Source organism: Ruditapes philippinarum, unplaced genomic scaffold (assembly GCF_026571515.1).
Source record: "Ruditapes philippinarum isolate M1 unplaced genomic scaffold, ASM2657151v2 ctg4222_1_1_1_1, whole genome shotgun sequence".
NCBI lineage: Eukaryota > Metazoa > Mollusca > Bivalvia > Venerida > Veneridae > Ruditapes > Ruditapes philippinarum.
The window spans coordinates 234,695-299,037 of record NW_026866079.1 but is presented as its reverse complement, the minus strand read 5'-3'; the positions used below and the strand labels follow the sequence as shown (position 1 = coordinate 299,037).

General features: G+C 32.8%; 4 protein-coding genes and 1 long non-coding RNA gene across 5 annotated transcripts; 2 read left to right on the top strand and 3 right to left on the bottom strand.

Moving 5' to 3' along the window:
• Window positions 1-571: 571 nt before the first annotated feature.
• On the bottom strand, window positions 572-2,644 carry LOC132731232 (uncharacterized). Its single transcript, XM_060717370.1, has 3 exons — window positions 2,426-2,644; window positions 1,022-1,199; window positions 572-718 (listed from the first exon to the last, which is right to left on the bottom strand). The coding sequence occupies exons 1-3, from the start codon at window positions 2,466-2,468 to the stop codon at window positions 607-609; spliced, it is 333 nt and encodes a 110-aa protein (XP_060573353.1). The 5' UTR covers window positions 2,469-2,644; the 3' UTR covers window positions 572-606.
• Window positions 2,645-6,610: 3,966 nt separating this feature from the next.
• Window positions 6,611-11,539, bottom strand: LOC132731227 (uncharacterized). Its single transcript, XM_060717365.1, has 8 exons — window positions 11,345-11,539; window positions 10,330-10,519; window positions 9,665-9,786; window positions 8,622-8,747; window positions 8,117-8,299; window positions 7,464-7,576; window positions 6,950-7,096; window positions 6,611-6,640 (listed from the first exon to the last, which is right to left on the bottom strand). Exons 1-8 carry the CDS (start codon window positions 11,400-11,402, stop codon window positions 6,611-6,613), a joined length of 969 nt encoding a protein of 322 aa, XP_060573348.1. The 5' UTR covers window positions 11,403-11,539.
• Window positions 11,540-12,450: 911 nt separating this feature from the next.
• LOC132731226 (sushi, von Willebrand factor type A, EGF and pentraxin domain-containing protein 1-like) lies at window positions 12,451-47,009 on the top strand. Its single transcript, XM_060717364.1, has 25 exons — window positions 12,451-12,578; window positions 13,440-13,623; window positions 14,197-14,303; window positions 15,799-15,930; window positions 16,538-16,723; window positions 17,635-17,747; window positions 18,197-18,344; window positions 21,854-22,009; window positions 22,607-22,768; window positions 23,171-23,338; window positions 27,433-27,600; window positions 28,487-28,648; window positions 29,230-29,397; window positions 29,824-29,991; window positions 31,734-31,889; window positions 32,608-32,778; window positions 33,939-34,112; window positions 35,189-35,356; window positions 36,043-36,204; window positions 36,648-36,821; window positions 40,100-40,282; window positions 40,531-40,692; window positions 41,509-41,685; window positions 45,937-46,098; window positions 46,828-47,009. Exons 1-25 carry the CDS (start codon window positions 12,527-12,529, stop codon window positions 47,007-47,009), a joined length of 3,945 nt encoding a protein of 1,314 aa, XP_060573347.1. The 5' UTR covers window positions 12,451-12,526.
• A 2,146-nt stretch (window positions 47,010-49,155) lies between these two features.
• On the bottom strand, window positions 49,156-55,693 carry LOC132731229 (uncharacterized). Its single transcript, XR_009625852.1, has 2 exons — window positions 55,325-55,693; window positions 49,156-50,741 (listed from the first exon to the last, which is right to left on the bottom strand). It is a non-coding gene; the product is annotated as an uncharacterized LOC132731229 (long non-coding RNA).
• A 230-nt stretch (window positions 55,694-55,923) lies between these two features.
• Window positions 55,924-63,870, top strand: LOC132731225 (P-selectin-like). Its single transcript, XM_060717363.1, has 10 exons — window positions 55,924-55,996; window positions 56,548-56,715; window positions 57,006-57,167; window positions 58,043-58,210; window positions 59,031-59,198; window positions 59,807-59,968; window positions 60,486-60,653; window positions 61,177-61,344; window positions 62,043-62,210; window positions 63,701-63,870. Exons 1-10 carry the CDS (start codon window positions 55,924-55,926, stop codon window positions 63,868-63,870), a joined length of 1,575 nt encoding a protein of 524 aa, XP_060573346.1.
• The last annotated feature ends 473 nt before the right edge of the window (window positions 63,871-64,343 follow it).

The following is a 64,343-nucleotide window of genomic DNA, read 5'->3' as shown; positions in this document are numbered from 1 at the left end:
TAGAAATGTTTAAATAATGGATTGAGAGCATGTTAGATTTTAACGGCTGAAGAAAATAGTGCTGAATGTGCAGTAATGTGTCGTTAAGGTAAAAAAATGTAAACAAAGAGAAGTATTTTGATTTCCAGGGAAAAAGGAAAAATTCAGCATAATTAAAAATTTGGGCAAAAAAAGAAAAAAAGAAAAGAAAAAGTTTATTTAAAATCTAGGAGGGTCAAAAAAGTTTTTGGAAGCAAACTTTTTAATTTTTTTGTAAATATAAAAAGTTTTTATAAGTATTTTTTGGGGCCCATAATAAACCTTTGAAAAAAAAAAAACTTTTTAAATTTAAATTAATAAAAAAATAACACAAACTGATTATGTTAGTGCATTGCATGCAGCAAAGGAGTGAATAAAAAGGTTATATAAAAAAATGGTAATCTATAGAACAAGACACAAAAGAAAACTCATGTGAAGAAAGAATTTAAATACAATATAAGACAGGGATGAAAACATATAAAAAAAGCATAGAAATATGTATTAAAATAATGACTACATACATTTCATTTTTTCATCTTCCAGTTTATAAGTGCAACAGTTTATTGTATTCTATCTAATTAAGTTCCACTACATACCTTGTTGTAACTTATAACTGTAAGAGTTTGTAGTTATTTGTGTAAGCTTCATACACATGAAGATGAAGATCGGCGAGTTGGAATACAATATTGAAGTTGTAGATCTAAAACAAGAAAAACAATTTTTCCAATAGAGCAATTAAAAGATCATTACATTAAATGTCTAGATGAAACATAACTTATATATATTCCGTCTATAATTTCATAAATATATAACTATAGAACCTACCTTAATTTTTTTAAAAGTTTTTAGTGGTCACCACATTATTGAAGCTATGTAATCATTCGAGTTTTTGTGATACACCATTTAAGGGAACAAGTAAATATTGAAGACCATTCTTCAATACAAAACAAATATGTCCACTTTATTGGCTTAAGAACTCTAGTTATCATAAATCTTCTCTTACTTCAGAACTAGTGTGCTAGAATCTGAACTGTCAACACATTCCCACGAGCTTCGCTGCTGATTAAAAACTGTGACGCCCCAACCATTCATTGTCGTCGTGTCGAATGTGATTGTACCACGTGTACTGTCGAGCCATGTTGAACTTGCAAATGGCGAAGGTATGTTACACTGACCATTGGCTATATGAAAGCAAACAGAAAGAATAAGTTCTAAACGAATCTTAACTATCTTTGCGTTTTTTTTAATTTTGTTATAAAAATGTTAGATCTGTCGAAGTGACGGCAGGCATAGTGCTCACATACATTTAATTTTGATATGCTTCATATAACTTTGTTAACTAGTTTAAGGGGGTTCCGTGGCGTGGGTAATGTCGTTGACTCCAAACCACTTGCCCCTCACAGCTGTGTGTTCGAATATCGCCAGGGACTTTTGAAACTTCATGTGAGGCAGCTTCAAAATAAAATAATCATTCAATGGTGAAACACGACCCTCTTTTTATGTGACCACCCAAACTATACAGTTTGCCCGTTTACAAGAAACACACAACATTAAGCATCATGACTCAAATAATCTTTTTTATTTATTTCATCCAACACATCCATATCTGCATGATCATTTTGTGTTGTTTTCATTGAAAAGCCTCCTGTAACAAGTTCAAATTGCTATGAAACTATAAAAAAGGCTTCAATACTGTTCAAACTTGGCACAAACGTTGACTGAACCATAAACTTTGTATTGGCATACTCAATCCTAAATTTCCAGTTACCATGGCAACGAGGAGACATCTCAAAATTGCCAAAAATCACTATTTTGCATTAATTTTTTTCCATTAAAGCTGCAACTACTCAATGGATTGAGATAGTGTCATAGGCTTTTAGCGTTGGTAAATACACGGTGCCTTAAGGTCGACCTTATGCCATTTATAGCCTCTCACAAGTCAAAAATTTTCTTAAGAAAACCCTGATCAGAAGGGGGCACATCCTCCCTCTGGCACCCCCTATATATCTATTTGATACGGTATGGCGTCGAAAAAATGATCACCTTTTTAACAACATTCTCAAGCGAAAGTGTTTGGTGTCTAGATAGGGCCCTTCTGTTAAAAGGCATGAAAAGACGTCTATATGAATCAATGGGTTAAGTCAATTTCATGGTGTAGTTCATATTGGTATTGTCATATTGACTATTTCTGATAATGCTAATAGAATATTTTCATTTATTCGGGAAAAAATCACAAATGGAATAATATTAACATATTTTAGCACTATTGCCAGTCATTTATTTTTGAATTCAAATGCTTATTAACAAACAATCATGACATGAAAATTTTTACTCTTTACAGTATTTCATCAGAGTAACAATTTATATAAAACATATTCATACAAAAAAGTGAAATAAAGATATTTACCTTTTAAAATGAACAGAACACTAACAACAAATAAGTCTCTCATTTTCTTGTCTTTTTTGTATCATAAATGACAATATCTAATTTTAATCATAATAAATAAAGGCGGCCATATTGTTTTCACAAAAGTATTCCGTCGACATGGTAGTTTTAAAACAATATGACGTTTTCAGTTTATTGATTTAAAAAGAAAGTTACTAATTTTATGTTATTTAGAGATAAGTTTTAACGTTTTCAATTGTCGTTTAAACAAAGGGGACTTTTAGAAGATACACTTCAGTAAGTTTGAAATTAGATATTCGGGCTCGTATTTTTTGTTTACAAGGCTTGCTCGATTAAATGAAAAAATGATCAGTTGAATGTTAAATGGTTTATATTACTTGTCATTTAAAATCTATTGCGTAATATGAATACGTAAATATAATGAATATATATAACGGCATATTCTAGCGTTTTTTATTATTCAATAAGGTTGTAAATCTTTATGAAATGTAGTGCTCAAAAATTTGGACATGATGTTGGTCTTGAGTTTTTGCAAATGTTAAACAGGTGATAGGCTATCATCTACTGTGTAACAGTAAAAATTTGAATCAGCGGTCACCGATATTAAGCAGACTCATGGCTTAAACCACAAAACAAAAATGTCTCAAAGCGTACACGTTGTTCTCAGTAACACATGTTTTAAGCAACCACCTTTCTTAAGCAGAAAATATACAGTTGTGCTTCTCTTATCTAAGGGCTTAGTAATTTGTATCATCTTATACCATAGTAAACAAGTATATAACCAGGATAATCTCCACACCTATGTATCCAAAAAGTACGATACATGATAAAAACTCAACTGCAGATGGCTCATACTACCGATCTCTTGAACAAATTTGCACGCCTCTCCGGGTTCGAGCGAATTAAGTTTGACTATATATTTTTTAAATTAGCAGAGTTTCATCCACTAAGATCACAAAGGGGAAATACCCATCAAACATCGACAGAAAATTTTTCGTTTTCAGTTTAAAAAATAGCAACGTACATGGCATTTCTTTCGTGCATATGGATAAGTATTTAAAGCAAATCATGCTCACTCAGTACGAAGTAGAATGAGTCTAGGGATATGACATCCAATTTTTTTAACTTGACCATGATAACTCTTCCGCACTATCACGGATTTATATTACATTATTATTGTAATATAAATCCGTGGCACTATGGAGAGTCCTGTAAGACGAAAAATGGCCTATGAATTAGTTTTTGACACATAATACAATATGTAAGGCAAGCTTTATCAATAAAATTTAAGTTAGCACCTAAAACTCGTGTTTTAATGATAAAAAATATCATTTTGACGAGTGTTTATTTTATATATAAATTGTTTTCCCACCAACTCCGTTACAGTTATCACAATAACTCCTGACAAGTTATCATAAGAACTCCATCCTTCGTAATACATTCCTCCCCTGTGTCAGCTATGTTATCAACAGAGCTTTTTTATATTGATGTGTTTAAACTAAAATTATATATCTAAAGTGAGTCAAACTAAGAACAGGTAGGATCGGACACCTACTAGCTGTGATTAAAATATTCGATTTTTTGTTATTTTTAGGACAACTTTTATGTACAATGCATTTTGGCTTGTTTTTGGTAAAAGTTTGAATCACTTTTTTGACTGGTTTACTATCAAACGAGTTCTGGCCAGTACTGTTGCAACACGAGGAAACGTGGTCGCGACACAAGAACGAATAGAACCAACGACTCACAGTTTGGGTTGTAGACGTTATGGTTACCAGGCAACAGCTGTCCAATGACAGTACATGTATACATTTGTTTGTTAGGTTTTACGGCGCACCAACAGAATTTAAGTCATATGACGCCGAAACGGAAAAGATAATCTTGACTAGCCTCGGGTGTTACAAACTTAAAGCAACGCCAGTGGTCAAAGCTACCTCACCTGCTGTAGCTGAGAGATTCATAGACTCAAATATTTCAATCAAATTAAGTCGTATCTTAAGATCACGCAGGGGTAACGGTGGCAGCAATTCTGTTGTCTCAACACCCCTAAGTAACAACGGGAGATGGTATAAATAGGAGCATGATATGTACATGGGGTATTACTACGTCATAAAAACGTCATTATTTTAACGTCATATGTTTAGTATTATGAATTACATATGTGGGCTACATCTACATCTTTACATATACATTTTTAGAGAGGGGGTGTCCTCCTTGGTTGAGTGGTTACGGTCGTTGACTTCAAACCCATTGTTCCTAACCGGTTTTGGTTGGAATCCCGACTTTGACTTTGGATTCTTTCATGTGAGGAAGCTAACCAGCTAGCTTAGGGAACGACGGTGGTTCTACTTATGTGCCCCTTCGTGTCGGAAATAATGCAGGGAAGGACACCTGGGGTCTTCAAATCACTAGTAAAGCTGGATAGTCAACATATTAAATATGACCTGCACCGTGTCTGTGAGACGTAAAACTTTATCCAACATATGCAATTTTTACTGCTTTACAGTTATCAGACAGATTGTCTGGCGATAGATATTTAAAAAAAATGATAATATGTTAGGTGTAATTTTATAAATATAAATTTATAAATCAAAACAATTATTTGTTACTATTCATCCCGCGGGTTTTTAACTTAGCAATATGACTATCGAAAAGAAGGTGTCGTTTTACAGATCTAGCCTGGGTTCCAGTCTGTCGGAGTTTTTTTTATGTACTTCTATTCGGCAAATTGATATTCGAGTATGAAATAGCGAGTATATTACGAATCAGCTAAAATATCATCGCCTGAATCCCAAGCTATATGTCACCTGGTATTAAATTTGTCCATATATCAATTCTGTAACTTTAACGATTAAAAAATACTCATCACGGTTATCAATAAACAACTATAGTAAACATTAATTAAGTCTATAAATAGATGAACGTTCGTTTAATTCATGAATAGCATATAAATCACAGTATTCAGTCATATCATATAAATGTATAACTTAATTAAAACAATACACATTTTCACTTAAAGTAGTGTTCATTTCCACTTAATACATATTCAACATCTGGCTCCCAGCCTATGTATGGTAAAAATAAAATGTCCACTGTTCCCTTCTCAATGAGATCGTAAACATCATGTCCGATCAGTGTAACATAACTTAACATTACATTTGTAAATATGAATATATTTGAAACCAAACTAATCCAGCTTTGGGCGTCCAGAATTTATCAATTGGGACGTATCCTTTTCGTCTCTTTTATGATGCTGTCCGTGAACTCCCGACCTTTCATTCTCTGTACCAATCTTCCCATTCGCGTGTCCATTAAGTACAATTTTTGACGGACTTATTGTATAACCTGCTTCTAATGCAGCAAATTTTTCTGTATCAATATCGGACAGGTCAAGTTTTAAAGGTGTGGAAGGTTGTTGTCGTGGTATATGATCGCCATAACTTGTAAATTCTGCAACAAACACAACGGCCAACTCCAAAAGTCGCTTAGCAACCAGAAAAAATATTATCCAAAATATTATGCTGAGTGTCCACATGTAAATTATAAATAGAACAGATATCACTATGGCAACAATTTCCCCAACTGATAAGCCACCAGAAGATGGTCCTGTAAAATGTCAATCAGATTTTTTTTTTGTTATTTCATAAACAATTTATAAACAAATGTTTCCGGAAAGGGAAATATCTAGAGTTGTACTTAATAAACAGTTTTTTATGGTTATGTTTAAAATCGAAATAAATAAGCTCTAGTTTTTTAATAAAATATTAAGCAATGCTTTTTGTCTTAAAAAGTCATAGAACAAATTAAATGTTTTTCTAACATACATGCATAGATTTGAAATATATATGAGCCGTGTCACGACAAAACCAACATAATGGGTTTGCGACCAGCATGGATCCAGACCAGCTTCCGCATCCGCGCAGTCTGATCAGGATCCATGCTGTTCGCTATCAGTTTCTCTACTTGTTATAGGTTTTGTAAGCGAACAGCATAGATCCTGATCAGAATGCGCGGATGGGCAGGCTGGTCTGGATTTATGCTGGTCGCAAACCCATAATGTTGGTTTTGTCGTGACGCGGCTCATATGATTGTAAACGATTTACTTACCACAGTCCTCTGTAAAATATAAACGAAAGAAAATAATTAATGAATAAATTTCGGGTATGTTTTACAACACTACAGGGTCTACCTTGGTTTGATGTTTTTACTTTGGCACTGAAAGGATTGTTAACCTGAATATTTTTTTGTTGTTTTAACTTAATTATATAACAATTTATCATGTTATCCGTTATTCTAGCTTTCATAATCTTGTAGAACAAAAACATGCAAAAACGTTAGTAAGGAAAAATAAAATGATTGATTGCTTAGTTTATTCATTCATTTCTTTTTTAAATTTTTATTTCCCTTGTTATTTCTTTCATAGAAAATGCCTATACGTGTATATTTGGTTGTATTAGTTTCAGCAATGAAAAAAAAGCAGAGTTCGACTAAAATATGTTCCGTTTCGTACTCTTTATATGTTACAAAAAATGCGTTATTACCGTATTTATCCGTGATTACAATTCTGTGACCAGTTTTGGTGGCCTGGTCGGCTTCTAGCGGGTAGCTAAATGGTGTTTGGTATGCAGTACAGTTTCCAGGGGCAACAGATATATCATCTCCGCATATACTCTGCGTAAAAAAATAAATTAAGAAGAACGAAATTCTAAAATAGGGAAGATTGCCGGAAAGTAATGAACACAAACACAATTAGGTATGAATTGAAGATGTATTCAGATGAGACTTTAGCAAATGCATCAGTTACTTTTATATACATGTAGTTAGTTACTTGACCTATGACAAATGATTAAAGAAATTTTGTGGAGAAAAGTATACATTGTATTGTGCTTTGAAATTTCTATCGTCAATGATCGTAAAAGTAATTTATGTCCAAATTATAACAATGCCGTAAAGGTTGTATTAAACACATCTTTTTACCCCACAAGAATCAAGTACAGGTAATAATTGAAGTAATAAAGCATTTGAAACATGTTCTTACCAAACAAGCAAACCTGTTAGTTGTGGAGGAGATAGTCGAGTCTCTGTTATAAACAGTTGTATAGTCGTAGCCGTTGCTGATTATGTTTGCTACACAGTAAAAGTTGCCGTCCGCTGAAAAAGCAAAAAATAATTGACAGTCGAACGAAAGACGGGCGGGGACCTTTCAACTTCATGAATATCCGATTTCATCTTTTTGAATTCATGTTTTCAGCATACAGAAAATAACGAATTCACAATTTCAGCTTCACGAATTCACGATTTCAATTTCACGATTTCAGCATCATGAAATCGTGTATTCATAAAGCTGAAATCATGGAGTCGAAATTGTGAAATCATGAAGATGAAATCGTTGAAAAGTCCCTACTGGTCTTTCGTACAGTCGGGTGAAAGAACTGGTTAAAAACTACCAACAAACAAGCTTATAACAGCATAAATGGGCAAAGTTTACACCAATATTATTAATAATACTTTAGATTCAAACTATTTACGTACTAAGTATAAAACTGAGGCCTACTAGATGTTTGATTATTTATATGCAAGGTCGGTTTTTGATTTGACTTACCAAATTCTAAAATTTGCAATTGAAAACATAGCAAGTTAGTTTATATTGTGTTTCATAAAACATATGTGACATGAAATAAGAAAATGTACCTGAAAATGCTATTTCTTGAGTACACGTGTTCGTGGTGATAGCCATTTCTGATTTACTAGCACAAACGTCCCACCGGTCTCCGGAGGACGAGCAAGCAGACGTACCGTCGCTGGCATAGTAAGTGAAGTCAGCAGCAAAAAGTAATGAGTCTGGACATTGAATAGCAGCACTGGCTTCAGAGCCTAGAGAATAACGAAATACATATATGTACTATTATGAAACATATTGCTAAAGCAAGATGAAACAAACGTGATTCCTGTTTAATTTGATGAGCTGGAAAATGACAACGGTGTCAATGTATATAATGCTCCGTTCTAGTGTAACCTTTAAAATGAGTTAGTTACAATACAAGGGATGAACTTTATACCCTTCTGACATAAGATAGTTACGCATATTTGTTTATTTCAGTTCTAGTATAAATCAACATGCATTTTCCGCTATTTCTAACAAATGCGAAACCGAGGCGGTTCGCTCTCCTATGGTAAAGTATAGAGCAAGAAGTACCTGACTTGACAAGAACGTGGTACTCTGTGGTTGGCACGGTTATGGTTGTATCACATACATCATCCTGTAACAGTGTAGACGAGGCACTAATCTTTAGCCTCTCGCCGCCTAGGTTGATTTCTTGAACTAAAACAGAAACACAGTAAATTTAATCAAATATTTATAAACGCCATTCAAAGTTGGTTTGCTATTTACACATTATTAAGTTCCAGAACATTGCCAAGATTTTTTAATTTATTATGTTCCTAGCGTATATGCCAGAGCTGTCCGAGTGACATTTCCTTTTCTGAGTTTGTGTAATGTACCTTTCCTGCTTCGAGTTTGGATCAATAATACATTACTGAAAACAACACATGTAATGTACGTTTCTGAAAACAACACATGAAATTTACTTAAAACAAATTATACAGGAAACAACACGTCTTAAGTCAAGTACAACACAATTTGTTTAATGAAAAACTATATGTAGAGAAATGGAAACAAAATATGTATAGTTCTGAGAACAACACATGTACTGTAAAACCAAATTATACACGGAACAGTACTTGTTAAGTCAAGAACAACACATGTTGTGCATGTACGCTGAAAATACCACAGTACTAAAAACAACACATGTATAGTTTTGAGTACAACACATGTAGTGCACTAAAAACATCATATATACAGTACTCAAAATAACGCATTAAAAGTATTGAAAACGCATATGCAGAGTACTAGAAGAGCACGAGAGTACAGAAACAAACCTTATAAAACAAGACATATAGTGAAACAAAACTTATAGAAAATTGTAAACAACTGACATGAGTATTTAAGTATTGAAAACGATTTTTAAAAATACAATAGATATGCAATACTAAGTATTGCTACAAAATCATTGATTCTCAATTATTTAAGAATCGTTTCAATGCTGTTTAAGTATATTTTATAAAAATATCATATTATACAACTCAAAAATTTAAAACAGTTACTTTAAAAATGAATGAAACCTCGGTGATTTTTTGTTTTGACCTGACTTAAAAAATAAAAAAAGTAATGACGTTTACCTTGTCGCTGGTAATATATGAACGAGTTTGACGTCACTGACGTCAGTTGTAAACATGCGTAAGCATATACGTTAGTACTCGTTGTTGAACTTAAAGGTTGGAAGGCAAACGTACTGGTGGTCCTGAAAATAAAAATGTGGAATAAAAATTACGCCCTGTCTTTCCCAGTCTATGACATTACATTTGATTGAGTATACAGATGCATTTAACACCTATTTTTTTTTTTTAATTAACTTTTTAAGACTTTATTTACATCTCAGATAAAATAGAGCACTTTTTGAAATTTGACAACCTTGAAAAAAATATTAACATTAAAGTTGTAATATCCAGATTTAGTGTACATGTATTCTGAAATTCTTCGATTTAAAAAAAATATTTTTTTTTTTAGTAAAATGATATTTTCTCCTTTCTTTCGAGTCCTATTTGGGCGTACTTAAACCAAAACTTTTTACGAATGAATGACATTTAAAAAAAATAAAATAAAGAGGAACCTTTAAATAGAAAATGGCACTGCAGGAAGCGACATAAAGCAACTATAAATCTTGTCTATATACGCTTTTAAATAATGAAGCAAAAAAAAAAAGAAACTCAAAATTTCAAATTGTACGCCGAGTAACTAGTATATGTATTGCAGACGATTTACCTATGAATTAAGTAAACTATACCTTAAAATGAGATACGTATCGTCTGTGTGGTTAACACACTGCCACGATGAAATAGTTGATGTCCCAACAGTTCTTATAGACTTAAATGACAACCCTGTCATACCTGTAGAGGTAAATGTAAGTGTTCCTTTTGTATTATCATGCCATGATGTACTGGCAAACGTCGTTCCAAATGTACATTGACAACGAACTGAAGATAAAATACATAAAAAGTAATTCAATTTAATGAAAATGACTAAGGAATTAAAGGGTTCATCTGATGGGATACTAATCGACGGTCTCCGGTCTTCGACGGTCCCCGGTCTTCGGCCGTCCCCAGTATTCAAAGACCGTCAAAGACCGTCGATTTGAGGACACCGTCGATTGGTATCCCCTACATCTGACGTAACTGTATGTTTTAAGACATGTAAAACTTCCGATTAACGTTAACTATAAGATATCCTGCAGCAACTTAATTTTTTGGGGGGAAGACAGCAGGTGCCCTCTGTGCATTTTTTCAGGAACGAAAAGGTTGAACCGGTCTGAGTCAAACAACCGGCCTCCGACGAGCTAACAGGATAGATTCCTTTTATAAAAGAATTAAAGTCAAACCCACTGTGATGTTTGAAGGATTTAAAGTCAGTGAAAACACAGTGACTGCTTTTCTTTATGATACAATAGTAATAAAATAATATATTGTTACCTGTTTTCTTTCAATAAAAGGAACACATGTTTTTGTAAAGATTAAGTCTCAACACAAAATATTCCAAGATAGTTGTAATAATTCTAACACTTTATAGTAGATATTTCACACGAAAAAGCTACATATCCCCTATCGTGTTACAAATGTAAAGAGAAACAAAAACTTCATTACATTTGAATTGGATAAAAAAATACCTATCTAAAATAGAAAGAATTTAATTTTTAACTGTGATATAAAATCATCTAAATTAGGATAATTCATTAAAATTAATGGTCGTAATCTGTCACAAAGAAATGCTCAACAACTAAACAATGGACTAAAAATATTACTGACCTTCAAAAATCAGGCAAAAGACGTACAAAATCGCCAAAATTCGTGACAAAGCAAACATCTTAACATTATCATCATCTAAACAGTTTCCTCATGTTGGTTTTTTGCTTCTTTTCCTTACATTTTTGTCACTTAACAACCAATTATTATTTCACATTCAAAACCAGTTTGGTTTAAAAATACAAAAACAAAAAAGGACAATGGTCTGTAAAAGTGATCGATTATGAAGGTAATCGGATATCATCTTTTCATATGGTCTGAAATCAGGTATTCTTAAAGCGACAGTTTATAGCGAACAGTCTTAATCATTGCAATACAAAATTTTAATAAACTTATATTACGTATATCTATCATTTGAATTCCTCATTACTTTAGTTATAGATCTAATAAAAATCTATAAAATATATTTCCTTCTGCAACCACAGCTATATTTGTGCAATGAATTTGTCCATGAATTTGGAACAGTCGGTTGAAAGTTTCAATGTACTAAAAAATTGGGGTTGGGTGGGGAGGGGTCACACACAGGGTCTCTCCTAACTGTTTGTTCGATCTCTATGATCAACGTTAATAAATGTTTTTTTCTTATTGTTTTGTTTATGTTGTGGGTTTTTTTTGTTATTTGTTGTTTTTCTTAATTTTTTATTTTTCTATTTATTTTGTTTTGTTTTATTTGTTTCGTTTTCCATTTGACCCTTTCAACTCTTGATTAGCTTTATCTTTAATGTGACTAATGGTAGAAATTGTAGCAATATAATGATCCATTGTTGTAACATGCGTACTGTCATAGAGATACCATTTAAAATACTCCAAACTATTCTAAAATAAAGGCGTTCTGATATAACAAAGAAAAGTACGATGCATATTATAAAAAAGGTCATGCCTACAAGGTTCAATGGGCATTATTGTACCTAGTCACAAACGTGGCTTTTACCGATATATGTATTTAAAAATAAAACGGTGATCTTTTGATTTTACACGTAAATTGTTTAAAATAATTATGTATTGTTTTAAAACTATTTTAGTGATAGTTAATACCATGTGGCTTTAAATAGGAACGTCTCTCTTTTGTATGAAATTATCCATTCATTTAAACATTAGACAATTAAACTTAAAAAGTATGAATGAATAGAAGGGGTCTTATATGAAATAAAAATATATATTTCATTTTTATCGGATAATAAAAAGATGCGATTATCATTCCTCCTTATAATTTTAAATGTTTGGTTACTTAAGACAGGTAAGTTTATTTTGTTATTTAAACTTAGATTTTCATAATGTATTATTTCACATGTTGAATAACAAAAAAAATATTATGGCAATAATTCGGCTATTAGACTATTTTCTAGAGATGTATACTTTTCATGTATACAAAGACTAACCCATAAGTACTTTAAAGGGACTCGACTGAGGTTTACTCCCCATGACAAGACTGGAGATAATTTTTCGTGATAAATTTTCCATTTGATGTAGATCTACACCAATAATGTTTTGCACTATTTCAGATCATTTACTCAGTCTGTTTTTTTTTTCATAATAAATTTTCTAATTGTGAAAATTGACCAAAAATTGAAAAGCGCTGCTCTCTAATAGTGCTTAACACAAAATACGATTTTTAATTATTTAAGAGTATATTTCTACCTTTTGCATAAACTTCGGTTTTATGTGCCTCATATATATGTATATATGTGATATATGTGAGAAATTAAAAATTCATGGTTTATGCTTTCGGGCCTTAGTGGAGTTCCTTTAAGAAATGATTTACATGTATTACTGAGACTTGGAAAGTATTCTAATGTGCCACTACGTGCACTATTTTAGACACAGATAGGTACCTGACATTTATATACTATAAACGTCTTTACTCGGACTTCATCAGCGTGTGAACAGTGATTTAGTGTAAACGGCAGTAACCACTGCGGTCAATAAGTCCGTCCAATCCCCCGACCACTATCATCCCTTAAGGTGAAAGGTTATCTACATGTATCATATTGTTTATTGTAAAATTCATATATAATAAATCATATATAATAAAATAATAGTTTTATTTTATAGTAATTTGTAAATAATATATCTGTGCATTTTATTTACTAATTCGTAGATGGGCAATGCACATGGCCAAGTCAGTTTGCATCGAGCACGTGGACCGACAACGCTCGTGGGAGCCTGGTATTTACGCAGACGACAATGCAGGGCTGGTCATTCACGAAAGATACGCAGGTTATTAACGAATGGCAATGTACAAATATAGACCAGTTCGAATCGGATGGTTATTTGGTTATGAGGTTAGTAAATACTCTCAGATCATTTTTGGTTAAATATGCATATAAAACCTTCATACATACAGAAAAAGCGTTCGGCACATATATTATATTATATATATATATATATATATATATATATATATATATATATATATATATATATATATATATATATATATATATATATATATATATATATAATATATATATATAGGAAACGGGTGCAGGATAGTTATTTTGTCTCTTGTTTATCAATATTGATATGATAATTTGACCATTATTGACAAGAGAGATGTGCCGAAGGCATGTGCCATACAGTTAACGACGGCTTCTTTAATCATGAATGTCTTTGAAATACTAGTAACTCTAAAATCAACGTTCCCCAATAGAAACGGAATGATCTAAACTATTTACATCTTTAACTTTTCCATAGCTTTAGTTATTAATTTGATGGAATTTTGTGCAACAGTGTCCATTTTTATAAATAACATTAAACATTTTACTAAACTTGAAGTCAAACCGACACAATCAAATCTTTTTGGTGTGTAGTTTTATATTTTATTTGTGTAACACATACATCTTATTATTTTACAGATCTGTGGAATCATTCATCCAGTTTGTTTCCTCGAGCTACTATGCATATCTCTGCATAAAATTGACGCCAGTAACTGATGTCTCATATAGATATTACGTCATGGAACGTAAGCGTTTTTATTTCCATGTAATACGTACTAAAGCGTTAAAACATGCACTTTAAGACCAGAAATTGGGCTTATCAATACGAATGCCTCTCCTTAACACTCAATATCATTTATATTTCTTGCCACTTTTGGTTTAGTGCCTAAATCTTACTTTACCATCCTCTTGGCATTCGTGACTGAGTGAATAAGGTCGTTGACTTTGACAACTTGTCCCTTAATGCTGCGAGTTCAAATCCCGCCAAGGACTTTGGGCACATTCATGTCAGGAAGCTACTCAGCTTGCTTACGGGAGGTTGGTGGTCTTACTTGCTTCTGAGGTCTTCCTCTACAGTTAAACCTGAAAATTTAGAATTTGTATACTACGTTTTACTTTCCAAAGTACATGTTTGTCCCTGTTTTAAGCATTAGTTACTTTGCATTAGTTCCAAAGATTTACATAACCCTTTACAAAAGAACCAAACCATGATATATCATTTTTTTTAATTCATACATTTGCCTTACTTTTGAAAATTAGTGCATGAATTTTGTTTCCCTTTTTTCTTAACATTGCATAAATCTTTATTTGCCTCCTTTTTAATATGGGCCAAAAGCCTTGCCCTGTTCTCCATTCTAGTATTTTCTTGTCCTTCTGTCTAACTTTGGTAAATAAACATTGCCTTGCCTTCTTTTCAATACTGGTGCATAGACCTTGCCTTGTCCTACTTTTTAACATGGATGCATAAAACCTTTCTTTGCCACCTTTTAGATATTGGTCTATCAACATTTCCCGGTACAGTCAATTTTAGCATTTTCTTGTCCTTTTTACCATTGGTAAATAACCATTGCCTTGCTTCATTTTTACATTGATTCATAAACCCTGTCTTGTTCTCCTTTTTTATATTGGTGCAAAAATATTTCCTTCTTATACACCTGTTTGCTATCGCTGCATCAATCTTGACTTTCCTCTTTTTGACAAAGCAGCATACAAATTTGCTTGTCCTCCTTTTCAACATAAAGCATACACATTGCCTTGTTATCCTTTTAAACATACGTGTTTTAACCTCGCCATACGTCTCATCTTTTAACAGTTACGCATAAACATTTAATTGTCCTCCTTGGCAAAATTTGTGCGCAACAATTGCTTATGCTCATTTTTAACATTGGTTGTCTTGCGTTGTCTGTAAACATTGTATTGCCTTTCTTAAAGGTTAGTGCATTTACATTGAATTTTGTCTTTATTGCATTAATCTTGCCATGTCCTAAATGTTTTACATAGGTGCATAAACATTGTTGTTTCGTCTCCTTTTTCGCATAGACACATAAACCTTGCAATGCCTCCTTTTTAACATTTGTACATGAAACTTGCTTTAACTCCTTTAAGATATAAGGACTTAAATTTCGCCTTGTCCTTCCTTTCGTGCATGTACAATATCCCAGTTAGACTGTCAATCAAATGTATTATTACTATCAATCAATCAATACTAGTATACATGTATTTTTGTTGGTCACTTTACAGCTGAACAGCCGGAGATAGAATGGGACAGATACCTTATTGCTCCTGCATCACTATCACTCTCTACAGTAGCAACAATATGTTATGACGCATTCGGTGCTTCCGGTGCAGAATATAACGTTATGATCAAAGCTGGTAAATCACTGAGATAAATTAATTTCAGTTTTAATCGTCATCTTCTTTTCATCTTTGAATTGAGAAAGCTGCTTGAAAGAAGGAAATTAGAATTTGAGTGTTTAGTATGATTAAAAATAAAAACAACAACAAAAACATATGCTGGATACAATTGAATCAACCTGTAAAAAGAATTCTAGAACTTCAGAAATTTGTTATAAGAAGCAGTGGCCTTATGTTTACCTGTCAAGCCAGAATCCGAAGTTACAAAGAAATTTTCTAAGTTCAGAATCACATCTCATGTATCTGGTTGGTCGGAAACAGGGACGGAATATACCCTGACCAAATTAAAATCCTGAGATTCCAGGCAGAGCTCAGAAAAAAGGTTTTATAACTTCCAGGCCAGAAGTCGTGGATACGAACCGTACTCGGGTATGTTTTGTCATACTGACACCATAACTTCTTAGTTCCAGGAAGGGAAACGTTGAAAGTGGTTAAAACAAGGGGTTAAAACTTGTTTGAATAAATTTGTTTCATCTACACAAAATTTAGAAGGTTGTTATATTACTACTTCAGTAGCATAGTTGATTTTTCTTTTCTTTGCAACTATGAATAATATAAATTTCAGGCCAGGAAGGTTCTGCAACAGTTTCCTGTCCCTGGATTTTTCTCGGAACATTTGACTATACACATACTGACGCCAACACAGGGTCATCCTCGTGTACAGCCGGTGGAAACACGTGGGACATGTGCACGGATATCACCAGCATGATGTTCGATCTATCTACGTGCTCAGTTGATGTACCATTTTCAGGTAATCTGTTTTTGAATAGCCTATATTTCAATAGTTCTATCTGCCGCGATCTTTTTCTGTTAGATTGGAGGGGCATCTATAATACTTAGAATTACAGATTCTTTTTTGTTTGTTTTGCGCACCAACTCAATTTATGTCATATGGCGCCGAAACCGGAAAAATCATTTTGGCTTACCTCAGGTGTTCCAAACTTAAAGCAACACCAGGGGTCAAAACTACTTCACTTGCTGCTAAGAGATGCATAGACATAGTTCGAACCCATTTAGTCGCCGCTTACGATTACACAAATAGAAAAAGTGGCTGCAATTCTGATGTCTCAAACGTTAAATCCAACCCTTCCAACACAAGGGGCGAATTTCAGAAATAATGAATCTGTTAATTTATGAAACTCAATATCAGTAGCAATTTTTACGCCTAACTTATTACTTGCAATAAAGTTGTTTTATATATGCCATTTTATTTTAATTACTACATGAGTTTAAGATAAATATAAGAGAAAAAGCCTGTTACATTTAATGTAACTGTTTGGAAACAAATAAATCAACGAAAACAGTCCTATAGGTTCAAACCCGTCAGGTGTAAGCCGATGTTTCCTTGAGTAAGAAACTTCACGCTCTTTGCTCAGTACTAGTTGGTTCCTGGAGCGGATTTAAATTTGACAGTGCTTCAAAAAGCTTATATCTCCTACACCATCGAACCAAAATTAATTATATAAACGAAAACAGTAAAATTTTTGGTGTGTTTTTCTTTTATTTACAAATAAATGGGTAAAAACGATTATTCATTAGAACAGGGTCTATCAAATAGAAGTTTAGAACAGTTAATAATACTGAAGTAGAACACTTAAAATTGTTATCATATGTCCAAGATATATCTTTTTTTATCAAAGTCTTATTTTATTGTTTCTTTAGGCACTAGTTCTGTGAAATGTGTTGATACAGTTCCCGTTGGATCTGATAATTTTGTTACGGTTTACAACAGTGGTAGTTTTGATGGTACAAACACTTTCCAATTTGCATGTTTTGTAAGTACATGTACATTGTTTATTTATAACGACTAGGGAGGTCACGTGGTTTAATGACATTTTCAATAAATAAGTCGTCTATACCTACAGTAATAGTAAATTATACAATTTTGACAGTATTGCACTTTGATGTAACCTTTTCTTTTAAGAAAACACTTCGATAAATAAATTGACTTCATAGTATGATTTCTTTTAAACGATTTTCGTTTTCAAAATTGAATCTACTACTTTTAAAAAAAAATTCTCTGTGACAGTAATATTGACAATAATTCAAGACATGTGCGTCGTGTATTTCCTCCATGTATTTGTATACTTCTGTCTTTGCTTTATTGCCTTCACCTTACTCGTTCATACCTTTTTACATCAGTGTTTTAACTTTTCCATACCCCCACCGCCCCCGTGGAGAGTGATTCAATGGTTTGCATTTTCTCCTGCATTTTATAATTCAGGCGGTAAGCAATGATAAGACGACGGCGTCGGTAGCGCCGGGATATTGCAGAAATAGCCAGACATCGTCTAACTACCCAGTGGACCCCTCCGTGTCTGCTCCTACAGGTTCGACGATTGGATCACTGATTACCATTACACAGACATATAGTAAGACTAATGGTTTTGTTATGTTTGTGGAAGTGCTGCAAATAGCGTGACAATTTGCATCGAAATATGTTTTTAAAACGTGACGATTTGCATCAAAATATAGTTTTAAAGCGTGACAATTTGCATCAAAATATGTTTTTAAAGCGTGACGATTTGCACCAAAATTTGTTTTTAAATCGTGACGATTTACAACAAAATATGTTTTTAAAGCGTGTCAATTTACTTCAAAATATATTTTTAAAGCGTGACAATTTGCATCAAAAATATTTTAAAGCGCAACGATTTGCATCAAAATATGTTTCTAAAGCGTGACGATTTACAACAAAATATGTTTTTAAAGCGTGACAATTTGCATCAAAATATGTTTTTAAAATGTAACAATTTGCATCAAAATATGTTTTTAAAGCCTGACAATTTGCATCAAAAATGTTTTAAAGCGCAACGATTTGCATAAAAATATGTTTTTCAATCGTGACGATTTACAACAAAATATGTTTTTAAAGCGTGACAATTTGCATCAAAATATGTTTTTAAAGCGTGACGATATGTACCAAAATATGTTTTTCAATCGTGACGATTTACTTCAAAATATATTTTTAAAGCGTGACAATTTGCATCAAAAATGTTTTAAAGCCAACGATTTGCATAAAAATATGTTTCTAAAGCGTGACGATTTACATCAAAATGTGTTTTTAATCGTGGCAATTTGCATCAAAATATGTTTTTAAAATGTAATAATTTGCATCAAAATATGTTTTTAAAGCCTGACAATTTGCATCAAAATATGTTTTTAAAGCGTAAAAATTTGCATCAAAATATCTTCTTTAAGCCTGACAATTTGCATCAAAATATGTTTTTAAAATGTAACAATTTGCATCAAAATATGTTTTTAAAGCCTGACAATTTGCATCAAAATATGTTTCTAAAGCGTGACGATTTACAACAAAATATGTTTTTGAAGCGCAACGATTTGCATCAAATTATGTTTTTAAAGTGTAACAATTTGCATCAAAATATGTTTTTAAAGCCTGACAATTTGCATCAAATTATGTTTTTAAAGCCTGACAATTGGCATCGAAATATGTTTTTAAAGCCAATGATTTGCATCAAATTATGTTTTTAAAGTCTGACAATTTGCATCAAAATAATAGTATGTTTTTAAAGCGTGACAATTTGCATCAAACTATGTTTTTAAAGCCTGACAATTGGCATCGAAATATGTTTTAAAGCGTAACAATTTGCATCAAATTATATTTTTAAAGCCTGACAATTTGCATCAAAATATGTTTTTAAAACCTGACAATTTGCATCAAAATATGTTTTTAAAGCGTGACAATTTGCATCAAAATATGTTTTTAAAGCGTGACAATTTGCATCAAAATATGTTTTTAAAGCCTGACAATTTGCATCAAAATATGTTTTAAAACCGATTCGTAACTCAAAAGCAGAGAATAATAATACTAATAATAATAATACTAATAATAAAAATAATAATAATAATAATAATAATAATAATGATGATAATGATAATGATAATACTAATAATACTAATAATAATAATAATAAAAATAATAATAATAATGATGATAATAATAATAATAATAATAATAATAATAATAATGATAATAATAAAAATGATAATGATGATGATAATAATAATAATAATAATAATAATACATGTAATAATAATAAATTTATTTTTTGATATTTTTGCGACGGACGCGCCCTCAGGCGCGTTCAGAGCTAAGTCATCTACACATGGGATTTCGTTGGCTACACTCGCGCAATGTGTCCTAAACCAATTAACAGCCCAAGAAATAGTACATGAATTTGATCCTTCAAAACTCCCATACTTTGTCTGGATATCTTAATGTCTTCCATATTTAGCCTTTTCAATTTCAAATTAAGTTATCCAAGTTAAAATATGAACGTATATTATTGATAAAAACGTTGTAGTCCCGTAGTATTATTGCGCAATATGCAAATTACTGCTGAAACGATTTACCGCTGTCGAAAAAGTAGGACAGCAAATTATACTTCAATAAAGGTGTAACCTCTGAGTTCCAAGACATTATAAGTAGGAAATAAATATTTCTACATTATACAAAACATTATTATTAACAAATCAAAAGTTTTTCGTGACTAGGATAAATCGCGCATTAATAAAAGAAGAACTATTTTCGTGACTCATACCGCAGGTTTAGCTGAATATTCAGCAGTTATTAATATATTAGATACAGTACAATGGCTAGTATAAATATCTATTTTTGAAAATGCATGTAAGACACTTTACCGCCATGTAGTCTTTCATGGTAAGGAAGTTATAATATCAGTTCTACATCCGATTCTTGTGGTTTGTTTACATATTTTACTAGGTCATGATATGAGTTAACCTTCGCTATTCTAAAAATAGATTCTGCTTCACTTGTTCTGATTTTTGGACAGGCGATTAGGAAGTACACATTAAACATGTAATTAATAAACCAGCGGATTGTAATGCAATACTTTTAGAAATGCTATACAATTGTAAGAAGCAAACAAGTTGAAAATGGAATTTAGTGTGAAGTTGAAAAGGACAACTAAACACTGTAGTGCTTAAGTGACATTTAAATTAAAATAAAAACGATGTGCTCTGGCCTCTACATCTTTACCTTGTAAATAAAAAAAATCTAAGAAATACACTATTAATTGCTGATGACTTTAACCAATTTTTTTTTTTAATGAGACATATCCAAGAGAAATAAAAATACAAATGACTTATATTTTATTGTCTGTATGCCCACTATGATATAACACGAAGCAATTCTAAATAGCATTCTCAAATGTATAATGTATTATGTTTGAAGTTTATTTGCCTGGATTTATTCTAGAAATATTTCGTTGATAGTTTTTTTTTCTATTTACATATCATTTCTTAGAATAAATCGATAAGGACACTGATTTACAAGTTTGACCAGAGTTTTTAGGCATAAATTTCATTCTGTATTTAAGTGCTTGAAAGTAGAAAATCTGAATTATATCAATTTGGGACACAAAATATATTGCTGTACAAATCTCGAACTTGTATGGAACAAATTTTCTCTGTTATATATTTTGTGTTTTGATTTGTTTTGTTTTGTTTCTTTCAAAAAGAAGCCTTAATTAATGTCTCTCCGGTTGCATGTCCGTCGCATTCAGTGCTGCAGCACTTTGATTTACCATTATCATTAATACTGGTATGATTTCTCTTTGATTAACTCGGACAATTGGTATTTCTGATTTACTTTTTTTCTATTTCAGAGACATGTTGTAAGTATTGATCGCATCATATACTTTATGTTAAAATCAATACATTTAAATTAATTAAACGACCAAACTGTATATGACTGATAATAATTTATAGTAGGATAGTTTTATGAAAATAGTGCTGTTTTTTTTTTAATTTTCAAATCAATTTGATTTACACTGCTAAAAAGAAAATTTAGTTTCTAAACATCTATATAATCCCGGTACATAAGATACCTGTCCAGTGCTCGATTCCCCGGATGGTGGATCTGTAAACGTTACAACAAATGGAGCGGCAACAACAGCTATTTACACGTGCGAAGCGGGATATGCGTTGTATGGCGTCTCAGAAAGAAGTTGCCTAGGCAACGGCACATGGAGTGATGAGCCACCTACTTGTAGTAAGTATAAATTGTTGGTCTATGTTTATTTTCGAAAAATTTGTGATGCAAAATTTTTAAGTTAAGATAACGTTAGCAACTATATACAACTAGTTACTCTTATTTTACTGTATCATCTCAGAGCTTCTGGCTTAAGTATCTGAGCTGCCATTGAGCGAGTTACAAGTGTCTAAATGACCCCATAGGATACGTTCTTTTTTCTGGTTTAGAAAAGCAAATGATTGGCAAATAATACATGATTTTGTAAAGTGTTAAGCGCCTACTGATCCCGATAATGTATATATGTGATAGAATTATGCGCATTCTAATCCCGATAATGTAATTTGTAATAGGGCTATGTGCCGTCTGATCCCGATAATGTAATAGGTAATATATAGATTTATGCGCATTCTGATCCCGATAATGTAATAATTATGTAATATATAATTATGCGCCTTCTGATCCCGATAATGTAACAGGTAATAGATTTATGCTCATTCTAATCCCGATAATGTAATTTGTAATTGAATTATGCGCCTTCTGATCCCGATAATGTAATATGTAATTGAATTATGCGCCTTCTGATCCTGATAATGTAATAGAATTGATATTTTGTAGAATGTGAAGCTCCTTCTGATCCCGATCATGGATTTGCGAACGTTTATGCGGACGGCAGTTATGTAACATACTCGTGCGAAGTTGGATATGTCTTAAAGGGAGACCAGTATAGGTGGTGTCAGACAAATGGCAATGCTTGGAACGGAACGGAGCCTATATGTGGTAATTAGAATTCTAACATAGTCTTACAGTAAGACTGTGGTGTGTACCCTGTATTGCGCGCCTGTGTACCATGTTTTGAGATTACTAGATTACAAGCAGTGTACCTTGTTCATATAAACTGTGGGTCTGTAGTAAACAACATAATATTTTTGGTCCCAGGTTGGTGCTTTGGTCCTAGGTTGGTGCGACCAAAACAAAAAAATACCCCGCTTGACAATATGAGTATATAATGTTCATATGTTCATTAATGTTAACACAATATTTTTGTATATGAAAACACTCTAGAAATGTTATTTCCTTTAATAAAAGACTAGCTGCTACATACAGTGTACAAGTAAATCTAGATTTATATAAATGATTATCATGTGACTATGATTGATATTCATTTTCGTCTATGTTAAGAAACATGTTCTGTGCTTGGAGACCTTACAAATGGCAATGTTACGTTGGAACAAGCTAGTTACACCACAGCCGCTATGTTTTCATGTGATGTAGGATTCAGTCTCCTGGGTGCAAATAATGTCACCTGTCAAACAGACGGCACTTGGAGTGACACCATGCCATCATGCGGTAAGTTAACTAAGCAAATATAAGAAATATATAAAGATAATTATCTGGCTTGTAAACTAACATTGATTCCAAAAGAATTCTTAAAGTGAATATAGATCCATATTTGTCTTCAACGTCGAAGTTATAACAAAAATGTGTCTATTAAAAGTTAAGTTTGAAGTGATTTTTTTCTCAATTTGCGCCTGCAAAATGCTCCAAATCAGACTTTTGTGTAGATCTGTACTATAAACAACACGTTGACTCGAATTTTATCCAAAGAAATCTTTAAAGATTGAATATCAAAAAAGTAGCGCACCAAAAATTGGCAATAATACAGTACTTAATTGATACAATCTTTTTATGTTTTACTGCCAAGTTTAGTCCAGAAAACGGGATAAAGTACAGCTCAAGCCGGTGCTAGGGGCGTGAGGGTTGTTGCATAAATTTCTTTATCTCTCATGTACAGGCTCATTCAAACCGAATCTGCAATTTTCATTAAATAATGTATTTAATAAACAGTCCGATTGATTGGGAGACTTTTGCAGGTGCGCGCTGACGTAATATGCTATTTTTAGTAAAAATGCAGCACTCTCGTGAGCGTCTGCAATAAAGTGTGTAGTCTGGGTGTACCGAATATCTAATGGACATTCTGTGAGTAGACAATAATTATATAGATCTATTATGTATCTGTAGATTGTAATGTTATGTCAGTAAAACAAAACGCCGCTCTGATAGACAAAAAATCTTTTAAAGCAAATATAATATGTTTTCGCGAGCAGCTGTATGTCAACATGCTTTTGAAAACGCCCAGGTGTATTTTTTTTTAAACAACTGATTAATTCCGTTTAAACGCGCACATGTTGTTAATTAATTTACTCGAGGAAAGGGGCTTACAAACGACAGATACGGAGGATCATGTATACTCGCCATCGTTTTTTATGGTTATGTTCGATATAGGGCCTGTTCAAAGTTATTATTTATAAAGAGAGGTAGAAACATTGTAGCTTCTTAATTTCCAGCAAAGAGTGACTACACAGTTTTATATTTGTCTGAGATTGTAATTCTTTTGAACAAAGTGCATATATTTCATTGTTAATAAAGCAAGCAAAGCCAAGGGTTAGACCAGTGTGCCTGGAGGTGGAAATCACAGGGGGAAGACGCTGTGATCTGACATTATCCCGGGCCCCCTCCCCCCGAAGGCCCTGCTACAACCCATAAAAAATATCAATGCAAGTTGATTTGCACAATAAAAATTCATAAAAACAATATTCTGACACGTTTCGACGATTTTCATTATACCCCTATACTATATATTATAACAAGGGTAACCGTCTTCTGTGCGGCTTCCAGCGCTTTGATACTGCCCAAGTTCATATCTATCGTCGAAAAAAAAGCCAAAAAACTCAAAAAACTATATAATTTTAAAAAACATGGTCTCGATCAACGAAGCATTGATAAATGTATGTAATAACAACAGTCAATTTTGGAAATGTTGGCAACTTATTTTGATACAACTCCCGAAATTGCCGGTGACTTGAATCTGACAAGATCTGATTCACGTAAACATTGAAATGTTCACAGACTGAATTGCATCAGAAACGCTAAGATGTGTAGAAAATTTAATTGCATCTGTTAAAACAAAATATTCAATAAACATTACCACAAAAATACACTCCGAATATATTTCCTATCGTGGCGTAACGATCAAATATAATCCGATATTCCCGTCTTTTCTCATGCCTCCATTTACACAAACTTGACCCGGAAACGGTGATGCACAACTCTGTATGGTTCTCGTCCTCCGGCTTATACGACGGGTACGATCGGTACCAGTAACTTTGTAAACATAAACACGTGTAAATATAGCGCCAATTTCGAAAGTTTGTCTAGAACTGTTTTCCCGCACATTTTCTGTCGATATAGTACAGAAATCACAAAATGTCAATAGTTTAACCTGGTAAACATATAATAAAACACTGAGTATTTGTACACTGAGCTGCCAATATTTATACACGTGTTTATGTTTACAAAGTACTGGTACCGAATCGTACGCCGTCGTATAAGCGAGACGAGAACCATACAGAGTTTGCATCACCGTTTCCGGGTCAAGTTTGTGTAATGGAGGCATGAGAAAAGACGGGAATATCGGATTATACTTTGATCGTTACGCCACGATAGGAAATATATTCGGAGTGTATTTTTGTGGTAATGTTTATTGAATATTTTGTTTTAACAGATGCAATTAAATTTTCTACGCATCTTAGCGTTTCTGATGCAATTCAGTCGTGAACATTTCAATGTTTACGTGAATCAGATCTTGTCAGATTTCAAGTCACCGGCAATTTCGGGAGTTGTATCAAAATAAGTTGCCAACATTTCCAAAATTGACTGTTGTTATTACATACATTTATCAATGCTTCGTTGATCGAGACCATGTTTTTAAAAATTATATTGAGTTTTGGCTGAGTTTCGACGATAGATATGAACTTGGGCAGTATCAAAGCGCTGGAAGCGCACAGAAGACGGTACCCTTGTTATAATATATAGTATAGGGGTATAATGAAAATCGTCGAAACGTGTCAGAATATTGTTTTTATGAATTTTTATTGTGCAAATCAACTTGCATTGATATTTTTTATGGGTTGTAGCAGGGCCTTCGTGGGGAGGGGGCCCGGGATAATGTCAGATCACAGCGTCTTCCCCCTGTGGTGGAAATGACATCTCAAATTAGTTTTGGACCACTTCAAAACTTAGAAAACACTCTTTGTTTTATATGATAAAACCAGAAATCACAACCTTGAATTCGAAATCGACAATTTAAGTAAGATATTTATGACAACTTTGAAGTAATCTCCTCGATAAACGACCCCTAACATGCCTAAGGTAGCTTAAGGTCTTCAGCGTACCCGTTTATATAATATGACATGACGTGAACGCTGAAGATAACCCCGTAGGGAAAGTCCACCAATAATCGTGCCAGGAATCTGACACGCTCGTATTTATTCATCGAACATGCCATGAAGTAAAGTGAAGCACACCTTGATAAAACTATATATAATCTGTTGATAAGCCAAGGATGGACAAATAAAAATCTTATTACGAATATAAACTACTTAATAGTTTCCGACAGGTAAAATTTTCGGCACTTGGCCGACATATTTGCAAAATGTTTGACCACGTGATTACAAGATTGACCTTTATGAACCCATGCATGTGCTTCCAATATTTTTATAAATTACTTTTTTTAAAGATATTGAAAAAGGTGATTTACTGACTTTTATATTCAATAAAATCGTATTTAAGTACTAAAAAATTAATGAAAATAAATAAAAACATTATCTTGAATAAAAATATCGAAATCATGTCAACAAAATGTTCTATATATAGTACACGACTCTATTCAAATCTGTTCCTGCGAATGACGTCATACGAGGTCTTGCGTGGCACCTGAATGTCATGGCCGACTGTAGTCGGCGTAAATTGATATTTTGCAGTTAAATAGGCAATTAATTATATGACGATATTAATATTTTGATACTTTAATTGGTATAGAACGATATTAAAATAATTGTTTTATCGTAAAATGCACAAGAATTGATTGGGTCAAGTGTATTTGCAAGTGAAAAACAAGAATAAATCATCTTATGTTATTCTGGTTAGGTTTCGTAACGGGTCTAATCCAAAACTTTAATGCCGCATCAGATGAAAAACAAAAATGTTAAATAGCGGCATATAAAGTTTTGGAAGCCAGAACTATGCCTAAGCCTATGTATATTTCAGAAGTAAAACTAATATAATAATACACAAATGAAAAGGTAATGAACCTTATACCTATATACTACAGGTTTTAACCCTAGAGTCTATTCCAGGATACGGCCCAATTAGTATGAGGCCTATATGTGTTACCTCTGAGTGGATGGAGTTCCTTGAAAGTAAAAACAAGAAAGAAAAAAATGATAAAGTTTTTAGTGTCATTGTAAAACATTTTTAATTAATTACTGATCCCTAAAATGTTGTGCCAAAGAAGCTAAGTATTATAATCCTTATCTCACCTGTTTATTGTACTATAAATAGTTTGAAATCTAGTTTTCTTTAGGTTTTCATTTTCATTTTAGTTGCTTGTCAATCATTAACAACTCCAAACCTTGGAAATATAACATTTACAACTGATGGTTCAAGGACATATGCTGCATTTACCTGTACAGATGGTTATAGGGTGTTGGGTGACAGTCTTTTATCCTGCTTTTCAAATAGTTCCTGGGATTTACCTGTTCCAACCTGCAGTAAGTCATTTTTATATGGTTGTCTATCTTTATCAACATAAAGTTAAACATAATTTGTTGTACATGGTACAAACACAGTGACTCAGCACAGTGTTGGGATAGTGAAAAAAGTTACCAATATTCTTGAAATAAATATATACTTCTTTATATAAATATATAGATAAGCGTCCCTGTCACTGAGGTTACAAACATGCTGTTTTAAAAGTACCCTAATTGTCAAATGTTATGATTTTTAAAAATATTTTGCACCTTCAAACTCTGATTTTACTTATTAACAGTTATCAACATTTTAAGCTTTTAGCTAGATAGATAACTTTTAGGAATAGGTACCTGTGCCAATCTATTTAGAATTTTTATTATAGTTTTGAACTATTATTATGTAAGTTGAGAAAAAAGATGTGTCGGACAAAAGCCAAACTGTGTTTTATCAACATTTTGAGAAAAACGGCTGTCACTAATGTTTAACTACCAGTTAAGTGCTACAAAAAGTATGAAAACTAAATTTGTTCAAAATAAAATGATTGGTGTTATTGAATTCAGTGTCAAATCTGAAGTCTAAAAAATCTTGTGCTGTTAAAGTATAACCAATATGTTCTTCTTCTTTGCCTTCCAATATAGTACAGACACCTTCCGGAGTGTATACTCGTACTAGCACAGCGGTGTGTGAGAAGTGTCTAAATATGTACAAAAGTGATTTAAAAGGTACTATGTATAGTGCTGGTAAAATGGTAAAAAAACACCTGACAGTCTATCGGAGAGTGAGTGGTAGTACTTCCCTCTTGAATCTGTCTATGGTTGTACAGCTTACAACTGTCTGGGGAAGACTGTTCTGAAAATGATTATAACAAGTATGTTCTAAGAATGAATTTTCCTTTTTCTTTTTAAGTATGTGAAGATCTGGAACCTCCAGAATTTGGACAGGTAGATATTGATGGCTCTGGAACAGTTGCTTCGTACACATGCGATGTCGGCTACTCGATGGATGGCGACAGGTCGCGTGACTGTCAATTGGATGGTACCTCGTGGACAGGAAATGCACCAACATGTGGTAGATTATTACAGTGCCCTTAGTTTTGTTGAAAATCAATTTTGATAATCAATTGTTTATATTATTGGACTATTGCTTCTGCAATAATGTCTCACTGCTGCATCAGAATTACAATTAAAAACAGTCTGGTGATTACTATTGAAAATGACTTGAATGTCCATGCCATAAGTCTTTAACATACAAGTTGTTTTGTGGACTGTTTTGATATTCATTGTGGTTAATGGTTCTTCATCTTTGTTTGTTTTATACTGATAACATGATATTCACTCAAGTGAAGAAACTTGATGATTTTGAGGGACATTCACCTAAAATGTGATGCTATGTTCTTGATATGAATAATTATGCTTGGATTTATATAAAGATTTTTATTTGAAAACAGAAAGCTTAATTTAGTTATGAAGCTGCTACTTAATTCAGATTCACTTAATTAAATAAGTAAATGAAATTTTCAGACATATCCATGATTTAATTTTATATCTGTCCAAATTGTTACATTAATGTGATGTTTAAAGATTAATCTGAAACAATTTGATTGTAACTTTTAACATTGTTGATATATATGTACATTCACAATATTTCAGTTACATGCACAGCTTTGTCACCTGTATCTGGTGCCAACATTACATTCTCTACAAATGGATCCCAAACACAGGCAAGTTATAGTTGTCTCCCTGGATATTCGCTGGTAGGGGAGGTAACTTCAGAATGTGACACTTCTGGGACATGGACACAAACAGCATCAACATGTGGTAAGTTTTACAGTTTTCCTTCCCTTTAAGCTAAACTTCACTTTCTGTCATAAAAAAATAATTATATTTTTATTACAATAAGAAAAATGAAACATTTTCTTATTGTTTCAGGTCTAAAATGAAACATTTTTTTTCGAGTATGTTTCTAAACATTGTATCAAACAGATTATGATTATATACTCATTTGTGACTTTTGGATATCATCACCTTAGTGCAGTAACATGTTTACTCCTTAAATGAATTGATTGGAGTAAAATGGTGGCGGTGTACTAAGGCGATCATGATATTTTTGTTTGTTTGCTTTTTTTATTTTATTAAATGAATAATCATTGTTTTGCATTAAATTCATATCACTTATAATAACAGTGATAATCAATAACAAATATATTATGAATAGTACTATAAATATATTATTGTTTCCTACAGTATCGTGTGACACGTTGACAGCACCACCAAGCGGAAGTGTGTCTATAACCAGCAATGGGACAGTATCGGTAGCAGAATACACTTGCAATAACGGCTACTCATTAAGTGGATCAAGTACTAGACTTTGTGGGCAAGATGGCATCTGGGATGGTCAACCTGCACAGTGTGGTATTTATTTGTATTATTTCAAAACTATCAACCCTCCCCAGCAAAGTTCAGTTAGTTTAATGCACTCATCCTTTGAACTTTAACCACTTTTTAAAAAAATGAATATTAGAAGCCAAGGTTAAAAAGACTTGCAAGGCTAGACATCTTGTGGCATGAAAAAGTCCTTTTGATGTTTGCTTTGATTAAGGTTGATTAGTGTGCTCATTTATATTACCGTAATAAATTCTTAATTAATATACCAACGTTATGTGAATATTAATGGATGTCACAATATTTGTTATTCCTGTAACTTTTATTACCATCAAGTAGCACCATCTGGTTTAAATTGATATTAATTAATGCAAACTTGCTGGTTTTTTTTAAACATGATGCAATAATTTATAATATGTGTACATGTTTATCATTAATTTACTTTATAATTAAACTTGAAACAAAAAACAGTTTTAACTCGTGTGTACAAATAGCAGCTTCCATGTATACAAATTGAATTCAGGAGATTTCCAAAACAGTTTGTACTTAAATGATGGTGGTCCCTTTATTATATGTAAAGAAGGGGAAGCCCCAAAATCAAAGTTATGATCCTCTGTAAAGAATATGTCTGTAGATTTAGTTTATCCTCTTTTTGAAATGTGACTATGAAATTGGCATCATAATTGATAATTGTAAATGACATAATTTTTTCAGATTTAAACAGAACAATATGATAATTCGTAAAGAAAAAAACATTTGCCATTTGTAAGTTAAAGACACACAAGCGATTAGAATATTACTTATAATTTTGCAAGTTAAGTGAATAGTTGGGAACTATTTAGCTTAAGGTCTTCAGCGTACCCGTTTATATACTATGACATGACGTGAACGCTGAAGATAACCCCATAGGGAAAGTCCACCAATAATCGTGCCAGGAATCTGACACGCTCGTATTTATTCATCGAACATGCCATGAAGTAAAGTGAAGCATAACTTGATAAAACTATATATTATCTGTTGATAAGCCAAGGATGGACAAATAAAAATCTTATTACGAATATAAACTACCTAATAGTTTCCGACAGGTAAAATTTTCGGCACTTGGCCGCCATATTGCCAAAATGTTTGATCACGTGATTACGAGATTGACCTTTACCAACCCATGTGTCTCCAATATTTTTATAAATTACTTTTTTTTAAAGATATTGAAAACGGTGATTTACTGACTTTTATATTCAATACAATCATATTTAAGTACTAAAAAATTAATGAAAATAAATAAAAACATTATCTTGAATAAAAGTATCAAAATCATGTCAACAAAATGTGTCTAAATATAGTACACGACTCTATTCAAATCTGTTCCCGCGAATGACGTCATACGAGATCTCGCGTGGCACCTGAATGTCATGGCCAACTGTAGTCGGCGTAAATTGATATTTTACAGTTAAATAGGCAATTTTAATGACGGTATTAATATTTTGATACTTTAATTGGTATAGCATGATACTAAAATGATTGTTTTATCGTAAAATGCACAAGAATTGATTGGGTCAAGTGTATTTGCAAGTGAAAAACAAGAATAAATCAACTTATGTTATTCTGGTTAGGTTTCGTAACGGGTCTAATCCAAAACTTTAATGCCGCATCAGATGAAAAACAAAAATGTTAAAAAGCGGCATATAAAGTTTTGGAAGCCAGAACTAGGAACTATTGAAAAAAGTTCACTGTCTATAAATTGAATTTTATTATTATTTCTTATTTTGCCTTAGACTGTGCCGAGCTTACAGATCCAGCCAATGGGAATTTAACTGTGATAGATCAAACTGCTTATTACACATGTGCCGTCAATTACACACTTAGTGGAGAATCACAACTAACGTGCCTGACAGATGGATCTGGGTGGAGCGATACGCCACCTTCTTGTGGTAATTAAAAAAAATTGTTTTGTTGCTGTGACATTTGAGAATTTTAGAACATTAAATGTTAATTTATAGCTGATATTAGTTTTAAAATAGTTTGAAATTATAAGATTATTTTACCAGTGTAGTTATTGATCATAATTAAGTGCCAATCAATCTGTCCATAATCTTTATTCCATGTATGTAACTTTATAACATATACATGTATATGTTATAACATATACATGTATATGTTATATGATTCAACATCACAATTAAGTTAACTTTAGGGAGACACATCAAGAAAAAGTAGTAGTATTCTTTGCCTCTGTTTGCTAATTGATAAAATAGACTCATTGTCATGGCAACATCATTCACATTCCTTGAACAAGCAATTTTAAATGTAGAATTTTGAATTAAGAAAATATATCATAATATACATAATATTTTTAATGTTGGAGATGTAACACTATTATGTTTGGCATGAATGACAAAAAAGTATCATTATTAACACAAAATTATTTGGTAGTAAATTTCATGTACTAGTCACTTGGTTCATACAGGATTCTTTTAAGTTTGATTGTATAGGAAGCTATAAGTTTATAGACACACTTTTGAATCCGTTCCTGGAACCAACAAGTACTGAGCAATGAGTGTAAAGTTTCTTCTCAAAGAAACAACCCCTATGCCACCAATTATAATGTTACCGATGTACATCTGAGCATATTTTATCATTTGTATCCAGTGATGTGCCAGCCTTTGTCGAATATAGCTAGTGGAAGTATAACATTTACAAGTTTGTCTGGATTAAACACAACTGCAGAGTATACTTGTGACGTTGGTTACACCCTTGTAGGCGTGGCTTCACGTACATGCAAACCTGATGGATTGTGGGAAAGCAATGCTCCATATTGTCGTAAGTATGAGTTTTGGTCAAAGACATTACACCCTTGTAGGCGTGGCTTCACATACATGCAAACCTGATGGATTGTGGGTAAACAATGCTCCATATTGTCGTAAGTATGAGTTTTGGTCAAAGACATTACACCCTTGTAGGCGTGGCTTCACGTACATGCAAACCTGATGGATTGTGGGTAAATAATGCTCCATATTGTCGTAAGTACGAGTTTTGGTCAAAGACATTACACCCTTGTAGGCGTGGCTTCACGTACATGCAAACCTGATGGATTATGGGAAAATAATGCTCCATATTGTCGTAAGTATGAGTTTTGGTCAAAGACATTACACCCTTGTAGGCGTTGCTTCACGTACATGCAAACCTGATGGATTGTGGGTAAATAATGCTCCATATTGTCGTAAGTATGAGTTTTGGTCAAAGACATTACACCCTTGTAGGCGTGGCTTCATGTACATGCAAACCTGATGGATTGTGGGTAAATAATGCTCCATATTGTCATAAGTATGAGTTTTGGTCAAAGACATTACACCCTTGGAGGCGTGGCTTCACGTACATGCAAACCTGATGGATTGTGGGTAAATAATGCTCCATATTGTCATAAGTAGGAATTTTGGTCAAAGACATCTTCTCTTGTCTATAAACAATTACAGGGTTCTGAATGAAAATATTTTGTATGAATTGCTCTGAGAAAAGGAAGGTTGGAGTAAGATGTTGTGCATAAAGTTTTAAAACAATTTCCACCGAGTTTTGGTCCTCTATGTAACATATCCATTAATGACAATGACGAAACCTAGTGCAAATGTTTATTTGAATAGGACATTATGAAAGGTATAAATCAGTTTGGGCATATCTAGTTCATGTGCATTATTTGGAAATGAAGAGTTTGTCAATGAAAATCATTTAAGGTCTGCGTAAATCTAATTACAGCAATGTGAACTCCAGTAATTATTGTTTTATAGTCACTTTGTTTGAATCCTGAATTTATGCTAAATTTACATAATAGATTTGACAAAAATATAATTATTTTAATGTAAATTAATATTAATTAATTAATTAATTAACTTTAAATCAATTTGATTTTTATTACAGTTACAATTTTTTTTTATTATTCATAGCATGAACATTTTAAATTAATTTGTAATATGTTTATTTTTCAGAAATATGTGATGTATTACAGTCTCCAAATAATGGAGCAGTTTCACTGACAACAAATGGTTTACAGACTATAGCCACACACTCTTGTGACATAGGTTTTACAATAAATGATGCAGCAATTTTGATGTCAGAATGTGATGAGAGTGGAAATTGGGCGTCGGCAACTGTAGAATGCAGTGAGTAATTTACATGGATTCAACCTAAAATAAGAGTTTTTACCCATTACTCGGTGGAAAAAATATATATAAATGCAGTTGCTCTTGAATTTTGGAGCTGCCCAATTGAAGTTTTAAATATTTCAGTATTGAAATTTTTAGATTTAGCAGCTAACTAATGATTTTTTCCACATATATTTTACAGCCAAAATAAAGGCTGTTATATTCCCCTAGCCCAAAATAGGTATATTTGATTATTTCCCCCTAAAAATGATATATTTTCCCCTGAAATGCCCTGTGCACATACCTCACCGAAACCATGACCTAACAGCGGTTTCCAAAAAGCATTATTCATAAAGATATTACTGAATTTAACATTTCATGTAAATCAAGGGAGGTAATTAGAATTTTATTTTCTATAAAGTCTAAGTCAAATTTTTCAATAAGAAATGAATGCATATATTTTAATGATTACATATTGTTGACAAATATTTGCAGTAAATAGTTTACATATTCTTGGATGTTTGAAAATTGTTTTATAAGCATAATTATATACATATATAAAATTTCACTTAGGTGAGGTAGCAACCTTGACTACAGCATACAGAATCTTTAAATATGTTATGAGTTATATGTTCTATTACCTACTGATATTCATAATATGAAAAAGGATCATTACATTCTTACATTCTCTAAAAGAGCTGTGTGTGTACTGTTTCAAATCAGATAAAAAATGAGAATTTTAAATTTATGTAACTTTAATTTGATGACAAAAATGTGTGTCTCATAAGTTTTCTATAATGTTGGCTTAGGTATAATCTAATTGTTTTCTGATTAACCCGTAACCAGTGCTGGAACCAAAACTGACCAGCCTTTGCCACCAGTATAGAGCCAGGCCAGCTTGCACATCCATGTAGTCTCACCAGGCTCTATACTGTTGGTAGATAAATTTTTGTATTTTGATGTTAAAAGCCCTGTTGAACTTTAAATGGACTGTTTCAAATTCGAAGCTGGACAGATCCTTTATAGAAATATAGTAGGTTAAGGGATAAGTACTGCATATTTCTTAACAAATGTTGGTGTTTCATGTTTTCTAGTCTCATGTGAAGAGCTTGTAAATATATCAAGTGGTGAGGTCACTGTATCAACTAATGGGACATTTACCTTGGCAACTTACCTGTGTGTGACCGGGTATGAGCTTGTTGGCGTGAACACCAGGACTTGTCTGAACTCGGGCTTCTGGACAGACACAGAGCCACGCTGCAGTAAGTTTTGCAAAGAAATATAATATAGCTTATTGATAAAACCTACACTGAAATGTTTGATATAGAAGCTACTGTATCTAAAATAATAATGAAATTCATTCAAATATATTACATTTGAATAATGATACTGAAGGACAAAGAAATAATGATACAGGATTTACAAATTAAAAGGAAGTGTATTTTTAGTTTTTGACGTGTATTACTCGTTAATTCATATTTCTTTGGAAGTGTATTTTGTATAATATTGCATTTTTTCATTTAAATTTTATAATGTAGTTAAGATGTTGTAGCCATAATGGAACACCATTAAATGGAATATATTGGAGCAAGGCCACTTTTTACTCCTTGTTGCCCTTTTAGTTTAGTTTGTTGTAAAATGTCATTGTTTTGCACTAGGATAAATTTTCATAACACATAAAAAGAGTAAAGAAACTAAATACATTAGAAAAATGTTATGTGCTGTTTCTCATTGGGAGGTTGCCATTTCTGCATTTGATACTTAATGTATATATAATCCAAACTACATGTATAATGAAAATCAAATCAAATTTGCAGTGGTAGCTTATTAATAGTTGTAATGTCTGTATTCGAAAAATTAAAGACGACATATTATTAAGTCATATTGAACATGTGCATTGAAAAAATACATTATAATTTATGTGCCATTATTTTTTGGATATATATAGAGTGTGAATCACCAACTTCAATATTAGACGGATCAGAGAGTGTCTCCTCAGATGGTATGGTGATGTTTTATCAGTGCAACAGTGGATACAGTATGGATGGTGCTGCAAACATCACTTGCCAGGAAGACGGCACCGGGTGGGATCAATCCCCACCAACTTGTGGTATATTTCTTTTGCTAATTATTTCTGTTTATTGTAAGTTTTGAAAACTAAAAATTAGGAGGAAATTAGCCATAGATTTAGTTGCTTATTCCAATTATTTTAAAACAATTTAAACTAAAATAATTTTCTTATTAAATTCTAATTGAGTTTAATATATTTGTATTTTTTTATCATAAACACATCATATTGTTAAGATATAAAATAAGTTTTAAATGAGCTGTGGTAATCCCTGAATATTTAAAATATAATCTGATACACAATGAACAAGACAATAAAAATATTAAGATTTAAAAGTGAAAGATTGTTATAATGAAACTTAAATTTGTCTTTTCTGGTGAAATTTTTAAATGAAAATCATGATTACTTCTGCAAATGATAACAAAATTGATGATATTTTAAAAGGTTTGATATCTTGAGACATTAATTGTTTTGCATTTACTAAGTTGAATGTGATGATTTGACCAACCCTGTTGATGGATTGGTAACCATAGCAACTGATGGAAGCAACAGCATAGCAACATATACTTGTGACATAGGATATTCCTTGGATGGTTCAGGATCATCAATTCGTACCTGTAATTCATTAGGATCATGGTCAGATCTGTCACCTAGCTGTGGTAAATCTTTTAAATATCTGTTTTTTGTTTGTTTTGTTTCTTGTGTTTTTTTTTTTTAAATCAAAAACATAAAATGAGGGACAATTTGATCTCACACAGAACTGTTTTTTAGCTCACCTGAGCATATGCTCAGGGTGAGCTATTAGGATCACTCTTCGTCCGTCGTCCGTCGTACGTCGTCCGTCGTACGTTGTCCGTTCACACTTTTCAAACGACATCTCCTCTGAAACCATAAGGCAGATCATAATGAAACTTCACAGAGATGTTCCTTGTGTGTAGCCTTAACAAAGTTGTTCAAAGAATTCCATTCCATGCAGAACTCTGGTTGCCATGGCAACCAAAAGAAAAAACTTTAAACATCTTCTATTAGAAAGCCCAAAGAGCTAGATCTTAGATATTTGGCATAAACATCTTCTAGTGAGTGTCTACCAAGATTGTTCAAATAAAATCCCTGGGGTCAAAAATTGGCCCCGCCCCAGGGGGTCATTGATTTCCCTATATGCATATAGTAAAAACTTAAAAAATCTTCTTTTAAAGAACCAAAGAGCTAGAGCTAAGATATTAAGCATGAACATCTTCTAATGAGTGTCTACCAAGATTGTTCAAATAAAAGCCTGGGTCAAAATGGCCCGTCCAGGGGGTCATTGATTTTCCCTATATGCATAAGTAAAAACTTAAAAAATCTTCTTTCTAAAAAACCGAAAGAGCTAGAGCTTAGATATTTGGCATGAAAAATGTTCTAATGGATGTCTACCAAGTTTGTTCAAATAAAAGCCCTGGGGTCAAAATTGGCCCGCCCCTGGGGGTAAATTGATTTTCCCTATATGCATATACTAAAAACTTAAAAAAATTTCTTTTAAAGAACCAAAGAGCTAGAACTAAGACATTTAGCATGAAACATCTTCTAATCGGGTGTCTACCAAGATTGTTCAAATAAAAGCCCTGGGGTCAAATTGGCCCGCCCCAGGGGGTCATTGATTTTCCCTATATGCATATAGTAAAAACTTAAAAAAAATCTTCTTTAAAAGAACCCAAAGAGCTAGACCTAAGATATTAAGCATGAAACATCTTCTAATGAGTGTCTACCAAGATTGTTCAAATAAAAGCCCTGGGTCAAAATTGGCCCCGTCCCAGGGGGTCATTGATTTTTTCCTATATGCATATAGTAAAAACTTAAAAAAATCTTCTTCTAAAAAAACAGAAGAAGAGCTAGAGCTTAGATATTTGGCATTTAATATGTTCCTAATGGATGTCTACCAAGTTTGTTCAAATTAAAAGCCCTGGGTCAAAATTGGCCCCGCCCCAGGGGGTCATTGATTTTCCCTATATGGATATAGTAAAAACTTAAAAAAATCTTCTTTTAAAGAACCAAAAGAGCTAGACCTAAGATATTAAGGCATGAAATATCTTCTAATAAGTGTCTACCAAGATTGTTCAAATAAAAGCCCTGGGTCAAAATTGGCCCCGCCCAGGGGGTCATTGATTTTCCTGTATGCATATAGTAATAAAAAACTTAAAAAAAAAAAAATCTTCTTTTTTTAAGAACCAAAGAGCTAGACCTAAGCATTAAGCATGAAACATCTTCTAATAAGTGTCCTACCAAGATTGTTCAAATAAAAGCCCTGGGTCAAAATTTGCCCCCGCCCAGGGGGTCATTGATTTTCCCTATATGCATATAGTAAAACTTAAAAAAGTCTTCTTCTAAAAAACCCAAAGAGCTAGAGCTTAGATATTTGGCGTAAAACATGTTCTAATGGATGTCTACCAAGTTTTGTTCAAATAAAAGCCCTGGGTCAAAATTGGCCCAGCCCCAGGGGGTCATTGATTTTCCCTATGTGCATATAGTAATAACTCAAAAAAATCTCTCTTAAAAGAACCCAAAGAGCTAGAGCTAAGATATTAAGTAGAAACATCTTCTTATCAGTGTCTACCAAAGTTTGTTCAAATAAAAGCCCTGGGTCAAAATTGGCCCAGCCCCAGGGGTCATTGATTTTCCCTATGTGCATATAGTAATAACTCAAAAAAATCTTCTCTTAAAGAACCCAAAGAGCTAAAGCTAAGATATTAAGCATGAAACATCTTCTTATCAGTGTTCTACCAAGTTTGTTCAAATAAAGGCCTGGGGTCAAAATTTGCCCCGCCCAGGGGGTCATTGATTTTCCCTATATGCATATAGTAAAAACTTAAAAAAAATCTTTTAAAGAACCCAAAGAGCTAGAGCTAAGATATTTAGTATGAAAACATATTAGAACTAATGGGTGTCTACCAAATTTGTTCAAATAAAAGCCCTGGGGTCAAAATTGGCCCTGTCCCAGGGGTTATTGATTTTTCCCTATATACATAGAGTAAAAAAGTAAAAATCTTCTATTAATGAACCAAAAGAGCTAGAGCTAAGATATTTAACATGAAACATGTTCTAATGGATGTTTACCAAGTTTGTTCAAATAAAAGCCCTGTGGTAAAAATTGGCCCTGCCAGGGAGAAGGGGGAGGGGGCAGAAGTCATTGTTATTCATTATTTGTGTATAGTAAAAACTTAACATCATGAAATATCTTTTAATGGGTGTCTTCCAAGTTTGTTCAAATAAAAGCCCTTTGGTTTAAACTGGCCCGGCCCTTGGGGCCTATGTTCAGGTGAGCGACCCCAGGGCCATCATGGCCCTCTTGTTTAAAACTTAAGATAGAATCATCTAGTTTTATGGACACTGGAAAGAATCAAGTGCATTTATTAATATACGTTTCTGTAACTATACTGTTATTCTATTGCTATTCGAAAATTTAAGAGGGGGTGGGGTGGGATAATAATATTGTTTGTCTTTCGGGATATATATCTTGACACCCTTAATTGAAGCTTGTATGAAAATACTAATAAACTGTATGAATGAAACAGTATATGCCAGTTTCATATGACCAAGTTCGATAGGCGAGAATTGTTTGCTCACTTAAAATGTGTGAAATAATTCAATTGATAACATTTGATATGTGATGCAATATGAAACATGTGATGTTATTTTGCTATTTTTTTCCAAAATAATTTTATTTTTTACTTTCCCTGCTGGAACAAAGTGAAATCACCCACCAGATAGACCCAAAGCTAGCCGCACCCCCGTGAATCGACCAGGGTTATCTGTTGGACTCAATTATTATTTTGATTTTGAATCCCTTAAAACTTGGAATGGATGTTTAATAAAGCTGGACTGATCCATTTAAAAATCAGCAGGTTAAGGGTTACTATTTAAAAAAATAAAAATATAAAATTATTCAAAGAGATATTTAAAGTTTTTTATTTTTGTGTTAAGTGTGATACTCTGTCAAGTCCTGACAGTGGTTCAATGATTTTAGCATTCAATGAGAGCAGTACACAAGCCTTGTTTTCATGTGTTGCTGGATATTACCTTGATGGTCAAAGTCTGCTGACCTGTGGTCAAAATGGAACATGGGATTACCAAACACCTGTTTGTAGTAAGAACAATGTTGTACAAATTATTAATTAATATGTGTATTACCTTGATACATTTCCATCAAGATGAAAATGTGCCTTGAAATTTAACTTTGATTTTAAGTGGAAATATATTTTATTTACTATAACCTATGGAGGAGTATTTTAATGTAAATATAAGGACCTATGTTAACTAGTTGAAACAACAAAAATGTTTTTCATATAATATATGAATTTTAAATAAATTAATTTCTCTAATTTTGATATCTAGAATGTGACCCGCCAACATCACCTGAGAATGGAAGCTTGGCAATATCTGATAATGGTTTCACGGTAATATATAGTTGTAATGTAGGTTACACTCTTCATGGAGACAATACAAGAACTTGTCAAGTTGCTGGACAATCATGGAATGGATCACCCCCATCTTGTGGTTTGATTTACATTTCTTTACAGTTGATTTTACATTAATTTCTATTCCAATAATGATAAATCACTAATGAATAGGTTATCAAAATGAAAGTGAAAAGTATACATTTATTTTAAAACAATTTTGAAAATAAATTGTGTCTGAGTATATCCTTTTGTAAGAGTATTTGAAATGTATGTATTTCACGACAGGGCTATACTACAAATTTAAAATCATATTTTTGTAACAGAATATCTGAATTGACTATTACCAAAACTAATTTCACTAAGTTTTTTATTCGAAATATCTTCACTAAATCAGTTGGCTGCATAGAAGGCATCTGACCTCATATTAGATATAACTCCACTCTAAATAGATAGTTGTATATAAAACTATCACTGTTACATTTGCATAATGAACTTTGTTCTGATAGTTGCCAGTTTAAAGGGATTTAAATATCAAAATAACACAAAATTGTGGACTCTTTTGTACTGTATCCAAAACATGGAGGCTTGAACTAACTGACTTATAAAATATAAGTATATATAGTAAGTACTCCATGGAAATTGCAAGGAAGTACTTTTTTAATTATCACCATTTTATGCTGCAAAATTAACCTTTCAGGGACATGACAGAGGACATGTCTTGGGTTTGTACTCAGTACTTAATAGCAAAAGCTATTTTTCATGCCTTGACTGGTGTATTGACCCTCATTGAACACAAACTACTGGCAGACTACTGTTTGCCTTTAGTATAATACCAAAGAATACTTAAGTTATACATTTGCTTTGTCACAGTTAGAGTTTCTTTGTATAACTGAAATATTCTTTTTCTTGGCAGTTTCTTGTGAGTCTGTACCATCTCTTGGTAATGGAAACATTGGATATACAAGTAATGGGACTGTAACAGAGGTTACTTTTAGTTGTAGCGTAGGTTACACATTGGATAGTGTAACTGGTGAAACATCAATCACTTGCAGTAGTGATGGGTCATGGAGTGATGTGTCCGTCACTTGTGGTAAGCTATATTTAAGCTTTGGATTTATAATAATATAGTATTATATAATATAATATTTATAATAATAATATTCTTAAATTCAAAATTCTTAGATACGAATTATTCTCAAAATAAGAAGAAAAACCTGTACGAAATTTTCTGCACGGAAATGGGGCGGAATTCAAAGGCAGATTCCGCCCAGAAATTTAAATTCTCCCACGAATATACAAGTGTTAAACCATTTGCTTTTGGCACGGATTCCGGCCGGATTCCAGGCGGAAATGGAACGGATTCTGGGCGGAATTGGGACGAAATATGCAAATGAGTTGGGGCGGAATTTTGAAGCGGAATCTTGGGGCGGAACCTTGGGGCGGAATTTCGGAGCGGAATTGTCAAACAAGATTCTGGGCGGAATTCTGTGACAGAATTCAGGGGCGGAATTTTATGAGTTTTATCATGATCACATATTTTGGGATAAAATTATCAATAATGAATCACATTAAATTTTTCTTTCACAAAATTTAATAAAAAAAATATCATATCCTTAAGTCCAAATACAGAATAGAATACCCTACATTCACTATAACACAAACAGTTTTTTTCTAGCTGCAGGTTTTGGAATCTTAGAATCCAACACTTTGTTGTTTTTTTTTTGCAATTATTTTGCTGGAAGTGTTTCAATCATAAATTTGTTTCAAATGTTTCTTATTATTTAAATTACTATTTCTTTAATCCATGTCTGTTTTTAAGTCCACTGCCTGTGTTTCCTAGAACTTCTTGTTTGTGCTCACCTTTAATAATAAAATTCATAATTAATTAAACAAATATTTTGTAATGAATAATCTGGTCGCAAACCCATTATGTTGGTTTTGTCATGACATGGCTCAGTTATGTTTTATTGCATAATTATATGCAGTTATATTTTATATTTTTTAATAATATCAAATTTTATGTTTCAACAGTATTAAATATTAACTATGCTTATAAAGCATATTCAAAAATAGTAAAGCAACACAGAATCAGTTATTCAAGTGTACAAGTGTTTAAGAATTGCTCTGTATAAGAATTAACTGACTGCTTTATGTGTGACACTATTTAATACTGGTTATGTATTTTTCAAGGAAAGATGTTGAATAGTTAAGTATAGAGATTTAAAATTTAGTGAATCGCCTAATAAAATAAAATTATGCTTTTAAATCATGCAAATTTGTAAATGATATTTTGTTTTATGTATCATTTTTTTTCCTTCTAAATTCAACATTATTTGTTTTTAACCCTTTCCCCCATGAGCATATTGTGAAAAATGGCCGTTTTCACTGAAAAGCCTCCTGTTACAAGTTCAAACTGCTATGAAACTATGAAAAATGCTTCAATACTAATCAAACTTGGCACAAATGTTGACTGGACCATTGCCTTTGTAACGACATGCTCAGTCTTAAATTTCCGGTTACCATGGCAACGAGGGGACATCTCAAAATTGCCAAAAATCACTATTTTGCCTCGATTTTTTCCATCAAAATTTATTTTCAAAGTGCTGTAACTGCTCAAGGGATTGAGATAGAGTCAAAGGCTTTTCAGCGTTGGTTAAACGTTACATTATAATCGACCTGGGGTTATTTATAGCCTCTCACAAGTCCAAAACTTTCTTGGCGATGGAGGGGGACTCCGCCCCCCTTCAAACCCCCCTAACAGACGAGGGCACATCCCCCTTCTGGCAACCCCTGATGTATCTTTTGGATGGGGAGCGGCGCCGAAAAAGTGCTCAATTTTTTTAGCAACATTTCTACATTTTTTCACTATTTGAGGCCTAAAAAAGGGGGGGGGTCGAAAGTGCGTTGTTTCGCGTATATATGTGGTAAAGGGTTAACAAAAAATGATGAAAAACTTTGGAATCACCTAAAAACTAGTTTTTCCATGTTAACATGTGGTCTTTCACCTAATTTTGGTGAAAAATTGTTGTTTTGTAACATTTATAATTTTTTAGTTAACCCTTTCCCCCATGAGCATATTGTGAAAAATGGCCGTTTTCACTGAAAAGCCTCCTGTTACAAGTTCAAACTGCTATGAAACTGAAAAATGCTTCAATACTAATCAAACTTGGCACAAATGTTGACTGGACCATTGCCTTTGTAACGACATGCTCAGTCTTAAATTTCCGGTTACCATGGCAACGAGGGGACATCTCAAAATTGCCAAAAATCACTATTTTGCCTTGATTTTTTCCATCAAAATTTATTTCAAAGTGCTGTAACTGCTCAAGGGATTGAGATAGAGTCAAAGGCTTTTCAGCGTTGGTTAAACGTTACATTATAATCGACCTGGGGTTATTTATAGCCTCTCACAAGTCCAAAACTTTCTTGGCGATGAGGGGGACTCCGCCCCCCTTCAAACCCCCCTAACAGAAGGGGGCACATCCCCCTTCTGGCAACCCCCTGATGTATCTTTTGGATGGGGGCGGCGCCGAAAAAGTGCTCATTTTTTTAGCAACATTTCTCAAAAGAAAACTTATGTTTGGGGCCCAAATAGGACATTTTTTCACTATTTGAGGCCTAAAAAAGGGGGGGGGTCGAAAGTGCGTTGTTTCGCGTATATATGTGGTAAAGGGTTAACAAAAATGATGAAAAACTTTGGAATCACCTAAAAACTAGTTTTTCCATGATAACATGTGGTCTTTCACCTAATTTTGGTGAAAAATTGTTGTTTTGTAACATTTATAATTTTTTTAGTTAACCCTTTCCCCATGAGCATATTGTGAAAAATGGCCGTTTTCACTGAAAAGCCTCCTGTTACAAGTTCAAACTGCTATGAAACTATGAAAAATGCTTCAATACTAATCAAACTTGGCACAAATGTTGACTGGACCATTGCCTTTGTAACGACATGCTCAGTCTTAAATTTCCGGTTACCATGGCAACGAGGGGACATCTCAAAATTGCCAAAAATCACTATTTTGCCTCGATTTTTTCCATCAAAATTTATTTCAAAGTGCTGTAACTGCTCAAGGGATTGAGATAGAGTCAAAGGCTTTTCAGCGTTGGTTAAACGTTACATTATAATCGACCTGGGGTTATTTTAGCCTCTCACAAGTCCAAAACTTTCTTGGCGATGAGGGGGACTCCGCCCCCTTCAAACCCCCCTAACAGAAGGGGGCACATCCCCCTTCTGGCAACCCCCTGATGTATCTTTTGGATGGGGGGCGGCGCCGAAAAAGTGCTCAATTTTTTTAGCAACATTTCTCAAAAGAAAACTTATGTTTGGGGCCCAAATAGGACATTTTTTCACTATTTGAGGCCTAAAAAAGGGGGGGGGGGTCGAAAGTGCGTTGTTTCGCGTATATATGTGGTAAAGGGTTAAAGACAAGTTATTTTACTATTTCATTATGCAAGTATTCTTTTTTTTTACATTTGCTCTACAAGATTAACATGTGAATCAGTGACAATATTTTGATTTTAAAATGCATGTCATATTGTTACATGAAGATCTTGCTAAAACATTGCTGTATTTTACTGTCAAAGGGGGAAAAAGGTAGGGGACCTATATGACGGATGCAACACCAGTGACTAATGTGACACACACAAAAAAATGAAAATACTCAATGACTGTAAATGATTATTATTTTGAAGCATATGTCAACTTAAAAGTTTTCTTTTTCTAGCTCCTTTCTTTTATTTTTGTTTATGTGACAAATTTTAGCATCCAAGTGGGTTTTGTGTCATGTAACTGATGGTTTAAACAGTAGGAATTTTTTTAATGTGTGAAGAATATTACATGTAGGGGAAAAAGTTCAACTTGTAAATCGTCTGGTGATTGGACAAGCTCTTTACCATCTTGTTGTAAGTATGATTGTCATCATTTTTATACAAAAGTTATTCATACTTTTTTGTGCAATTAAAATTGATATTTTTTTTTCAAATCAGAAAAATTGTAAAATATTCTGTCTCCTAGCAGAGGTATATAGAGGATATTTGTTTAGTTTAGTGACAGTTAATTACATCATGGTTATATCTTGTTTTTATGGAAAAGCTGGTCAATTAGCTATTTGGTTGTACCTGGTTGCTATGAAATAGCTGGTCAATTAGCTATTTGGTTATACCTGGTTGCTATGAAAAAGCTTGTCAATTAGCTATTTTGTTATATCTGGTTTTATGGAAAAGCTAGTCAGTTAGCTATATATAGAGCTTGTTTTTATGGAATGTTAGCTAAACTGCAAACATGAAATGTGTGATTGGCCTGCCTGAAAACTATCATGTAAATTGTTTATATGTACTTCAGTATGTGTACCCCCTACTGTACCATCAAATGGTGAGATGTCTATATCAGATGACAATATGACCTTAACCATCAGTTGTGATGTAGGATTTATACTCAGTGGCTCAGAAGTCCGTACATGTGGTGCTGATGGAACAGGCTGGTCTGGAACTCAACCAACTTGTGGTATATATATATTTTTTAAGAATTATTCAGAATTATTTTAGATATAAATCTTTGATAAGTGTCTGTTTAAACCAACACAATCAAATTAAACAGAGATTTCCATAAAGAGCATTACAGAAATAACTATTTAAATTAACCTATGCAATTTGATTTTTTAAGAAACAGGAAAGCATCTTGATCAAATAATTTTCTATTATTACCCAGCTAGCTAGGTGTAGAAATTAAAACTAAAATATACATCTGATTATAATTCAGTAATTATATTATTGCAGCCATTCACAACTGATTATGTCATAATTTTGTAAAGAAAGTCATGTGACTCATATGTGAAACATTACATGGTTAGTATGGGTGTCTGTAGCCAGGTGGTTAAGTTTGCTGACTTCAAACCACTTACCCTTCACTGCTATGGGTTCAAATCCAGACAGGGATTTTTTCATGTGAGGAAGCTATCAAGCTAGCTTATGGAACGTCGGTGGTTTTGCTCAGATGCCCATTTATTGGAGAAATAATGCATGAAAGGGCACCTGAGGTCTTCCTCCGCCAGTAAAGTTGGAAAACTGACATGCGACTTTTACTGTGTTAGTGCAATGCAAAACCCAAAGAAATAAAATAACATTGTTATACATTATGTCAAATAATATAAAATATCATATAACAATGCCCCTCTATATGTTATGTAATATTAAGAAAAGTCATAATAACGTCACACAATTCTGGTTGTTTCAGAGTCTTGTGATTCCCTTACAACACCTACAAATGGACAAATGACTTTAAATACTGATGGCTCAGTAACAACAGCTGTTTTCTCATGCAACACTAGAAGTTCATTAGATGGTTATTCAGTACTGACCTGTAAATCTGACGGTTCCTGGGATTTAGACCCACCTAAATGCGGTACTTTCTTTTAACATGTATTGACATTATAATTTTAGAAATAAATATTTATTTTTCCTTGTAATGATTACCTAACAAATAATATGGTAAAGAAAAAAGATTTCTTCAAAACTGCATCCGGAGAGCTATTTATAATGCGAAAGTGATGTTTGTTTCTAAAATAGAAGATTAGGAAAGAATCATTTGCTTTACTAATTTATATATAGAGAGTGGACTAGTAGATTCGCAGTATTGAGGAGATTCCTTACCATTTATGTATACACTTCTGTATATGCTGTAATTGGGATAAAATTTGTGGGTGTCATCAAGGGCAACATGCTATAATTGGGATAAAATGTGTGGGTATCATCAAGGGCAACATGCTATAATTGGGATGAAATGCCTGGGTATCATCAAGGGCAACATGCTGTAATTGGGTTAAATGTGTGGGTATCATCAAGGGCAACATGCTATAATTGGGATAAAATGCCTGGGTATCATCAAGGGCAACATGCTGTAATTGGAATAAAATGTGTGGGTATCATCAAGCACAACATGCTATAATTGGGATAAAATGCCTGGGTATCATCAAGGTAACATGCTGTAATTGGGATAAAATGCCTGGGTATCAGCAAGGGCAACATGCTGTAATTGGGATAAAATGCCTGGGTATCATCAAGGGCAACATGCTGTAATTGGGATAAAATGCCTGGGTATCATCAAGGGCAACATGCTATAATTGGAATAAAATGCGTGGGTATCAGCAAGGGCAACATGCTATAATTGGGATAAAATGCCTGGGTATCATCAAGGGCAACATGCTGTAATTGGGATAAATGCCTGGGTATCATCAAGGGCAACATGCTGTAATTGGGATAAAATGCCTGGGTATCATCAAGGGCAACATGCTGTAATTGGGATAAAATGCCTGGGTATCATCAAGGGCAACATGCTGTAATTGGGATAAATGCCTGGGTATCATCAAGGGCAACATGCTGTAATTGGGATAAAATGCCTGGGTATCATCAAGGGCAACATGCTGTAATTGGGATAAATGCCTGGGTATCATCAAGGGCAACATGCTATAATTGGGATAAATGCCTGGGGCCGTATTCACAACTGATCTTAAGTTATTTCTTAAGTTAAAACATAAGTTGAAAAAAAAATCTTAGCTAAGAAAATTTTTTATCTTAAGATTAAGTCGTATTCTGAAAATGACTTAAGAAAAACTTAGCTGAGATTATTCTTAAGATTGAGAAAATATCTTAAGTAATAAATATTTCACTTAAGAAAATTCTTAAGTCGGTTTGCTAATGAAAGAGGGGTTTTCCGTTACTAAAAATAGTAACGGAAGTGCTCTTCAATGTCTAAAATTAGAACCGGGTGTTTATACGCTGTCAAATCCAGCTGAAAACATGTCAAAGTACCATATAAAACTAAAAGATGTAGATTATGTGGAAGGGATGGCAACATGAATTATAAAATGAAAAACTATATCTAAGTATAAAACTATATTAAGTTTTATAGCCTAAAATGGGAATCAATTTGGGGGAAATGGATACTCCATTTATGTTACTTGTCAAGGCCATGGCCTATGTATTGGCAAAACTCAATTGCACATATGAGCCGCGTCACGACAAAACCAACATAATGGGTTTGCGACCAGCATGGCTCCAGACCAGCCTGCGCATCCACACAGTCTGATCTGGATCCGTGCTGTTCGCTTACAAACCCTATTACAAGTAGAGAAACTGGTAGCGAACAGCATGGATCCTGATCAGACTGTGCGGATGCGCAGACTGGTTTGGATCCATGCTGGTCGCAAACGCATAACGTTGGTTTTGTCGTGACGCGGCTCAATTATAAGATGACTGAACTTGATGGGTTAGGCTAGCCATTACATAGGATAAAAAAATTAAATAATGGAGAGGGAGGAAGTGACTTGCTTAAATTTGTATAAATAAGTGTATGAAGCCCATGGTAAAGGTAGAACTTATTTATGCATGGAAAGTTAAACCTAGTACAGACAGATGGCTAAAATTTCATTTTTTTTTCATTGAAATGTTGCGATAAAATTTCTTTTAAAATAATACAAAAAGAAGGCATTTAAATTACATGTCATGCTTTTCAGCTATTCTGCTTCTAAATGATAAATCACCTAGTGTGTAAACAAGACACAGGTTGTTTTTTTTATTATTTATTTCTTTTTAATTGCAATATCAAATGTAAAACTTTACATGAACAGTTTTTTTTAAATCACACATACATGTTAGAAGAAAATACATATTTCAGAATCTGTGACCAAGTACATAGCCAATGCTTTCTATTTTTGACATTATGATAGTGCTTGCACTGCAGATTAATGTTTTTAGACATACTGAAAGCTGCCGGCATAGTAGTTTAGAAAATTAAGAGGTATGCAAGCTTATATCTCCAGTTCTGCAGTTTTGACTGTTCTAATTATACAGAAAATTTCATTCAAATGCTCACAAATTCCAAACAATTTTCATGAATAGTTCAAGGATAGCAAAAAAAAAAACAAGTAAGATTGAGCTGTCAGAAGAGCAGTGCACTCCAGTTTTCTCAGAGCTTATCTGGATAGTAAACTTCATATTTTCTACAAAAATAGATAATTTGAATAAAAAATCACATCGACCTTAACTTTGACTAAGCAGGCTGTGCCCACATTTCAATATGTGTTCTTGACCTTAAAAATCTTATTAAAAATATCAACACAGGTCATTGTGAACCATCACCATGACCTTTTGACACAAAATGAGTATCATGTCAGGTACAACTCATCATGATTAAATCTGGTACATACAATTTGTCAAAGTCTGATGTTCCTCAGTAAATGCCTATTAAATGGCTAGTTTTATGTTTGGTTACCACAAGTCAGTGACTTTGACCTTTTGACCTGAAAATGAGGGGTTCAGGTTGAACTCATCAAGGTTCATCCACATATAAAGTTTTGATGTAATAGATTTGTAAGTACATGTATTGTATAATGAAAATCAACAACACCAACAGGTCAGTCATACCGAATGAATATAACATTCATTTTTTCTTCTATAAAAAGTGGTGCTGATAATCTTACTTAAAACAATTACTAGGAAATGTTAATTCTGATCTTAATTCACACAGTTCTTTTTCCATGAATGAAATTTTCTTTCATAGTTATCCTTTTGATAGTCTTCAAGTTTCTCACAAGTTAGAATGTTCATGTGTTTTTCGATGAAAACATTGGACCAATTCCTCTTGCACATTATGAACACAATCGGCAGTGATAGATTTTACATTTTATCACACAAGAAATTTGATAATGACATGTCCTGCATAAAAGTTAGTAACAATAAGGCTCCTTGATGATGTACCCAGGTATGAATCTTTTGGATTACTAGTGGTCTTCTAGAGTTTGATTCCACTGATGTGTTCCAGTGTTTATGAACACAGTAACTGTTAAGTCTTCATTGTTCCTATGTGTTTTTCATGTATTTAGTGTCCATGATTTAAGGTTGCAACAGGTGATATTTGATGTTATATGCCATGACCTGTCAGATAGAAAATCTGATACATTATGGTAGTATATAGTCACTACACATTAATCCCGATTCATTCTCCATGTATTTGGTCAATGAAGTAGTGCTATGTTCAGCAGCATTATAAATTATGTAACATGTTGCTACTATGTTGATATCTTTATTCTCCATACTACTGTCAGTCTGGATGACTACAAAATCCGAGGTTCATGAATAGTGTGATATCATCTGAAAATATAAAAAAAAAATGTTTTTTTAAGAAAAATATAGGTACATAAATCAACAAAAGCTTTCAAAGGCATCAGCGAAGCTCGACTAATAAAATACTAGACACAGTACGGAACACAAAAACTATGAAAAAAAAATCAATTATGTATAATTATTATTATGTATTAAGTTATAGTAAAAAAATAACATTTGTTAACATAAATTCCATGTTCAAGGGGAAATAATTCTGGAAATAGTCATGCTAGAGTTATGAAACTTGTCACACAACATGTGTGTAATGATAAGAAATATATATTTGAAGTTTAAAGTAGATACCTTAAAAGTAAAGAAGTATTTCTTAAGGTAAATCCTAAGTTCAAAGAGAGATAAATCTGACAATATTGCGTCAATAGTTATAAACCTTGTAACATAAGATGTAATTGATGATAATGAATAAGTTTTTGAAGTTTGAGGTAGATATCTTTAAAACTAAAGAAGTTATAGAAAAAACTACATTTTTCAAGTAAAAAAATCTAAGTTATGGGGAGATATTCTTGCAATATTGGTGCTAGAGTTATGAACCTTGTCATATAACATGTGGTTAATGATAAGGAACATATATTTGAAGTATGAACTTGATCCCTTAAGAAATAAATAAGTAACAGTAAAAATTAGTATTTTTTAAGGAAATTTCTAAGTTCAAGGGGAGATACATGTATCTGAAAATATTGTGCTAGAGTTATGAACCTTGACACATAAGATGTGGTTGATGAAAAGGAACATAATTATATTTGAAGTTGATACCTTAAGAAAATGAAAAGTTATAGTGAAAAATATTTTACTAAACCAAAACTTTAACCTGAAATCTGGAGGCTGATGCCGGGGCGAGTAGTTCAGCTCTCCATATACTTTGTATAGTCAAACTAAAATTGCAGTTTTAGTTTTAACTGAATATCATTCTGAATATCATTCAAACAAACAAATTGAGCATAATTATGTTGTCACTTATTGAAGTAAATATAAAATATCAACAAATTTCTATATCATTTACCAATAACAACAAACCCCACTATAAATGAGATTTCGCACCACAGATGTGACAATTCACCACACCTTCAACATGATATTAAAAATGTTATAAACAGAAGGATAGTTTTATGATTGGTTAAGTGTCTAACCATAAACAACACTGAACAACAGTGACACAAGTTTGTGTTCAATTTATAACCTTGAACAGACAATATGATAATAATGGTATGTGTTTATATTTGGCAGTGTTTTGAACTACATGTCTATCTCCTTTATGAAAATTGGGGCTAATTCTGCAATAATCCATGCTAGAGTAAAGTTATGGGTCTTGGATGGTTAACTCCAATTTTAAATCTGAATCTTAAGTTTTAAGTGAATACCTCAGTAGTTATGAAGATTGATGTAGCATCAGGAACTTCTAGTTCAAAAAGGGTTATAATTCTGGCAAAATACATGCTAGAGTTATGAGCCTTGGATAATAATCACCAATTATGATCCAAAAAATGTGTGTTAAGTTTCAATTGAATAATTTAATGTTGATGGTGCATGGAAAACTTTAACAGGGTGTCCGTTAGACCCTTCAAATTTCCAAAAGGCCTGATTTGACCCTCAGGATTTTAACTGGAGGGTCAAATTTTGTAAAAATCATTGGGATTTGACCCTGTAGTCTGTAAAACTTGTTCAAAATTACCCTCATGATTTCATGGCTAGTGAACACCCTGCTTTAAACAAACTGATGACTGATACCCTAGTGTCAGTAAGCTTACAATGTCTAATTTTTTTCAAACCTTTCTTTAGATAGACTATTGAGATTGACCAACATAATAATACTCATTTCATCATAAAATCTATTTTTTATTTTTCTTTGAATTCCTTGTGATAGATTGGGCTGCTTTTGTTTTCTTGCTTTTTATGACTGTCAACCTGCTTCCTATTCTATGTATTTAAGCAACAAGAACCTTTTAGTAAAAGATGGGTTAAAGAAAAAAAAAACATTTCTATGCATTGTTTTCATTTGACAGCAGCATACATGTCTATCAAAAATTAAGCTTTTGTGCACACAATTTGATATAATCCAGGACGCTTCTAGTGAAAAATAAACAGCTCATTAATGAATGCTTTGAGATTGGATTGGGTGTGTGATAAGAATTAAGAGTAATGCCTAAATATGAGGCAGGAGTATTTGAAAGGGTGGTTTGGAAGATTCATGAAAACTATTCATTTTATTGTTGTTTGATCTCAGAGATACTAAGAAAAGATAACTATTTGAAGTAAAAATACTTAAAAAATTATATAACATAGATGTCACAAAGCATCATTTATAAAGCAAACCCTGGCGCACAATATGTTAGGCTATAATGAGTGACTAAATTTGAAACTCACTGGCTGATGAATGCAAATGCTGGACATTCATTGATTTTATTTTATAAAAAAAAATCAACATGTTGTGAATGCAGTTGTATACATAGGCCACTTCTAACAGCCGTGCTGTTGCGTTAACCCTTTAGCACCTTGTTATCAAAAAGTTTGAGGTTTAAATCCCGGAGAGTGCCTATGTATTTTGGTAACGATTTGCCCCACTTTAGCGACGATTTTTCCTAGCTTTAATATATTTAAATATAAACATTTTTTAATTCATTTTGATGGAAAAAAGATTATGGTTTGGGTATTTTCTGCATTTATTTGGCATAGATAACATTTTATATAGACTAAGAGATAGACTAAAAAAAAAATATCCGTTTAATGGAACTTACAATTACTAATACCACTTGTATATTTCATCAAACTTTTAGAGTTAAAACTAATAAATTTAACAAGAAATGTCAAACAACACATGCCCCCCTTTCTAGCCCTTCACACATTATTGGTTATTTTGTTATAGACACTTGCCATAAATGGGTACTTGGAAGAGTTCAGTTAATTGGAAAAAAGAAAAAGAAAAATAATGAAGACTTTGTGATAAATAGTTTTCAAGATAATGAGCAGACACCATTCTGACTTTAAAGGCCTCTGTGACCTTAACCTTTGAACTAGTGACCCAAAATCAATAGGGGTCATCTAATAGTTATGACCAATCAAAATTAGAAATATGAAGACTTTGTGATAAATTGCTTTCAAGATTATGAGCGGAAACCTAAACCATACTAATCAACAAAATGAAGAGAAAAAAAACTGAAAACAATATTATATCATTTGTATGGAACATATTTATAATACATTTGTAATAAAATTTTATCTCGAACGCTTTTAGCGGGCATTGAAAATGACAAGCTGGTTGTTTGCTCACCAATACAAGATGAAACACACCTGTTTTTTCACGACTGCACAAGAACACTACTGTATTATTGACCTTAAAGTCTGTGGGTCAATATCCAGCAGTAGTTACATGAAGATCATGACAAAGTAATGTTAATAATTAAAACTTGTAAATAACATGTACAGAATTTCTATCGGCTAACGAAAACTCTTCAATTAAAGGCGAATTTATTTCTGATAGATCACAGCGTTTTTTTTTCTTTATATAACTACTACTCGAAAAAGGTACTGTTCCCAATGGTAAAAAAGACATGAAAATTCCCAAATTCTAGTGAGAAAATTCTCAAAATGACTGTTCAGGCCATGATATTTCTCTAAAATCATTATATTTATATTAATTACCACTCAATAGTTCTACCTGGACACTGGAAGATGTTAACTGTCTTTATTCATTATGATTAATCTTATTTGTAGCTGAAAAGATGCTTAATAAAATTGATTCAAAATAACGCATTTTTTCCTTATCAGTCTGGTACCGGCACCAATAACCAAAGTAGAGAGAAAAAAATGCTGGATCTATTCGATATCTTGTCATCATGATAATATATAAATGGCCGAACATCATCAGTAATATTATTTTTTTTAAATATGTATGTTCATTCTGTGTGAAAATGTAATAAGACCTGCAAATTACTGACTTCATCATTGCATTTATCTATTATTGAAAAACTACTGTACGGCTAGCCACAACAGTGTGTATAGGATAGATATATGTGACTCACATACAGCTAGAACTTCTGGCACCCAGTACGGGCGGCGTATGGTAACCCACTTGCTAAATACATAACACATTTTTTATTTCACAAATAAACGGTTACCAAAAGAAACATTTCATCTTTTCATTTCTTTATTTTGATAACCTAAAGGACGTTTAAAAGGATTATTCTAAAGAAGGACAGATCGTCTCTAATCTGAAGTGAACCATCAATAAAGTGGGGCGAAACGTTCTTGGGCGAATCATCAGAGGGGCAAATCATTATCAATTCAGCATGTGTCAGGTTTTCAATAAATACATCGGTAATACGGAACATTATCAATTTGCATATGTAAATTATTCAATTAAAATTATCCGCTAAGCATTGCAAGTTGTAGCTTATCCGCAATTTTCAGTGATAGTCATAATTGATTCTCGCGAAAACCAGTGACATTCCAAATAAACACTCGTAAGCGTTTAGCAGTTATGTTTTTCTCAAAGAACAACACACAAACCGACATTTTACATTTTTCTGTGCACAAATATTTTCTTTACAAGTACTTACCAGCAAGAAACTGACGATCATACTCCGGTTTGTGAAATGAGCGTCTCCTTTGCGTCTTCAATTTTTTGCCGATTTAACTCCCTTGTTTTACTCACATTTATCGTGTGTATAAATTACTTTGAACGAAATCATTATTGCTGTAATTATTGGCGTTGATTACCTCAATGCTATATCTAATACTAGTAAAAAACGCAAGTTTTCAATCGAATCGACGTTTACCGTCCGCCATTTTTAAGATGATTTACTGCCAAGTTAAGAAATTTCTTAACTTTAAGATAGGGTAGTAGCTGACTTATATTTAAGACAAAAATTGTCCATCTTAAGACAAAACTTAAGATAAAAAACAGTTGTGAATACCACTTAAGTAAATTGCGAAATATTATCTTAAATCTAAGAAAATTTCTCAAAATATAAGAAAAATCTTATATTTAAGTCAAAAAATTAACTTAAGTTCAGTTGTGAATACGGCCCCAGGGTATCATCAAGGGCAACATGCTGTAATTGGGATAAAATGCCTGGGTATCATCAAGGGCAACATGCTGTAATTGGGATAAAATGCCTGGATATCATCAAGGGCAACATGCTGTAATTGGGATAAAATGCCTGGGTATCATCAAGGGCAACATGCTGTAATTGGAATAAATGCCTGGGTATCATCAAGGGCAACATGCTGTAATTGGGATAAAATGCCTGGGTATCATCAAGGGCAACATGCTGTAATTGGGATAAATGCCTGGGTATCATCAAGGGCAACATGCTATAATTGGGATAAATGCCTGGGTATCATCAAGGGCAACATGCTGTAATTGGGATAAAATGCCTGGGTATCATCAAGGGCAACATGCTGTAATTGGGATAAAATGCCTGGGTATCATCAAGGGCAACATGCTGTAATTGGGATAAATGCCTGGGTATCATCAAGGGCAACATGCTGTAATTGGGATAAAATGCCTGGATATCATCAAGGGCAACATGCTAGTATTGGGATATGGCAGTTGTAACATAAAGTTCTTGAATACGTGTACTGGCTAGATGTCACTTATAATGTATATGTATGTGTAAGTATGGCATGCTGCTGTAATCTTTATGGTCTGTCATTTATGTGTCATTAATACAATAAATCAATTATCTAACAGTAGACTGTAAATAGTCAAGTCAGTATTGACACTTTAAGTTAAGGTTTCATGAGTTGTCTGATAATCTAAAACGCTTATATATTTTAGTGACATGTCCTGATATATCAAATCCTTCAAGTGGGTCTGTGACTTTATCAACGAATGGAACGTTATCACAAGCTGAGTTCTCATGTAGTACTGGTTACCATATTGCTGGAGATGAAATCATATCATGTCAAACAGATGGTTTATGGGATGGAGCAGAACCATTATGTGGTATGCATAACACTTATGAAGTTATTATTAATTCAATCAATCATCTTACTTATACATTGGACCTTTTTAGTAAATTACAGATGAATATTAACAATTAAAAGGTTACTAACTTATGCTGCTTTTTATCATTATTTGTATTATAAAGTTCATTAGATATGCGTAAAATTGATAAGTTGCTGATATCTATGAGATGTATGTACTATTTATAGCATGTGATGTACCAAGGCCCCGGGTACTGGTGGAAATGTGTTAAATTGATAATATTAATGAGCTGCATTTGCTATTTATAGTATGTGATGTACCAGCACCCCCTACTGGTGGAAGTTTATCACTGTCTGGAGACAACATGACAGTTTATTACAGTTGTGATTCTCAGTACACGATATCGGGACAAAATTCTCAAACATGTTCTACTAATGGCACAGGGTGGGCAGGAGTAAAACCTACATGTGGTTAGTATGCTTTGTTTTCATCCATTACGCGTAACTATTTGAGAATGAAGTGATCCCATGAAATACCACTTATTTTCATTCATTGCCTTTAAGGGATCTCTCCTTTACAGAATTTTTCAATGAAACAGCCTGCAATTCCAATCAGTTGAAGTTTTGTTTTCATTGCTCTACAAGAAATTATCCCTTGTACAGTATTTATTATATTTTATGATATTGTTTTATAAGTATATTTACTAATATTTGGTTAAAGGCCCATTAAGTATCAGGAATTCTATCATTTTAATCTCTTAAAAACTTTTTTATTTTTGGTATCTTCTTACAGATTTCAAAAATTACTCATTTGCCATCTACATAAACTATCTTTTGCTGCTTTTGTTATGTTGACAATTGGTATAATAATAGTGAATTAGTATTTTGTATGGAAGTCAAACTACTACTTTGTTTACATAATGTTACCTTTACAACACATTATTGCACAATCAGCTCTAATTCTGCATTTGTTAAACATCTAGCATGCTCATAATCCATTATTACATTATTAAACACCTGTTTGACATTTCTGAAGATTTGATAAAATATAGATTTCTGAGGCATAATGTGCCATTAAGTTATTACAAGAAACTCTGGTATTTTCTGCATGACTGGTTCATATATGTGCACAGAAAAAAACATGTGGAGGGTTTGCTACCAAACAGTTGTAACTCTTTCTTTTTGTCATTATGAGTTACAGCCATTGTGCAGCAAAGCCTTATATTGATGCTTATCTAGGATCAAAATTTATGAGTATGAGGTACCATTGTAAATGAGCTTATCATTGAGGGATTTGATTTATTCATTTAGGTTTTACCAGATTGGTTTATGTTGTTTTTCCCCAGTATCTTGTCCCTCTTTGGTGTCTCCCTCTGGTGGATCAGTAACTGTGGCAACTGATGGGCTAACATCTACAGCATATTATGCCTGTGACCTAGGCTTTACCATGCAAGGAACCTCAACAGCCATGTGTACCTCTAGCGGAGTGTGGGACAGTGTTACACCTTCTTGTGGTATGTAAACACCAATAGCCCTCTTTTTGAAGAACAAACTACAAGTGATACCCACAATGACCTGTTGTGCAATCTATGTTGTCTTTAACCATTTGTTGAAACTAAAATTAAGTTAAAAATGCCTTTTAAGATCACCTTTAATGTGGTTATCTCTTAGAGATAGCAAATATGTGATTAACTTGTTTACAAGCATATAATAACTTTTTTGGATATACCTTAATTTATATAAATATTTTATATACTTTAATATTATAACGTTAGTAGTTAGGTGTTTTCATAATGGCCTTGTTATTGGGCCGAAGACTCCATATTAGCTTGAGGCCAAAGGCCGAAGGCTAATATGACAGTCTAAAGCCCAATAACAAGCCCATTATGAAAATAATTATTGATAATTTTATCAATAATATGCAATTAACTACACATAATCTAAAAAAGTTAACTACTTTGTGAACAAAAAAATAACTAATGTAAATGCCGTTGCTGTGAAGTATTGCAAATGAGATTCTTGTTTTAAAAATGTCTTGGAAACCTAAGTTCCTTGCAGCAATTCAAAATGGTGACTTTTTTCAATTAAAAAAAAAAAAGAAGCAGATTCATAATGGTCAAGCTGGAGAGCCAATCAAAATCCTCCAGTCTCATAATAGCTGAATTTCACATAAAGGTGTCCTTTTTGCATAAAGGCCTTGTTTTATGTTCATAATGTTGTGGTAAACTTCATATAAGTCTTACATTTGAAGTGAAAACTTGCCTAATATTTTTGAAAAGTTTATTAATAAACATTTATAAACATTCTGAAGTTATGTTTAAATATGCTTTCCAGTTCAGTGTGCCAGCCTGGATGATCCTGACAGTGGAAGTGTTACACTGACAACAGATGGAGAACAGACTGTAGCCAGTTTCACATGTGTTACAGGATATAAAGTTAGTGGTACCAGTCCATTAACATGTCAAACTGATGGTCAATGGAGTGACGTGAATCCAACTTGTGGTAAATTTGTTTCCTTAATATAAAAATGTGTATTATATTTTGTAACATTATGTTTTGTAAACATCAGAATTTAAACAAGACAGAAATCCAGTTGTGATAAAATACCTATTTTCTTCAATCTCTGAATGTCATTCTCCAATTTAAATGTTCCTGCATCATAATTTTTTAGCTTTTTAATTCAAAAGGCAAGGAATACTACAAGAAATATGTATTTATTTACGCTATGCCATATCAACATCTTCCTTTGAAAGCTAGTGCAATTCATTGTTGCTTTTAAGCTATCAATATTACAGTCATTGTTTTAAGAGTAGTCATTGTGATTTTTATGATTTCATTATTTAGAGTAAATTTGCTCTTGATTATTAACAATCGTCTAGTGGTCCTAAACTCTTATTATAATTATTGTTATTACTCTTCTTTTGTGATCACATAAAGTTCATATTTCACTCGTGGCTGTGCCACTCGTGAAATATACCTTTTGGTGCTCACTCGGTGAAATATATTCCGATCTTACACTGAACTGAACAAATATCCTCTATTTATTCCTGCTAGCATTTAGAGTAGATACAATTTAATTTTTATATATGAAACAAATTTGTTATTTTTAGTATGTTTCCCACCGCTTACACCAACAAATGGTCAGGTAGAGATATCAGCTGATGGACTGACAGCAAGTTTTACATGTTCAGCCGGTTATACCTTGAAAGGTGTCACTACAAGACTGTGCCAGACTAATGGTGTTGGCTGGAATGAGGATCAACCAAGTTGCGGTAAACATTTGTTCAATTATTTTTGTATATTTTCCTCAATTTGTAAATCATTTCAAGAAGATTTTAAAAAGGAGAATACCTGTAGATAGATCTGTCGTTATAAGTTTTCAAAAAAAAAAAAAAAATTGATGTAACTTGAAAAAAGAAATGCATATTTTGGAGTTAATGACTGTAAGTTTGTTAAATATGAATGAATTTGTTTTTTAAAAGTTTTAGTGTTATCACTTAGTCTGTATAAAAATGGAAATTTTTCAAACTTCAATTACTTGTATGACTAGAAAAACAATACAGCACATAAACAGTATAACAAAAATATATTTTGCTGCAGTGCAATATTAACCGAAACACTTTTTGCAGTTATATTTTTGGTGATATAGAAATTTACGAAAAAAAAAATAGTGTTTTATGTAGCTATATATACAAACTTAATTCTTCAACAGATCTAGATTGAGAAGTAATTAATTTTTTTTTAAATTACTATCATGGAATGGTTTTGTTCAAAATTTTTATTCTACAGAAACTTGTGATGTTTTGTCCAACCCGTCTGGTGGATCACTTAGTATAACAACAAGTGGCAGCATCACGACTGCTGAAATCACTTGTGATATTGGATATACTATAAATGGTGGCTCTGCACTTACCTGCAGGACAGATGGCACTTGGGATTTATCTGTACCATCTTGTGGTAGGGTTTTTTTATTTTTCTTCTTAAAAAGTTATGTTGATTTCAAAATAAAAATAGAAATGAATATGTGGATTATACGTACAGTCATAAAGGATAACTTTTTGGACAGGTGGCAATTTGCAAAATAGGATTAAAATTTTCCTGTTTGAGACTTTACTGGTAAACAAATTCATTGTCTTTATTCCTAAAAACATGATATTTTTCCCTGATTACTGTTATTTTATAATGACTAAAAAAGTCACAATTCTGGAAAACCAAATTAAAGCTTTTACAGATTCAGATTTGTAAGTACATTGTTGTTTAGTATAAATTTTTTGTAAATTATTTGTAATTCAGTCAAACAAATTTCATCCTGTTTTTGGTTCCTGCATGTTTCTTTTTGGCATGATTGATTTTTACATTTTTATCGAAATTTCAATTTTAATTTTATGAAGCATGCTTTGTTCATGCTTAAAGATTTTTTGAAGTTTTTTTTTTTAGGTAAGATGTCTTTAATTTTACTGTTTATTCTGAAATACTACAGGTGTATGTACTGCATTGAGCACTCCAACAAGTGGTACAGTAAATCTCTATTCAGACAACAGTATTACAAAGGCTAACTTCACATGTGAGACAGGATATAGTCTGGCCGGGACAAGTATTCTCGCATGCAGGGCAGATGGAAGTTGGGATTTCACTGAACCAGTTTGTGGTAAGATTTATGTTAATTTGTGGAATATGATAAAATTATGATGATGTATATGGTCAAAGATTTCCTTTAACTATTTTCATTTCTTAGTTTTGAATATTTCATTCATTATTCTGCAAATGCCCTCAAAATGAATATAATCCACAATGTCTGTTATTGAACTTATTGTAACTTCAAGGGTTTGTTCAAGTCACCTGACTTACTTTTGAACTATTCGGTGATTCTATTGGTGTCTGAATTTTGTTCAACATATATAGATATATTTACGCTTTAAACCCAAAATATATAGAATTTAAACAGAAATTCATGCTGAAACTTTAATATATGCCATTCTAGCGTAGTTTGAGTGCATAAGATCATTTTAATATTTTTGTCATTATTTTGCCTGAATATCCCTGTATAGGGTAGTGTTCAAAACAAAGTTATAAAGGGGGGGGGGGGGGCTGTGAAAAATAAGCATTGTTGTGAGGAATGTTCAAAGCAAATGACAAGGTTCTTCTGTGACCTACAAAATGGTAATATATTATCAGCAAATTATTAAGTAAGAAAGATTTGTAAGTATATACATGCATTGAGGGTTTTCACTTATATAATACCATGAAAAGTCACTTGTACTTTGTTCACATTTTAAAAGAAATAATTGATTTTTTGTTGTTGTTTTTCATCCAAATGAAATCTGTATTAAATTTTCTGCTTTATAGTAAAATGTACAGACCTGGCGGCTATGAATGCTGGAATGATAGATGTGTATACAGATGGTTACGCAACATATGCTTCAATCTCTTGTGTGGAGGGCTACTATGTAAATGGAATTGACCTTGTAACATGTAATGCAGATGGCTCTTGGGATAATGAGCTTCCTACTTGTGGTAAAATTTATCATAATTCTTCCTTTATATGTTATGAATAATAAATGTTTCAAGATTGAAATATTCTTTGAATAACAGTCATATAATTACTTTTTATTAACTTGGTTATGTTGCTGACAATATAACTAAGTTGTAAGTAATAAGGGTTAATATATAACAATTATTTATGCAGTAAAATCCCAATTAAACGCCCACACCCTAATTAATGCCCCCACCCACTTTTGAAAACATGTATATAATTAAACAAAAAAAATAAAGAAACTCTCTTACTAGTTTGGTGATTAAATATATTCAATAATTATAATTCCATTTAAGAAAAATATCTGTGAATCAAAACTTAAACACTTTAAACAGAGTGTAGTCTACTTGAAAACAGTAACTCAACTGTTCGGTACAGAAACTAATCACGCGTGTAGTGCTACGTGATTCGTTAATTTGATTTTTAAGCCTCCGATAGAGCATCAATTTTACACTCTAGTGTGGACAACTACATAGATCTGGAAGTGGGGCATGTTGACACAATTTGTAAATAAGGCAAGTAGCATCAATGACATCAGATTGTCGGTAAGATCAAAGGTGTCAACTGCAAGCTGGATCTCAAGGAATTTTTGGGAGTAAAATTCGAGAGAGCTTGCGGTGTAGATCAAAGGTGTCATAAGTTGACAGGATGATGATGTGTTTAAACACGACTTTTGTGGATTTTTTTACATCATTTGAAGAGAGAGAAAAGAGAATCATTAAAGTCACTACAGCTTGATCTTAATTAAATGCCCCTTCCCCCCCCCTCCCCCACCCAAAAAATGTTAAGTCCACAGGGGCGTTAAATCAGGATTTTGCGGTATACTGTTATATAACCTGTCAAAAATCTTAATAATAGACTTATGAGTAGAGTGTAAATTAATGCAATTTTGTGTTTATAAAAAAACAACAGCAGAGGAGTATATAAAGGGGAAACCAAACAGGGAAAATTGGTTTAAAATTTCATTTTGGGGGGCCCTTCTGCAATTTTAGTCAAAAGAAAAGAGGCATTAGCGCTTTTTTCATAAAATTATTTTTTCTGATTCTTTTAAATTTCTGTGTGTTTTTATCCCCCTTTTTTTATAAAAAAAACCTTTTTGTCAGGGTTTTTAAAACTTTTGCCTATTTACAAAAAACATTGACATTTTTTTTTTTAAAATGGAAACCTTTTGCGAAAACTTTTTTGGCATTTTACTTTTTTTCAACAGGGGGGCCCTTTTTAGTCGGGCATATTTAAAAGGAGGTGAAAACAAAGGGAAATTTTCCCGGGCGTTTTATCTTCTACCCCTTTTAATTTTTTTTTTCTGGGTGTACAGTTTTTATGCAAGATATTTTGTAGTGCACAAATCAATTCTTACTTTAAAATTTTTTTTTACTTCAATGTAAAATGTTTTTATTGCCCTCTTAATATATATAAAAGGTGTACCATTTTATTTTTGTCCATTATTAGAACCTGTGCTTTATATTTGTAGTGTGCAGTCCACCAACAAACCCCTTTAATGGAAGTACCACATTGGCTGATGACGGTATGGCAGCCATGTTTTCATGCAATCTTGGGTTTACCCTTGATGGCAGTGTAACTTCTTCATGTTCTACAGATGGCTCAGGATGGGATAGCAGTACACCTTCATGCGGTAATTAACCTTACTCAAAGGAAGGTCCAATAGCCTAAAAATATAAAATTAGAATTTGTTTCATAGATCAACAGTTAAAACAGATCGATATGCAAATGTACACAGAAAGTTATTGAAAATCCAATTTTTGAGCTATTTTTAGCCAGATTTGAGTGAAAAGCATTGCAATGCTTTTCAATTGTTTTTTCATTTTTCACAATTTGTTTAACAATTCTAAAAATCAAATGGATGAAATTTTGCACACAAGTTATTGTTCTAACCTACATCAAGTGGAACATTAATCTCGAAAAATTATTCCTGGAGTCACTTAAATGTAAGTAAGGCCATACTTCAGAATGACACCCTTGTGCCACTTGTCAGGGTAAAGGTTATTGCCCAGAAATATAGATAACTATGTGCCCTACTCACTAGAATATAATGCTGATAACTTACTAGATCAATGAACTGATATGCTCTTTATTCTAGTTTCTTTTTATTTTGT

Coding starts and splice junctions, on each gene's coding strand:
- LOC132731232 (XM_060717370.1), bottom strand. CDS start 2,468: ATGAGAGACTTATTTGTTGTTAGTGTTCTGTTCATTTTAAAAG. Junction 1,200..2,425: donor TGTTCTGTTCATTTTAAAAG/GTAAATATCTTT, acceptor GCTTTCATATAG/CCAATGGTCAGTGTAACATA. Junction 719..1,021: donor TCTAGCACACTAGTTCTGAA/GTAAGAGAAGAT, acceptor TTCTTGTTTTAG/ATCTACAACTTCAATATTGT.
- LOC132731227 (XM_060717365.1), bottom strand. CDS start 11,402: ATGTTTGCTTTGTCACGAATTTTGGCGATTTTGTACGTCTTTTGCCTG. Junction 7,577..8,116: donor TCAAGAAATAGCATTTTCAG/GTACATTTTCTT, acceptor TTGCTTTTTCAG/CGGACGGCAACTTTTACTGT. Junction 7,097..7,463: donor CTAACAGGTTTGCTTGTTTG/GTAAGAACATGT, acceptor TTTTTTACGCAG/AGTATATGCGGAGATGATAT.
- LOC132731226 (XM_060717364.1), top strand. CDS start 12,527: ATGCGATTATCATTCCTCCTTATAATTTTAAATGTTTGGTTACTTAAG. Junction 13,624..14,196: donor GATGGTTATTTGGTTATGAG/GTTAGTAAATAC, acceptor ATTATTTTACAG/ATCTGTGGAATCATTCATCC. Junction 29,398..29,823: donor ACAAACAGCATCAACATGTG/GTAAGTTTTACA, acceptor TGTTTCCTACAG/TATCGTGTGACACGTTGACA.
- LOC132731225 (XM_060717363.1), top strand. CDS start 55,924: ATGCCTGGGTATCATCAAGGGCAACATGCTGTAATTGGAATAAATGCC. Junction 60,654..61,176: donor TTTATCTGTACCATCTTGTG/GTAGGGTTTTTT, acceptor GAAATACTACAG/GTGTATGTACTGCATTGAGC. Junction 62,211..63,700: donor TAATGAGCTTCCTACTTGTG/GTAAAATTTATC, acceptor TTATATTTGTAG/TGTGCAGTCCACCAACAAAC.